Here is a 72,089-nt window from a genome sequence, read left to right as displayed (position 1 = left end):
GAGAGCCTGTTACTTAGATAGAGAGGGTGTGTCCCTGGTGACTAGGGAAGCCGATTGGCTGGCATATCCGCCAATCAGAAGCAGTAGGCGGGCTTCCGAATGTCCTGGAAGAGGATTGGTTGGACTTCCTGTCAATCTGAGCGCGCGGTTCCTGCCTCCGGGGCGAGGCGGTGTTCTGGACGTTGATTGGTTAAAGTGCCTGCCCGTCATGCACCGGAGGCTGAGCTTCCGGTCAGTTCGAAAGCTGGTTGGTTGCATCATCTGTCACTCAGAGTGTGGGTCCCCTGTTGTTGGCAGCAAGGGTCAGATCACAGCGCAGCCACGCCGAGCAAGAGAGGCTACTGGAAGATCAGATCGGGAGGAGGAATTGTCCACCTGTTCACAGGCACAGGTGAGAGAGGCTTCCTCTTCGGTGAGGGTTGAAAAGTAATACAACCCCTAAAGTGCAGAAGGAGGCCAGAATGTCACGTTCCAGTGGGGAGTCCAATAAAATTCATGGGAGCTAAACTCGTATTGTTTGGGGATATTGGTGGGGAGGAAAGGAGGTGGGGGATGATGGAGGTAAGGAGATGGGGTTGTAATGGAGGTGAAAGGCGATCATGGGGGTAGATCGCTGAAGGAGGATGAAGAGGGTGAGGAGATGAGGAAGAGGGGGATAATCAGAGTTAAGCAGGTTTTGAGGAGGAGCAGGGGAGGGTTGTGTCACTTGAGAAGCAGTGGAAGGATTGTTAAGGAGGAGGCTGGAGAGTGGTTTTAGGAGGGGAGAAGGTTGATGGGGTTGAGGATGGGAAGAAGGGGTTCAGAAGGACGGAATAGAGGTTAAGGAGGAGAGATATTCTGTTAAGGAGAAGGGGTGTCGAGTATGAAGGATGGGCAGTGGTAAGAGTGGTGAAGTTGATGGGAGAAAAGAGTGTGGTTTGTGGGATAGGAAGTACACTGAGGTATGTGTTGAAGAGGGGTATGACAGGATGATAACAGCGATCATTGTGAAATTAATTTGATCGATTTTATTCAGGCCTCAGTGAATATCAATCCCAGGGAATAAATTAAAACTGTTGTCAGATTCAACAGCATTCAAGTTACACAAAACAAATGAACACACTCTGACATTCTCTGAGGCAGAATAAAACCGCTTTTGAATGTTTGTACATTTTGAATTTTAGCAGCAAGAGGGCCTCTCTGAAATTAAGCACAATTCTCAGTTAGCTGATGTTGGATAAGGCTGTGTGGATCGTGATATTAATCTCATGTCCAGCTAACAGAACTCTGTATCTGTACATTTTCAGCAGTGAAACTAGCTGTTTTTTAAACTTAGTACTTAATCAATGTGTTAGTGACCTGTGAGAGTTTAAATTCCCTTTTTTACAAGCTCTTTTTGTCTTCACAGGAACAGTTGAATCAATGACAGAACCTCGATCCTGCATTTTCTCAATTGTGGACTATTTGAACAAGATGGTGTGGAACTTGTTGATAAATCTGAATGAGGAGGAGGATGATATTTTATTCAGAACAGAGACAAATCGACAAAGGAAACAAGGAAATTCAAAGGAACCTTTGTGTTTTACATAAAGGAAATGGACTTGGATCTAGAGGGTACAATTTCCATGTTTGTCGATGATGGAATACTGGGCAATGAAGTAAATAGTGAGGAGGATAATTACATATTTCAGGAAGATGGACTGGTGGAATCGACAGACACATACCAGACACAAGTAAATGTGGAGTAATGTATTCCAGGAGGAGCATGATGAAAACACAGCATCATTTAAATGGAATCGTTTTGATGGGCCAGCCTTGTGAGTGGATAACTGTTCAGGCTCCATGGTCAAGTGGATCTAATATTATGATTTATGGAGAGATTCCAAGTATCTTTAATGTCTGCTTCCCACGAAATGTATAACTGCTCAAATAGCAGGTAATGTCACGTTTCAAGAACAAATTTCCAAACAGATAGATAACGCTTGGGATGTTGTTAACCATGTCTGTATGGGTGACGAGCAGTGAACAGAACTTATTGGAGTTCTAGCATCTACACACGTCTGAGTGATTGAGCATGGGGGGATGAGAGTCTGTGCTCACTGGTCATCCTGTCCACTGAAAATAATGCCAATCCAAGTATCTTGGTGAGCAAAGGTTTTCTTTGTTTCTATTCATTGTTCAGTCTGATATTTTATTTATTTGTCTTTTGGTTAAAAGTTATTTTTATGACATATAATTTATCAGTTAAATTATAAAAATCGTTTGAGATTACAGTTTTAGTTTAAAAACTTTTGCTCAATTCTATTACATTCCTCAACTTAAAGGGACCAATATACAAGTTTGTCCACCTACCATTTTTGAAAAAAAGAGCACAGTGACAAGAGGAGGCCATTCAGTCCCTCAAGCCTGAGATTAACTTTTCGTTAATCTCAGATTTACAGTTAGAATTCATCTAACATCAAAGTTGTACCATCCTTTGTTTTTTGACATTTTGCTCATTTCATTTATGAGAGCATAAGAACCAGGAGCACATTTGGCTATAATATCTTCTATCTAGGGATTGTAAATAGTTGGGACCTGAACACCAAACGTGTGACACCCCACTCGTTAAATCTTGCCAACAAGAAGACGGCTCATTTCCCCTGACTCTCACACTCTCTCTCTCTTTCTCCCTCCTCTCCCCTCTCTCTCTGCTTTCTTTCTCTCTCCCTCTCTCTCTGCCTCCCTCCCTCTCCGATTTTCTGCCCCCCGTCTCTCTCTCTCTCTGTGCCTCCCCCCGCCGACTCTGTCCCTCCCTCTCTCTCTCTCTCTGCCTCTGCCTTCCCTTCTCTCTCTCTCTCTCTGCCACCCCCCACCCCTCTCCCCCTCTCCCTCACTTCCCCGTACCTTGTAAATCTGGGTGATCTCCTTCATCGAGGCGCTGCTTGGGCGGGTTCTCCGTGCACCTCTTCTCGCTGGCACGGTTGCAGGGACCTCCCCGGGTACTGCCCTGGGCACTGGCTGACCCACTGCCCCCCCGATGCCTCCCCTGACGGGTGAGGTTCCCCGCTGCCCAGTCAGGCTGCCCAGCTGTTTCCGAGCCTTGGCCACCTTCCTCCTGGCGGTGCGGTTGATCCGGACAGCACGGGGAGCGAATTCCTGGCAGCACAAGGGGCAGGGGAGACGCTTGGGCAGCGGGAAGCCGTCCTCCTCCGGCCGGAGAGCGAGGGTGGAGAGGCAGACTCGGCAGACGATGTGACCGCAGGGCACACTCACTGGCTGCTTGTAGAGCTGCAGGCAGACAGGACAGATAGTTCCATCCAGGATACTCTCCATCTCCTCAGCTGCTGCCTCGGCCCCAGCACCGAGCGGCTGGTCAAAGTTTCGATTTCCCCTCAGACAGCTGTGGGAAAGGTGGGGAAGTCAGTCTCCGTAACACTTCCTGCATTAAACTCTGCTCTGTGGAGCTGGAGGTGGGGCTTACTTAACAAGGAACAGAATCCACATTCTGATCGGCAGACTCAATATCTCCACTGATCCACGCAGCGTGACACTCGCAGGGAGGCTGTAACTGTCAAAAGAAGTAAGAAGTCTCACAACACCAGGTTAAAGTCCAACCAGTTTATTTGATAGTGATCCCACAAGCTTCTGGAAACGCTGTTCCACTCTCAAAATAATCCAGAGAAAGCATCCTTTCTGCTTGGTGTTTCTTCTGCTCTGCCCAAGTTTGCAAGAATTCGATTTCATAGAAACCTTGCAGTGCAGAAGGAGGCCATACGGCCCATCGAGTCCACACCAGCAACAAAGTAAGAAGTTTATTTATTCATCGTAAGTCACTGTGAAAATCCCCCAGTCCCCACACTCTGTTCGGGTACACTGAGGGAAGATTTAGCATGGCCAATGCGCCTAGTAAGAAGTCTCACAACACCAGGTTAAGGTCCAACAGGTTTATTTGGTAGCAAAAGCCACTAGCTCCGAAAGCTCGTGGCCTTTACTACCAAATAAACCTGTTGGACTTAAACCTGGTGTTGTGAGACTTCTTACTGTGTTTACCCAAGTCCAACGTTGGCATCTCCACATCACTGCAGGTCTTTCAGACTATGCAAACCGGAGCATCCAGAGAAACCCACACAGACGTGGGGAGAATGTGCAAAGAATCCCACCTAGACTCTATCCCATAACCCCACACATTTACTCCACTAATCCCTCTAATGCCCTCTCTCTCTGTCTATCTCTGCCTCCCCTTCTATCTGCCTTCCCCTCAATCACGCTCTCTCTCTCTGCTTCCCCCTCTCACTCTCTTTCTCTGCCTCCCTTCCCGCCCCCCTTTCTGCCTTCCCTCTCTCTCTCTCTCCTTCCCCTCTCTCTCACTCTCTTTGCTTCCCTTCTATATCCTGGGTCACTAAAGGGCAATTTAGCATAGCCAAACTACCTAACCAGCACATCTTTCAGACAGTGGGAGGAAACTGGAGCACCCAGGAGGAACCCATGCAGACATGGGGAGAACTTGCAGACTCCACACAGACAGTGGCCCAAGTCAGGAATTGTCCCAGGACCTTGGAGCTATGAGGCAGCAGTGCTAACCACTGTGCTGCCCCATTTTATTTAATTAAATTTATTATTGTTACATGTATTAGTATACAGTGAAAAGTATTGTTTCTTGCGTGCTATACAGACAAAGCATACCGTTCATAGAGAAGGAAAGAAGAGTGCACAGAATGTAGTGTTACAGTCATAGCTAGGGCGTAGAGAAAAATCAACTTAGTGCGAGGTAGGTCCCTTCAAAAGCCTGACTGCAGCAGGGAAGAAGCTGTGCTTGAGTCGGTTGGTACATGGCCTTAGACTTTTGTATCTTTTTCCCAAAGGAAGAAGGTGGAAGAGGGAATGTCTGGGGTGCATGGGGTCCTTAATTATGCTTGCTGCTTTTCCGAGGCAATGGGAAGTGTAGACAGAGTCAAGGGATGGGAGGCTGGTTTGCATGATGGATTGGGCTGCATTCACAACCTTTTGTACTTGCTTGCGTTCTTGGGCAGAGCTGGAGACATACCAAGCTGTGATACAACCAGAAAGAATGCTTTCTATGGTGCATCTATAAAAGTTGGTGAGAGTCGTAGCTGACATGCCAAATTTCCTACCACTATAAATTACAAAATGTCATGAATTTCCTGATGACAGCAAATTAGTTCGGAATTTTGTTCCCCTGAAATTCCATGACCAATCCACCTAACTTACACATCTTTGGATGTTAAGGGGCCACATCTGAACGGCCCCACACAAGCAATTGCTCTTCCATTCTGCTCTCTGATTCCCTCACCTTCTCTGCACTAACACCACCTCACCCCACACCCTAACCCCCACCCCAACCCCCTGGTGCACTCAACCCCATAGCAGGAAGGCGGAAGTAACGTTTGCTAACCTCAAAGGCACAGAAAAATGTCTGTCCCACCAGGTGTATGCACCAATCATTACATACATCATCACCGGGTGGGGGGGGGAGGGGGTCTGCTACACAAGATTTCGGCGTGTTGGATTATTAGTGAGGATTCACCGGATGAAAATGGGATTCCAAACATATACCACCCCCCTGCCCAGGAAACGCCATTAAGGGATTTGAGGAAAATGTTTAGTTTCCTCCTGCAGTCTCAAGATGTGGAAGTTAAGGGGATTGGCCATACTAAATTGTCCCTTGGTATCCAAAGACATTTGGGTTCGGTGGATTAGCCACGCTAATTGCCCCTTAGTGTCAGGAGGATTAGCTAAGGGAAATACATGGGGTTACAGTGAAAGGGCCTGGGTGGGATTGTGGCCGGTGCAGCCCCGATGGGCCAAATGGCCTTCTTCTGCACTGTAGGGATTCGAAGACTTCCGACTTCCACTACTGGACCTCGTTTCCAGAATGGAAAGTCCCTCCCAGAGTTCCAAATCAGGACAATGTGTGTGTCTGTTCTGGGGTGAGGGTTGGGGGGATGGTGGTGGTGGGAAGGAGGGTGTCGGGGGAAGGAGGATGTTGGGGGGAGGGGGGTTGGGTGGTGGCAGTGGAAAGGTTCCCGCTGGGAATGAGATAAATACTAATAATTGCTGCTGATGTAATCTGTTGGTTAGTGTGGTTTAATGCTAACAGCGATAACAAGCTGAGAATAAAAGTTCGTTATATCTGTAAATAAGTGAATGAAACCTGCACAGATCAATGTGCCCTTTGCCCCATAAAATAGCTGTGGTCACTTGGACCTTTGGACCATCGCTCTCTGAAGGTGTGTCCCCAGCCCATGTTGAACAAACCAGATTAACTTTACTCCTATCCCAGCAAAACCCGACACATTTAGCATGGCCAATCTACCTAACCTACACATCTTCAGACACAAAGGGACAATTTAGCGTGGCCAATCCACCTAACCTGCACAATCTTTGGACACGAAGGGACAATTTAGCATGGCCAATCTATCTAACCTGCATATCTTTGTAACCAGAACATCGGGAGGAAACCTATGCAGATATGGGGAGAACGTGCAAACTCCACACAGACAGTGACGCAAGACAGAAATTGAACATCAGTCCCTGGTGCTGTGAGCCAGCAGTGCCAACCACTGTGCCACAGTGCTGCCCCATTGAATGGTGGAGCAGACTTGATGGGCTGAATGGCCTACCTATGCTCCTACATCTTGTGGTCTTATAAGGTTAGATTTCAAATTAAATTTGCATTTAACATCAGGATTCAGGTTAGATTTAGAGTTAAGATTGGATGTAGGGTTTGGTTTAGGATTAGGTTTGTGTTTAGGGCTAGTTTTTGGGTTAGATTTCGGGTTAGGTTGAGGGTCAGACTTAGGGTTTGAGTGAGTAGTGTGGGTTACTTGGAGTTTAGGATCGGGGTCTATTGCAGTCTATATTTGTATACATGAGCTCAATATTAAAACGTTGGTCGGAGATGAGATAGTTCTTCCGTTAGTGTTGGTGTCCAAAATAGTTGGGCCAGGGGTTGTGTTAGACAGGAAGATTTTTTAGGTGTTTAGCCTGATTGAGTTTCCCTATTAGGCCAGAATTCTCTGGCCATTTACGCCAGTGAGATTCTCCAGTCCCGCTGGCAGCACATCCCCATCCGTGGGTTTCCCGCTGGCATGGGGTGACATCAATGGGAATTCCCACTGACGGCGATGGGAACCAGATAATCCCGCTGACAAACAACACACCACCTCCAGCCAAGGGGCTTGGAGGCTGGTGAACTTCAGGTTTTTAGGTGTCCAGATCACCAGCAACCTGTCCTAATCCCCCCCTGCTGATGCTACAGTTAAGAAAGCCCACCAACACCTCTACTTTCTCTGGAAACTAAGGAAATTTGGCATGTCCGCTACGACTCTCTCCAACTTTTACAGATGCACTGTCGAAAACCTCTTTCTGGTTGTACCACAGCTTGGTATGGCTACTGCTCTGTCCAAGACCACAAGAAACAAAAGGGTCATGAATGTAGCCCAGTCCATCATGCAAACCATCCTCCCATCCATTGACTTCATCTACACTTCCCGCTGCCTTAGAAAAGAAGCCAGCATAATCAAGGACCCCACATGCCCCAGACATTTGTCCCTTCCAGCTTCTTCCATCGGGAAAAAGCGACAAAGGTCTGAGGTCACGTTTCAACCAACTCAAGAATGGCTTCTTCCCTACTGCCATCAGACTTTTGAATGGAAATACCTTGTATTAAGTTAAACTTTCTCCACACCCTGGCTATGACTGTAACACTACAGTCTGCACTCTCTCATTTCCTTCTCTATGAGCGGTATGCTTTGTCTGTATAGCACGCAAGACAAAATATTTTTCACTGTATACTCACACATACAACAATAAGAAGTCAAATAAAATCAAAGAATCTCGCCCTTTACGTTTGATTCAGACTATTTGGTAATGGGGTTTGTTGCATGTCTAATCTCTGGGTTGTGTTTTTTTCTCTTTGTTGCCCGTTGCAATGGCACAAAAGTGTCCTATGAGTCTAGTTTTTAAATGTTGATTTGAGACATTGTTTAGTTTGGACTGACAAGATTACATTGTGTTGCTCGCATGCAATGTTTGATTTACTGAGGTGGTTCTCATGTGATCTTGTTTCGTCAGAGGCTGTGGCTTAGAGGTATCGTCATTGGACTAGCAATCCAGAGATTCGGCGTAATGTCCTGGGGTTCTGGCTTCGAATCCCACCACAGCAAATGGTGAAACTTGAGTCTGGAATTAAAAGTCTAATGATAACCATTGTCGATTGTCAGAAAAACCCATCCGATTCACTAACGTTCTTCAGGGAAGGAAATCCACCATCCTTACCTGGTCTAGCTTACATATGACTCCAGAGCCACAGCAATGTGGTTGACTCTGAAATACCCTCTGAAATAGCTTGACAAGCAAACTAGTTCACGGGCAGTGCTAGTCCAATGAATAAAAAGAGAGGAAATGCTAAAAACTCTCCAGAAACAAAAGAGAATCAAGGGATTGTGAATCAGTCTAGTGAACCTTCATTGCACTCCCTCTATGTCAATACTCCAGGTGTGGTCTCACCAAGGGTCTATACTCTATGACGATTAGGAAATGTACCTTACTTTCTAGCGCTTCCTGGCCACTCAAAAATAAGCAAATTTAGCATACATGGGATTGGGGGGTGGTGGGTCTTGGATTGGATTGAGAAATTTGGGACACAAAACAGAGAGCAGGAAAAAATGGGTCTTTTTTCAGGTGGGCCAGCTGTGATGGGTTTGGGACTGGAAGGATCAGTATCTTGGGCTTCAGCTATTCACAATGTTTTAGATGGAGGGACTAAATGTGATATTTCCAATATGACACAAAACTTGGTGTCAGCTGTGAGAAGGATACAAAGAAGCTGCAAAGGGACTTGGAGAGACTGAGCGAGTGGGTGAAAATTTGCCAGACAGTTCGCACTGCTGCCTCAGCGCCAGGGACCCGGGTTCAATTCCAACCTCGGGTCATTGTCTGTGTGGAGTTTGCACATTATCCCCATGTCTGTGTGGGTTTCCTCCGGGTGCTCCGGTTTCCTCCCACAGTCCAAAGCTATGCAGGGTAGGTGGATTGACCATACTAAATTGCCCCTTAGTGTTAGGGGTACTAGCTAGGGTAAATGCGTGGGGTTCTGGGGATCGGGCCTGGGTGGGATCGTGGTCGGTGCAGACTTGATGGGCCAAATGGCCTCCTTCTGCACTGTAGGGATTCTATGTAATTCTGATATGGGCCAAACGTGGGCAGTTGGGATTGCTGGGAGGGCACCATGGATCAGTTAGACCGAAGGGCCTGTTTTCATGCTGTATTGCTCTATGACAGAGCAGGTTCAAAGGGCCGAATGGTCTACTCCTGCTCCAACCTAATATGCTATTATGTAACATTTTTAATGCCCTTGATTAATGGCATGTTCCTCGAGTAAACGTTTCAACTAAAAGACAGCACCTCTGGCTGTGCGGCATGTCCTCAGTACTGCACCAAGTGTTGGCTGGTACATGTTCGGAACTCTGGATTCAAAACCATATTTTTCTTCTTTCAAATGATAAAGTTTAAAGTTTATTTATGGGTGTCACAAGTAAGGCTTACATGAACACTGCAAAGAAGTTACTGTGAAAATCCCCTAGTTGCCACACCCTGGCACCTGTTCGGGTACCCTGATGGAGAATTTAGCATGGCCAATGCACCTAACCATCTGGTCGCAGCAGCTGAGGGACTTCACTGGTGCAACATTTACCAAGAAGTGGGAAGCAGAAGATCTGGTCTGAAGGAGTGTTAAGCCAGAAACATTGCATTAGTGTTTTCCACCTACTCTCCTTCTCCTCTAACCCTGCAAAAAGGAAGGTAAAAGTGAAGCTAAGTTTTATACAATTTTTCAAACAATTGTGTTGGTGCTCAAAATGTCAGTCAGTGGGGTTAAGTGCTGCAGTTCTGAGATGTGGGAGATCTGTGATGCTTCCAGTGTGTCGCCTATTATATCTGCAGGAAGCTCACCCTATTGCAGCTCCTTACAGAACGCATGGATAGGTTGGAGCAGCAGTTGGATGCACTTAGGAGCATGAAGGAGGCAGGAAGCTTCATAGATAGGAGTTGAGAGACATGGTCACACCCAAGGTGCAGTCTGATGGGTGACCGCCAGAAGGGGCAGCCAGTCAGTGCAGGAATCCCCTGCAATCATCCCCCTCTCTAACAAGTATACCATTTTGGATACTGTTGGGCGAGATGGGCTATCAGGGGATCAACACAGAAAGAAGTCTCACCACACCAGGTTAAAGTCCAACAGGTTTATTTGGTAGCAAAATCCACCAGGTTTCGGAGCGCTGCTCCTTCGTAAGGTAAGGGGCAGGGTAAGGGAACAGGTAAGAGACACTTACCTGACGAAGGAGCAGCGCTTCGAAAGCTAGTGGCTCGTGCTACCCAATAAACCTGTCGGATTTTAACCTGGTGTTGTGAGACTTCTTACTGTGTTTACCCCTGTCCAACGCCAACATATCCACATCATGACTATCAGGGGATACCAGCAGCAGCAGCAGCCAAAGCAGTGGCACCACAGCTGGCTCTGTTGTTAAGCAGGGAGGGATAAAGTGGACTAGAGCAATAGTTATAGGGTACTCTATAATTAGAGGTGAAGATGGGCGTTTCTGTGGACGTGAAAGAGACTCCAGGATAGTATGTTGCCTCCCTGATGCCAGGGTCTAGGATATCTCTGAATGGACAGAAAGCATTCTGAAGGGAGAGGGCGAACAATCAGATATCCTGATACATATTGGTACTAATGACATAAGCAGGAAGAGTGATGAAGTCCTGCAGCAGCAGTTTAGGGAGTTAGGTAGAAAGTTAAAAGCAGGACTTCTGGGTTGTAATCTCAGGATTACTCTCTGTACAATGTGCTAGTGAGGTTGGGAATAGTAAGATAGTGCTGCTGAACACGTGGCTAAGCAGCTGGTGTAGGAGGGAGGGTTTCCAATATCTGGACCATTGGGGTCTCTTCCGGGGCAGATGGAACTTGTACAGGAAGGATGGGTTGCATCTAAACTGGAAAGGCATAATAAATATTCTGGCCGGGAGGTTTGCTAGTGTCAATCGGAAGGATTTAAACTAGTTTGGCAGGCAGGGTGGTGTTATTGCGAGTGGGCAAAACGACCACTACCGACTCAGGGTGAAGTTCAATAACGGCACAGCTTTCTTTTCTTTTAACGTCGACGGAGAAACAAAGTCAGGACGTACAATCGGACTGTCCCGAAAGTGTTGGACCAATTGTTTTAAGTGTGTGTTAATTGTTTTTGTCTGGTTGGTTATTAATGGTCTAGGATCTCTGGGGTTTGAACCATGGGTGTGTTATTGATCTCAAGAGTTTTGAGGGGCCAGGGATGCTTTCCTTAACTGTGTTAATTTTAGCTGTCTCTATGGGTTGTTTGACTGGTTTAGAAGTGCTGATTTTGATGGGGTGGGGATGTGTTCTTTAATTTAGTTCCTGTAGGTGCCATCCTGACCAATTTCCCTTATGTGCGAGCCCTCATTTGCATTCTAAAAGCATGCTCTTGCCTACTGATCAGTGTCTGTTACTTTGTGATTTTAGTGGAGGGCTCCGAGGATAGCTTTAGTTTGCTTCCATTTTGTGTGCCCAATTTCATAAAATTTGTTGTCCGATAACAGTGGGAACCAAAGCAAAGGTGAATTAGCTGAAGGGGAACCTGAGAGTAGGGCCAGTAAATACCAGAGAAATAGCAGGCAGAGAGGGCTTGCTAATCAGAGTCTGGTGGACTGAGGTGCATTTGTTTCAATGTGAGAAGTGTTACAGGTAAGACAGATGAACTTAGAGCTGGGATTAGTGCTAGGAACTATGATTTTGTTGCCATTACAGGGACTTGGTTAAGGGAAGGACGTAATTGACAGCTTAACATTCCAGCATACAGATGTTTCAGGCGGGATAGAGAGAGATGTGAAAGGGGTGGGGGAGTTGCATTCCTGGTTAAGGAGAATATCATATTTGTACTCCAGGAGGATACCTCAGAGGGCTCATACAGTGAGGCAATATGGGGAGAGTTCAGGAATAGGAAAGGTGTAATCACAATATTGGGGGTTTACTATAGACTGCCTGACTGCCAGTGGGAAATTGAGGAACAGATATGTGGGCAGATGTTGGCAAAGTGTAAAAATAACTGGGTTGTTGTGGTGGGAGATTTTAATTTTCCCTAAATTGACTGGGACTCACTTAGTGCTAGGGGCGTGGATGGGGCAGAGTTTGTAAGGAGCATCCAGGGGCGCTTCCTGAAACAGTGTGTAGATAGTCCAACTAGGGAAGGGTCCATACTGGACTTGGTATTGGGGAATGAGCCCGGCCAGGTGGTCGATGTTTCAGTAGGGGAGCAGTTCGGGAACAGTGACCACAATTCAGTAAGCTTTAAGGTAGTGATGGATAAAGCTAAGTGTGGTGTCCTCAAGTCTCCTGGCAGACGGACTGCAACCCAGATAAGTGTGTGGTAGTTCATTTTGACAGGTCAAATGGGATGAAGGAATATAATATTAAGGGTAAGACTCTTAACAGTGTGGAAGATCAGAAGAATCCTGGGGTCCGGGTTCATCGGATTCTCAAATCGGCTTCGCAGATAGAGGATGTGGTTAAGAAGGCGTATGGTGTACTGGCCTTCATCAATAGAGGAATTGAGTTTAGGAGTCAGGAGATAATGCTGCAGCTGTATAAGACCCTGGTCAGACCCCACTTGGAGCACTGTGCTCCCGTTCTGGCCGCCTCATCACAGGAAGGATGTGAAAGGGTGCAGAGGAGATTTACAAGGACGTTGCCTGGATTGGGTGGCATGCCTTATGAGGATAGGTTGAGAGAGCTCGGTCTTTTCTCCTTGGAGAGACGAAGGATGAGAGGTGACCTGATAGAGGTTGATAAGATGTTGAGAGGTATTGATCGAGTGAATTCTCAGAAGCTTTTTCCCAGGGCTGAAATGGCTGCCACAAGAAGACACAGGTTTAGGGTGCTGGGGAGTAGGTACAGAGGAGATGTCAGGGGTAAGTTTTTCACTCAGGAGGGTGGTGGGTGCGTGGAATCGGCTACCAACAGTGGTGGTGGAGGTGGAATCAATAGGGTTTTTGAAGAGACTTCTGGATGAGTACATGGAACTTAGTAAGATTGAGGGTTATAGGTAAGCCGAGTAGGTAGAGATATGTTCGTTGCAACTTGTGGGCCGAAGGGCCTTTTTGTGCTGTAGTTTTTCTATGTTTTATGTTCTATGTTCTAAGTTAAGGTGCTAAATTGGGGGAAGGCTAATTATAATAATATTAGGCAGGAACCGAAGAATGTAGATTGGGGGCAGATGTTTGAGGGCAAATCAACATCTGGCATGTGGGAGTCTTTCAAGTGTAAGTTGATAGGTATTCAGGACTGACACATTCTTGTAAGGATGGAGGATAAATATGGTACATTTTGGGAACGTTGGATAACGAGAGATATTGTGAGCCTAGTCAAAGAGAAAAAGGAAGCATTTGTCAAAGCTAGGAAGCTGGGAACACACAAAACAAGTGTGGAATGCAAGGAAAGTAGAAAGAAACTTAAGCAAGGAGTAAGAAGGGCTAAAAGGGGTCATGAAAAAGCATTGGCCAGCAGGATTAAGAAAAATCCCAAGGCTTTTTATACATATATAAAGCGCAAGAGGGTAGCCAGGGAGAGGGTTGCCCACTCAAGGACAAGGAGGATTTCTATGCCTGGAGCCAGAGGAAATGGGCAAGATATTAAATGAATACTTTGCATCAGTATTCACCAAACAGAAGGACTTGGTGGATGTTGAGTCTGGGAAATGATGTGTAGATAATTTGAGTCATGTTGAGATCAAAAAGGAGGAGATATTGGGGTTCTTGAGAAACAGTAAAGGAGACAAGTCCCCAGGGCCTGATGGGACATTTTCCAGAATACTGAGAGAGGCAAGAGAGGAAATTGCTGGGGCCTTGAGAGAAATCTGTGTTTCCTCAGTGGCTACAGGGGAGGTTCCAGTGGATTGGAGATTAGCCAATGTTGTTCCTCTGTTTAAGAAGGGTAGCAAGAATAATCCAGGTAATTACAGGCTGGTGAGCCTTACATCAGTGGTACAGAAATTATTGGAGAGGATTCTTCGAGACAGGATTTATTCCCACTTGGAAATAAGTGGTTATATTAGTGAGACGCAACATGGTTTTGTGAAGGGGAAGTCACGTCTCACGAACCTGATCGAGTTTTTGGAGAAAGTGACAAAGATGATTGATGAGGGTAGGGCAGTGGATATTGTCTACATGGACTTGAGTAAGGCCTTTGACAAGGTCCCTCATGGCAGACTGGTGCAGAAGGTGAAGTCGCATGGGATCAGAGGTGAGCTGGCACGGTGGATACAAAACTGGCTCGGTCAAAGAAGACAGATAGTAGCAGTGGAAGGTGTGTTTCTGAATGGAGGGCTGTGACAAGTGCTGTTCCTTAGGGATTGGTGTTGGTACTTTTGCTGTCTGGAATATATATAAATGATTTGGAGGAAAATGTAACTGGATTGATTAACAAGTTTGTGGATGTAATACAGATAGGAAATATACAGTAAATGGCAGAACCCTTAAGAGTATTGATAGGCAAAGGGATCTGGGTGTACAGATACACAGGTCACTCAAAGTGGCAATGCAGGTGGAGAAGGTAGTCAAGAAGGCGTACAGCATGCTTGCCTTCATCGGCCGGCGCATTGAGTTTAAAAATTGGCAAGTCATTTTGCAGCTTTATAGAACCTGAGTTCGGCTGCACTTGGAATACAGTTTTCAGTGCTGTTTGCCACACTATCAGAAGTATGTGGAGTCTTTGGAGAGGGTGCAGCAAAGATTTACCAGGATGTTGCCTGGTATGGAGAACATTAGCAATGAGGAGAGGTTGGAGGAACTTGGTTTGTTCTCACTGGAGCAACGGAGGTTGAGAGGAGACCTGATTGAAGTCTTCAAGATTATGAGAGGCATGGACAGAATGGATAGTGAGAAGCTTTTTCCCAGGGTGGTAGAGTCAATTACTGGGGTGCATAGGTTGATGTTGCGAGGGGAAAGGTTTGAAGGAGATATACAAGGCAGATTTTTTACAGAGTAGTGGGTGCCTGGAACTTGTTGCTGGGGGGAGGGAGCGGAAGCGAATACGATAGTGACTTTTGAGGGGTGTTTTGACAAGTACATGAATAGAGGGATATGGTCCCCAGAAAGTCAGGAGTTTTAGTTAAGTTGGACAGCCTTGGAGGGCTGAAGGGCCTGTTCCTGTGTTGTAATTTTCTTTGCTCCTTGTCTTTTGGACAATGGGAGAAAACAGGAGCACCCGGAGGAAATCCATGCAGACATGGGGAGAATGTACAGACTCCACACAGACAGTGACCTGAGGCCAGAATCGAACCCGGGTCCCTGGCGCTATGAGACAGCAATGCTCGCCACTGTATCACCGTGCCGCCATGGTTGAGAGCTTCAAGTTTCCAGGTGTCCAGATTATCAACAACTTGTCCTGGTCCCTCCATGTTGCGCTATGATTTAGGAAACCCACCAACACCGCTACTTTCTCAGGAGGTGAAGGAAATTTGGCACATCTGCTGCAATTCTCAGCAATTTTTACAGATGCACCATAGAAAGCACCTTTTCCTGATATATCACAGCTTGGTAGGGCTCCTGCTCTGACCGAGACTGCAAGTAAATACAAAGGGTTGTGAACGTAGCCCAGTCCATCGTGCAAACCACCCTCCTATCCATTGACTCTTCCCCTGCCTCAGAAAAACAGCCAGCATAATTAAGGACCCCAGACATTCTCTCCTCCACCTTTATCTGTCAGGAAACAGATACAAAAGTCTGAGGTCACATACCAACGGACTCAAGAACAGCTTCTTCCCTGCTGCCGTCAGACTTTTGAAAGGACTTACCTTATATTAAGTTGCACTCCACATCCTAGCTATGACTGTAACACTACATTGTGCACTCGCTCCTTTCCTTCTCTATGAGCAGTATGCTTTGTCTGTATAGCGCACAATAAACAATACTTTTCTTTGTACACTAACACATGTGACGATAATAAATCAAATCAATATCAAAATCGCTAAAGCAGCCTGTTGGCAAGGGTTTGAGAAAGGTGTATACCCGAAAGAACTCACCAGAAGGAGAAGGGTGCATGGGAACACTAACACTTGAAAGTTCCCTCCCAAGCCACCCATCATCCAGATTTGGAAATAAGAACACAAGAAATAGGAGCAGGAGTAGGCCATCTAGCCCTTTGAGCCTGCCCCGCCATTCAATAAGATCATGGCTGATCTGTCGTGGCTCAGTTCCACATTCCCACCCTATCCCCATAACCCTTAACCCCTCGCTTATCAAAAACCCATCAACCCGCGTCTTAAAAATATTTAGCGAGGTAGCCTCCACCACTTGAACGGGCAGAGAATTCCAGAGATTCACCACCCTTTGAGTGAAGAAGTTCCTCCTCAACTCTGTTCTAATCCGCCCCCCCACTTTATCTTCAGGCTGTGCCCCCGAGTTCTACTGTCCTTTCTGAGCGGGAATAGTCTCTCCACCTCTATCCTATCCATCCCATTCATCATCTAAGATGTCTCAATGAGATCTCCCCTCATTCTTCTAAACTCTAACGAGTACAAGCCTAGTTTATTCAGCCTCTCCTCATAGCTCAACCCCCTCAACTCCGGTATCAGCCTAGAAAACCTGCTCTGCACTCCCTCCAAGGCCAAAATATCCTTGCGTAAGTGCGGCGACCAAAACTGTACACATTACTTCAGCTGCGGCCTCACCAGTGCCCTATACAGCTGCAGCAAGACCTCCCTACTTTTATATTCAATCCCCCTCGCTATGAAGGCCAGCATCATTAGCCTTCCGGACCACCTGCTGCACCTGCAGGCTGGGTTTTTGCGACTCATGCACAAGGACCCCGAGGTCCCTCTGCACCGTCGCCTGCTGCAGTTTTTCGCCACGTAAGTAATAGTCCTTCCTACCATTATTCCTACCAAAGTGGACCACCTCGCACTTGCCAACATTAAATTCCATTTGCCAGTTCCTGGCCCATTTGCCCAGCCTATCTAAATCCTTCTGCAGACTCTCCACACCCTCCGCGCAATTTGCCGTTCCACCAATCTTGGTGTCATCAGCAAATTTCGACACCATACACTCAGTTCCCTCCTCCAGATCATCTATATAAATGGTAAATAGCTGAGGCCCCAGCACTAGTGGAGTGCCCCTGGGGCACTCCACTAGTCACCAACTGCCAATCCGAATAGCACCCATTAACCCCCACTCTCTGCCTCCTATTTGACAGCCAATCCTCTATCCACGCAAACACCCTACTCCCAACTCCATGCCTCCTTCCCTTATGCAATAACCTCTTGTGAGGTACCTTGTCAAACGCCTTCTGAAAATCAAGAAACACCACATCCACCGGCTCTCCTCTATCCACCGCCCTGGACACATCCTCATAGAACTCCAATAAATTCGTCAGACACGACTTCCCCTGAACAAAACCGTACTGCGTCTGCTCTATCAAGCAATTCCCCTCAAGATGCCTCGCTATTTCCTCCCTGATGACGGATTCTAACATTTTACCTACAACAGACGTTAAACTAACCGGCGTATAATTCCCTGCCTTTTGCCTGCCACCCTTCTTAAACAACGGCGTAACATTAGCCGTTTTCCAATCTTCCGGCACTTCCCTGGAATCCAACGACGTTTGGAAAATAACCACCAAGGCATCCACTTTCACCTCCACCATTTCTTTCAGATCCCTCGGATGCATTCCATCCAGTCCTGGGGACTTGTCCACAAACAGTCCCTCCAGTCTGTCGAGCACCGCCTCTCTAGTAACAATAATGTCATTGAGACCCTCCAGTCCTACCATCTTTCCATCGCTAACAGCCGGCAAATTATTCACGTCCTCCTCCGTGAAGACCGAAACAAAAAAGTTATTCAAGACCTCAGCCATTTCCCCATCCCCTAAAACTAAGTCCCCCCTCTCATCCTCTAAGGGTCCAATGTTCACCCGAGCCAGCATCTTCCTTTTTATATATTTATAAAATCTCTTGCTATCCTTTTTTATACTAAGCGCTAGCCCAGCTTCATAGTTTATCCTACCTTTCTTTATCAACTTCTTTGTCATTCTTTGTTGACATTTAAACCTCTCCCAATCCTCTTCTCGCTCACTACCCTTTGCTACTCTAAACGCCTCCGCTTTTAATTTAACACTTTCCTTCACCTCCTTCGTTATCCACGGCTTATTACCTCTCCTCCTACGGTCCTTTTTAACCATTGGAATACATTTCTGCTGAGCACCAAGAAAGATCTCTTTAAAGATCCTCCACTGCTCCTCAGCAGACCTACCCTCCAACGCGCTCCCCCAGTCAACATTCGCCAATTCTTCTCTCATCCTACCGTACTCCCCTCTGTTCAAACAAAGGACGCATGTCCGGGAACCCACTTTCTCCTCCTCCATCTGCATCAGAAACTCCCCCATACAATGATCACTCTCCCCAAGAGGATCCTTCACCACAAGGTCCCTAATTCTACCCGCCTCATTACATAACACCAGATCCAAGATACCTCGCTCCCTCATCGGCTCCAACACACACTGTTCAAGGAAACCATCCCGGCAGCATTCCAAGAACTCCTCCTCGAGCCCTCCGCGTCCAACATGGGTTGACCAATCAATATGTAGATTGAAATCCCCCATAATTATGGCCATTCCATTCCTGCATGCCGCACTTATTTGCACGTTAACAGCCCGCCCCACCTCCAGATCATTATTCGGGGGCCTATAGACGACACCCACCAGCGTCTTCCTCCCTTTGCTGTTCCTAATCTCCACCCACAACGATTCCACTTTCTCCTCATTGGTTCCTATATCATACCAAGCTACCACCCTGATGCTATCCTTAATCAGCACAACTACGCCCCCCTACCCCCACTTTTTCCTCCCGCCTATCCTTCCTAAACACTTGATACCCCTGGACATTCAGCTCCCAGTCCCTGTCACCTTGCAGCCACGTCTCTGTAATGGCCACCAGATCGTATCCATTTGTGCTGATCTGCGCCACCAGCTCATCCACTTTATTCCGAATGCTTCGTGCATTCAGATAAAGTGCCTTCATCCCAGCCTTCACCTGGACCCTATTTGCCAGAACGCCACCAACCCTACTCACGCCCCCTCCTCCCTTTATTATTGGGACATCCTCGGCCTCTTCCCTTACCTGCACCCTCTCCTTAACTTTAGACCCCGTAATGTCACCTACCCTCGCACCCTCCGCCCCCCTCCCCCCCCTCCTAATTAGTTTAAAGCCCTACCTACATTCCTATTTACACGATCGCCAGGACTCTGGTCTCAGCACGGTTGAGGCCATCCCCATCCCACCTGAACAGGTCCCACCTACCCCAATACTGATGCCAATGCCCCATAAATTCAAACCCATTCCTCCCACACCAATCCCTGAGTCACCCATTCACTTCCTTAATCTTATCAACCTTACGCCCGTCTGCACTCGGTTCAGGCAGTAGCCCAGAGATAACCACCTTGTCGGTTGTATTTTTTAATTCCATTCCCAGCTTTTCATACTCCCTCCCCAGATCCTTAGTTCGCATTTTGCCCACGTCGTTGGCACCCACATATACTACTATGACTGGATTCTCACCCTCCCACTCCAGGTTCCTCTGCAGCCCAGATGTGACATCCCGGACCCGAGCACCAGGCAGACAACACACCCTTCTGTGCACTTTGTCATTGTGATGAAGGACAGTGTCAATACCCTTAACCCCACGATCCCCAATTACTACTACGTTCCTTTTCACCTTCTCCTTGCCTATATCCTGTGTCTGCATCACTGTACTGTGTGCAGTTTGCTCACTAACCTCACCTTCCTCGTTCTTGTCCACACTGGAAGCAAGAACCTCAAACCTGTTATGCAGATTGAGAGGCTGAGGCATCCGGTCCCCACCCTCCTTCCTCCGGTCCCCACCTTCCTTCCTCCGGTCCCCACCCTCCTTCCTCCTCTCAGCAGCCCCCTCTTGTTCCTGACCAGTTAGCCGGGGGTGGATGTCTCTTGCACCCCATTGACAATGGCACCCTCTCTCCCCCTGATGAGCCTCAGTGTCTGCAGCTCAGAGGCCAACTCATCTACCTTGAGCTGGAGCTCCTCCAGCAACCTGCACTTACTGCAGACATGGTCACTGGGAAGGACCCTGGGGTCCACCAGCTCCCACATCATACAGCAACAACACATCCCATGCCTCTCCATTATTCCCTGTAGTAATATTGAAAATTTCCACACGAACTTACCTGGCCCTTTTTCTCCCTAGCCCTTTGATCCTAAGCCCTAATATCTTACTCTGCTTCCCTCTCACTCCGCTGCCTGCTGTCTACACCAGGCCTCCTTTTAAACCTGGCACTGTTTTAAAGCCTGCTCACCCACAAATCCCTGCTATCCACTCCCTTAGAATTCTTAAAGTGGTAAATACAAAAAGCCCGCAAAAATGCTTTTCAATGATTTAAACAGTTCTACAAGGTAAGTTCTTACTACAAAAGTGCTTTAAACTTATTTAAATAGGTTTTTAACAGGTAATTTCTTATCTGGCTCTCTGCTCCTTCACTTGTCTGCTCCAGCAAACAGTGGAAGGCTTCACCGTATATATCAATGTTCCTTCACTGCCCGAGAAGTCAAAATCCTGTAGCTCCCTCCCTAGCAGCACTGTGGATAATCTCTAAACTGTCTGTGCTTTATATGCTCTGTCTGAGGCCAGAACTCTCCATTCACCTGACAAAGAGGGAAACCTCGAAAGCTTGTGAGTCTATTATCAAATAAATCGTTTGGACTAAAACCTGGTGTTGTCAGACTTTTTACTGTGTTTACGCCAGTCCAACGCCGGCATACTCACATCATGATGTACGTACACAGAAAGACGTCTCACAACACCAGCTTAAAGTCCAACAGGTTTATTTGTAGCAAATGCAACAAGCTTTCGGAATAGGCTGTTCCTTCGTCAGGTGGGTGGGAGTTCCACACTGGCGGGTGTACCTGCACTGCAGGGAGAGCAGCGATAGAGGCGGGGCGTAGAGGGAAGGGGCAGAAGGTCAGTGGAATAGGGAGAGGGGGAGGGGGAACGCAATGAAGCGGACGGGGAACAGGGCGAGGGGAGTCCCCGGCACTGAGGGACAAGAGATGCAGCCAATCACCTCCAAAGTTCCGCAATCCCGCCTCCCTTCAGATGAGTGACAGGCGCTCCGGCCAATCATGCTCCCCAATTGGCAACGCCCCTGGAACGCTGCGTGTCAGCGGATAGGGCCAATCCGTTTCCGGCTCCCCTGATACCGACCCTCTCTCAGTCTGAGTGACAGCGGCCCTGACCAATCGCCCTCCACCTTCCGGGGACGGCCTGCTTTTATGTCAATAAGTCATACTGACCAATCGGCTTCCCTAACGGTCGGAAACCCGCCTCTTAATCTGAATGAATGACACAACAACCAATTGACTTACGGACAACTCAAAAACCCGCCTCCCTCACGATGACTGACAGGCGGTTGAACCAATCGCATTTCAGACTCTCCAAAAATCGGTGTTCAGGCGCAGAGCGACAGTGGCGCGAACCAATCGCCTTCTGAGCTTCATGAACCCCGCCTCCTCAGTCTCTGTGACCTGAGTCTTCCCGGTGTCAAGAGCACCCACTTCTTCTCTGATTGACAGTTATTGCGACCAATCGACAGTCCCACCCCTGTCCCCCCTTGTAAATGACATCCACCCTGACGAATCGGCTTCTCTATTCCCCTGAATCCCGCCTCCCTCGCTCTGAGTGACAGGAACTCCGGCCAATCGGCTTCTCCATTCCCCGGAATCCCGCCTCCCTCACTCAGTGACAGACGCAAACAACATGTTGAGTTTCTGCTTCTTGGATTTAATGATGAACTGGGGAATCTTTGAGAAAAACTGTTTCTATTCCAGTGGTTCTCAGATTGTTTTGTTTGAAGAATCATTTTACAAATGTAATCACGGAGCCCCCAATGTAAATTATAATTCTTTATAATAACCACAATATGAACAGGTTCCATCAGTTTACAGCTGGCAGGAGGCAGGGAGACGGTGTGAAATTATGGGATGGATCTGTTAGAGACCTTTAATCCCGCAGATTGTCAGCGGCGCCGAGTTTTTCCCGTCGTGATTCAATCCCGGGCTGAAGATGGGAAAGATTCTCTCAGTGAAAGTGTGGGTGTAAGTGTGGAGATGGGACATGTTGTCCGCATTGTAAAATGACACCTGTCCACCCTCATAGTCCAGGAAAACCCCGATCTTCCGGGGATTCACACTCGGGGTGAGGCGGGTCGGTGAGGGGGAGGTGAAGGCACAATAATCACTTCCGGGACTCAGCTCCACAATCCACAATCCGGACTCAGGGATCGGGGAGATAACCCCTTTCCTCTTCACAGACTCTCGGGCCACTCCCAGATCCCACCATGTCTTCTCCCCAACCTCCACCTCCCAGTAATGTCTCCCTGATGTGAATCCCTCTGATCCCAGGACAAAGGGCCAGAAATCAAACCTCTCCGGGGTGTCAGGGAGCGGCTGCTGTTTGTCTCCGAATCTCACACTGGTCCGGTCCTCAGACAGGATGAGCCGGGGATACGCTGTGTGCGGATCCAGAGTCAGAGAGGCTGGAGCTGGGGGAAAGTGAAAATAACACAGTCAGTGATTTAGAGAGAGGGGGTGGGGAGGAGGGAGAGTGTGAGGAGTGAGGAAGAGAGGAGAGAGGTTTGTGAGGGGGAGGGGAGAATGAGGGGGAGGACAGTGTGGGAGCAGGAATGGGATGGCAACATGGAGCCGGAGGGAGGGGAGAGGAGGGGGAATAGACCAGAAAGGAGAGACAGGGCAGAGCGGAGAGAAGATAGTGAGTGACAGAGAGATAGGTAGGGGGAATGAGAGGATAGGTGGAGGGGTGCAGTTGGGAAGAGAGAAAAGAGGCAGGAATGAGAGGGACTGGAGGGAGCCGGAGTGTAAAGAGGGAGATTGAGAGTGGGATGTGGGAGATTCAGAGTGGGATGTTTTGAGTGTGGAAGCAGGAGAGAGAACGGCAGAGCGGATGACAGGGATTGGGATAGTGGGTGAGAAAGAAAGAGCAGAGTAGAGAGAGCATCTGGAAGGCAGATAGTGTGGGAGGAAGAAATAAACAGACCCTTCCGTGTAAAGAGAGGATGGGAAATAAAGCAGGAGGGGCAGGGAAGAATGTGAGAGAGAGGGAAAGGGGAGAGAGTCTGAAGAGAAGAGAGTGAGGGGGAGAAGGATACCAGAATGATGAGGGAAGGGGATAGGAGGTGAGGTGGAGAGAGAGTATGTGTCGATGGGGGAGAATAGGAAGGTGCTGAGAGAGAGTGGGTGAGGAGCAGGGCCAGGGAGCAGGAGGGACAAATGAGTGGCTGGCAGGAAGATGGGATGATTGTGGGAAATGGGAGAGACATTGCGGGACAGATTGATTTCCAAGTTAATTAGTATCACAAGTAGGCTTACATTAACACTGTAATGAAGTTAGTGTGAAAATTCCCTAGTCACCACACTTCAGTGCCTGTTCGGGTACACTGAGGGAGAATTTAGCATCGCGAACCAGCATGTTTTTCGAACTGTGGAAGGAAATCCACGCAGACGTGAGGGAGAACGTGTAGATTCTGCACAGACATGACCCAAACCAGGAATCGAAAGCGGCTCCCTGGCTCTGTGGGGCAGCAATGTGAACCACTGAGCCACCATGCCACACAAAGTAGGAAGAAGAGAGGAATTAAAGAGGGAGAGACAAAGGAAGAATGGGAGGTGAGTGAGAGAGGGAGAAAGGGGAGGGAGAGAATGTAGGTAGAAAGAAGTTTGTGGGGAGAAGTGGGGAGTATGTGAGCAGAGGAGCGCATAAGTGACAGGGAGTGGAAGGAGAGAGAGATAGCAGGGTTGGGGAAGGAGAATTTGAGAAAGGGAAGACAGGCTGTGAGAAGGAGAGTGGGGGGGTGGGGGTGACGGTCAAGGTTGAGGAGAGAGGGAGAGGGGACAGAGGTAGAGGAGAGAAAGCTGGAGACAGCGGGTGGGAGGTGATATCTCTGTGAAACATTGTGTAAATGTCACTGTACAGATTGTTCACAATCCGAGTCTGTAAGATATCACACAAAACCTCAATTCCAAGAACAAAAGAATTCAGAACAGGAGTAGGCCATTCGGCCCCTCGCGCCTGTTCTGAACAAGATCATGACTGATCTGATTGAATATTGACAGTGATCCGGCCTCTGCTGCTCACTGGGGTAGAGAATTCCAACACAAATGACCCTCTGATAGAAAACAAAATCTCATTTCTGTATTAAATGCGAGATTGCTAATTTTCAAAACGTGCATTATACAAGACGCCATCACAAGGGAAACATCCACTCAGCATCAATCCTGTCGAGTCCCCTCAGTGTCTTCTACGTTTCAATAAGATCACCTCTCATTCTCCTAAACTCCAATGGATATAGGCCAAATCTGCTCAGGCTTTCATGATAATATAACTGCCTTCATCCCAGGAATCAGTCTCTAATTCAATGGTCATTTCTTATATTATGTATATTAATAATTTGCATAAGGGAAGTCAATGTACTACTGCTAAATTTGAGATGACACAAAAATAGGTGGGAAGGCAAGTGCTGAGGATGACAGGGTCTACAGAGGGATAAAAAAAATTAGGTGTGTGGGTGAAAACTTGGCAGATGAAAAATAATGCAGGAAAATGTGAAGTTATGCAGATTGGTGGGAAGAATAAAGGAGCTGGATATTATTTAAATAGGGAAAGACTGCAGAAAGCTGCAGCACAGAGGGATTTGGGATCCTTGTGCATAAATCACAAAAAAGCTGGCATGCAAGCTCAGCAAGTGTTAGGGAAGACAAATGGAATATTGACCTTAATTGAAAAGGGAATGGAGTATGAAAATAGGGAGGTCTTGCTAGAACTGTACAAGTGACTAGTTCGGCCACACCTGGAATACTGTTTTCATCCCCTGAACTCAGAAAAGACGTGCCACCATTAAAAGCAGTCCAGAGAAAGTTAATTTGATTGATTCCAAATATGGCAGGATATTTTTAACAATCAAGGCTAAGTAAGTTGGGCCTGTACTCATTGGAGTTAAGAAGAATGAGAGGTGACCTTATTGATACATACAGGATTCTCAGGGGGCTTGACAGCTTGGATGCTGATAGTTTGTTTCGCCTTGTGGGAGAGTCCACGACCAAAGGGCATATTCTCAGAGCAAAGGCTTATCCATTTCAGACAGAGATGAGGAGGAATTTCTTCTCTCAGAGGTAGTGAATTCTTGGAACTCTTCACCGCAGAGAGGTGTAAAGACTGGAACATGTCTTTGGGGCTGAGAGAGACAGATTTTTAATCAGTAATGGAATCAGGGTTATGGAAATAAGGTGGGAAAATGGAGTTGGAGGATTATCACATCAGACCAGTCCTGATCTCATTGAATGGCAAAACAGACTCAATGAGCCAAATGGCCTACCATTGTCTTATGATCTCATGATCTTACGGAAGGAGATCAAAATATTGCACATTACTCCAAATGCAGCCTCACTAAGTCCCTGTATGCTTACAGGCACAATTTTTTAAATGTGATTGCCCTGACAAGAAACACTAACATTCCATTTATATTCCTAATTACTTGCTGTAAATGCAGACTAAGGTTTTGTGATTTTTACACTAGGACACCCAGGTCCCTCTCTACACTAAAGTTCTGAGTTTCTCAGTGCGATATCAGACCAGACCCCAAATTTGTTACAATATTGGATGAGGCTCCATATTCGGTTGTGTTCAGAATGGGAACAATCAACGTTTTTTTTGGTGCACAGAACAACTTGGAAATCCCAGTTGCTGAAGAAAGGTATAAAGCCATGAGATTCAATAATTTGAAAGAAATACAATAATTTTTGAGACAGCGTCAGGTTGGCAATGCTGCCTCACAGCTCCAGAAACATGGGTTCAATTCCAACCTTGGGTCACTGTCTGTGTTGAGGTTTGCACGTTCTCCCTGTGTTTGCATGGGTTGCCTCCAGGTGCTCCCGTTTCCTCCCCACATCAATGATGTGTGGATTAGGTGGATTGGCAATGTTAAATTGCCCCTTTAATTTTTGTGTGTGAGTGTGTGCCCTGTGATGGATTGGTGTCTTAACACCCTGTGCCTGTCGGCATTGTCTCTGACTCGCCAGGACCCTGAATTAGAGTAAGTGGGGAAGTGAGGAATAATTTTTTCTATGAAAGAGTCAACAAAGCAAACAGTTAATACTATATATCTTATACATGAATAATGAATGAGGTAACCATGAATTAAAAGGAAATCCTAATTACTCACTAAGAGGATAAAGCCATGAGATTCCATAATTTGAAAGAAACACAACGCACAGTGGTGCATTGGTTCGGCTGCTACCTCACAGCTCCAGGCACTGGTCTCACACACACCTCAAACCTCATGTTAGATGACATGACCGAGGCAGAACACACAGACTTTCTCAATAATCTGTCCAAATGTCAATGGTCACCATTCATTAAAAACCTTCCATAAATAATGGAGGATCAGGTGACTGGCATTAATGAGGAACAACAAGATGCTTTTATGCTTATAAGAATAGTAGAAATAGAGAAATGAATGAGATTTGAAGTAGATAAATTTCCCCAGACTTGGTGGTCTCTATCTCAGATGCTGAAAGTCATGACTGTCAAGAAAGTTGATGCATTGGTGGCTATCTTTCAAAATTCTACAGACCCTGCAATTGTTCCTGCAGATTGGAAGGTGCAAATGTAACTCCGATGTTTAAGAAAGAAGGGAGAGAGAATATGGAGAATGAAAAACTTGTTAGCCTGACATTAGTCCGAAGGAAAATGCTAGGATCTGTAACAAATGATGTAATAACTGAACACTGAGAAAATAATGTTGAACTTGGGCACAGTCTGGATTTCTGAAAAAGAATCAGTTTAACAAACTGCATAGGAACAGGCCCTTCGGCCTTCCAATCCTGCACCGACCACGCTGCCCAACTTAACTAAAACCCTCTACCCTTTTGGGGACCATATCCCTCTGTTCCCTCCTATTCATGTACTTGTCAAGACACCCCTTAAAAGTCACTACGGTATCCGCTTCCACTACCTTCCCTGGCAACCCAGTTCCAGGGACCCACTCTCTGAGTAAAAAATTTGTCCAGATCAATTTCTATCTGCCATCTCTCCGCCCAAGTCACCAACTGCTGTGTCCCCTGATGGTCCTCATCGCTATCCACAAATCCACCAACCTTTTCGTCATCCGCAATCTTAGTAATCAATCCAGTTACATTTTCCTCCAAATCGTTCATATATATTACAAACAGCAAAGATCCCAGTACTGATCCCGAAGGATCACCACTTGTCACAGCCCTCCATTCAGAAACACACCCTTTCATTCACCCCTTTGCAGCAGGCGACGGTGCAGAGGGACCTCGGGGTCCTTGTGCATGACTCGCAAAAACCCAGCTTGCAGGTGCAGCAGGTGGTCAGGAAGGCGAATGGGATGCTGGCCTTCATAGCGAGGGGGATTGAATATAAAAGTAGGGAGGTCTTGCTGCAGCTGTATAGGGCATTGGTGAGGCCGCAGCTGGAGTACTGTGTGCAGTTTTGGGCGCCGCACCTGCGCAAGGATATTTTGGCCCTGGAGGGAGTGCAGAGGAGGTTTACTAGGCTGATACCGGAGTTGAGGGGATTGAGCTATGAGGAGAGGCTGAATAAACTAGGCTTGTGCTCATTAGAGTTTAGAAGAATGAGGGGAGATCTCATTGAGACGTATAAGATGATGAATGGGATGGATAGGATAGAGGTGGAGAGACTCTTCCAGCTCAAAAAAGACAGTAGGACTAGGGGGCACAGCCTCAAGATAAAGGGGAGGCAGTTTAGAATGGAGTTGAGGAGGAACTTCTTCACTCAAAGGGTGGTGAATCTCTGGAATTCTCTGCCCCTTGAAGTGGTGGAGGCTGCCTCGCTAAATATTTTTAAGAAGCGGGTTGATGGGTTCTTGATAAGAGAGGGGATTAAGGGTTATGGGGAGAGGGCGGGAAAGTGGAACTGAGCCACGACAGATCAGCCATGATCTTATTGAATGGCGGGGCAGGCTCGAAGGGCTAGATGGCCTACTCCTGCTCCTATTTCTTATGTTCTTATGTTCTTATTCCTACGCTCTGTCTTCTTTGACTTTATCCACTTTGCTAGTTCACCTCTAATCCCATGCAACTTTAGCTTCTGCACCAGTCTGTCATGAGGGACCTTGTCAAAGGCCTTACTGACGTCCATGTAGACATCATCCACTGCCCTACTCTCATCAGTCATCTTTGTCACCTCCTCGAAAAACTCGATCAAGTTCGTGAGACACGACCTCCTCTTCACAAAACCATGTTGGCTCTCACTAATATGTCCACTCATTTCCAAGAGGGAATATATCCTGTCTCGAAGAATCCTCTCCAATAATTTCCCTACTACTGAAGTAAGGCTCATCGGATTGGAATTACCTGGATTATTCTTGCTACCCTTCGTAAACGTAGGAACAACATTAGGTATTCTCCAATCCTCTGGGGCCTTCTCTGTAGCTAGTGAGGATGCAAAGATTTCTCTCAAGGCCCCAGAAATTTCTTCCCTTGCCTCTCTCAGTATTCTGGGCTATATGCCATGAGGCCCTGGGGATATGGAGGGCATTAGATATGACGAGAGGTTGGAGAAGCTTGTTTTGTTCTCACTGGAACGATGGAGGTTGAGGGGCGAATTGATAGATTATGAGGGGCATAGACAGAGTTGATATTCAGAAGCTTTCTCCCAAGGTGGAAGAGTCAATTACTAGTGAGCATAAGTTTAAGTTGCGAGGGACAACGTTTATAGGAGATGTACGAGGTAAGTTTTTTTACACAGAGGGTGATACGTGTCTGGGACTCTCTGCTGAGAGAGGTGGAAGGAGATACGATAGTGGCTTTTAAGGGGAGTCTTGACAAATACATGAATAGGGTGGGAATGGAAGGATATGGTTCCCGTATGGGCAGGGGGTTTTAGTTCAGTTGGACAGCATGGTCGATGCAGGTTTGGAAGGCCTATGGGCGTGTTTCTGTGCTGTAATTTTCTTTGTTCTTTGATATGTTGACCTTCATCGTGAGAGGATTTGAGTATTGGAATGGGGATGTTTTGCTGCAATTATATAGCACATTGGTGAGGCCACACCTGGACTACTGTGTGCAGTTTTGACCACCTTATCTGAGGAAGGATGTCCTTGCTATAGAGGGAATACAGCGAAGGAGTACCAGGCTGATTTCTTGGGTGGCAGGTCTGTCACATGAGGAGAGACTAAGTCGGTTAGGATTATAGTCACTGCAGTTTAGAAGGGTGAAAGGGGATCTCATAGAAACTTTAAAATTCTAACAGAGTTGGACAGGATAGATTCGTAAAGAATGTTCCAAATCGTGGAGGAGCCTGGAATGAGGGGTCATAGTTTGAGGATAAGGGGTAAACCTTTTAGAACTGAGGTGAGGAGAAATTTCTTCACCCAGAGGATGGTGAATCTGTGGAATTCACAATAACTGAATGTAGTTGAGGCCAAAATGTTGTGTGATTTCGAAAAGAAATTAGATATAGTTCTTGGGGCTAATGGATCAAGAGATATGGGGAGAAGGGGGGATCAGGATATTGAATCTGATGATCCACCATGATCAAATTAAAAAGCAGAGCATGTTTGAAGGGCCAAATGGCCAACTCCTGCTTCTAGATTCTATGTTAACTAGAGAACTATCTGGAGTGGCAGTTATCTGTCAACCACCTGAAATCAGTTCATTCATGAGTGTTAATCAGTGCAGCAGGAAGTAAAACTAGCAAGCGACTCAGCAGACGGTCTATAAATAAGACACACCTTTCAAAATGCATGGCCAGTAATAGGTGCATGAGACAGGTGACTGCGCTGGGCTGGGATGGAGACTGAATGAGGGGCGAATCAGGTTCATGCAGGAATGAAATGCACAGGGGAAAGAAATGTGGTTATCATTGGAATTATTCTAAGTTAATTAAGTGAGTAATTTAATTAAATTTAAGTAGATAACATGAGGAACAATGCAAGATAGGTGTTATGTTGCAGTTGAGGAATGTGTGATTTTGGATGTCCAGGTAATCCATGACTAACACACCTACAGAAAGTGTAGGCAGCTGGAGGACTTCCAGATCAGAATGAGTGAGTTAGAGGCTGAACTGCAGACACTGCACAATGAAAGGGAATGGGAGAAATCCCTGGATAATTTGATCTGGAATATGGTCACATCTCTTAGAATAGGGTCATTTGTTTTGGTCAGCAGTGAGTGACAGGAAGATGTGATCGAGAGCGAGACAAGGAAAGGGACTGAGCAGACAGTAATGGAGGAACCTCAGACTTCGCAGTTGTTGAAAAGAGTTGAGGTGCTTATAATATGTGTGGATGAAAACAAAGGCTGAAAAGTGAGTGAGCAGTCTAACCATGGCACTATGATACAGGAAGCCTATCAAGTGGGGGATAACAAACAGGAATGTGGTTGCAGTAGCGGACAATATAGTGTGGGACACAGGTACTGATCTCTGCAGCAAAAGCGAGAGCCCAGACAACTCAGTTGCTTGATCGTACCAGAGTTCTGAGCTGGAGAGGAATTTTCACTGTAAGTGGGAGGATCCAGTTGGCATGGACTATTTAGGTACCAAAGACATAGACAGGACAAGCAAAGAAGATTGTCCTGGTCCACTCCTCTAATGGTCAATCAGGGTGATATTGTGGGCTGGGACACTGAGGTTGGAGGGAAGTGGTCACACAAGCAGGGGTATTTGGGATGTCTGTAAAGGGCTTAGTCACCATGAGAGGCTCAGTACAAATTAAGGAGCAGAACCTCAAAGGTAATAATGTCTGGATCATTACCTGAGGTAGATGTAAACTGGCAGAGGGAAAATGAGATGGCAAAGATGAATGTTCAAAGGCTGGTGTCTGTCATGGGCATTGGCACCAGTATTGGGGATAGTGGGTTGTTTTGATTTGATTTATTATTGTCACATTTATACTGTGAAAAATATTGCTTCTTGCAGGCTATACAGATGAAAAGTACTATTCATAGAGTACATATGAGAGAAGGAAAGTATAGGATGCCGAATATAGTGTTACAGTTACAGATGGGGTGAAGAGAAAGCCAACTTAATATATGATAACACCAATCAAAAGTCTGATGGCAGCAAGGAAGAAGCTGTTTTTGAGTTGGTTTGTATGTATTCTCAGACTTTTGTATCTTTTTCCCGACAGATACAAGAAGTTGGAAGAGAATATGTCCAGGGTGCACGGGGTACTTGATTATGCTGGCTGCTTTCCCTGAGGCAACGGGAAGTGTAGACGGAGTCAATGGATGGGGGACTGGTTTGCATGATGGATTAGGCTACAACTTGGTAGTTTGTTGCAGTTTTGGTCAAAGCAGGAGCCATATCAATGCTTTCTATGGTGCATCTGTAAAAGTTGGTGAGAGTCATGGTGGTCATGCTAAATTTCCGAAGCCTCCTGAGAAAGTAGAGGCACTGTTGATCTTTCTTAACTATCGTATTGGCATGGAGGGACCAGGACAGGCTATTAGTGATCTGAACACCTTGAAATCTGAAGCTCTCGACCATTTCCACTTCCTCCCTGTTCTTGTAGCCAGGAGCATGTCCTCCAATACATTTCCTGAAGTTGATGACTCTCGTTCACTTTACGACATTGAGGGAGATTGTCGTCACACCATTTTGCCAGATTCTCTATCTCTTTCCTGTAGCCCATCTCATCATTGTTTGAGATTTGACCCACTACGGTTGTATCATCAGCAAATTTGAATATTGGGCTGGAGGGGAATTTGGCCACATGGTCATAGGTGTTTGAGGAGTATCGTCAGGGACTGAGGAAATAGCCTTGTGGAGCACTGGAGTTGAGGATGATCACAGAGGAGATGGTGTCACCTGTCCTTACTGAATTGCAGTCTGTAGAAAAGAAATCTCGGATCCAGTTGCAAAAGGAGGAGCCAAGCCATAGGCCAGGGAATTTCAAGATGAGTTTTGTAGGAATAATGGTGTTGAAGGCTGAGCTGTCGTCAATAAATAGGAGTCTGACATAGGTGTTCTTGTTAACTAGGTGATCCAGGTTTGAGTGTCGGGTCGGGGAAATGGCGTCTGCTGTGGACCTTTTGCGGTGATAGGCCAACTGTCGTGGATCCAGTCAATCTGGGAGGCTGGAATTGATTCGTGCCATGACTCACCTTTCAAAGCATTTCATAATGGTGGATGTTAGAACCACCAGACGGTAGTCAAGTTAAAGTTTATTTATTAGTCACAAGTAAGGCTTACATTAACACTGCAATGTAGTTACTGTGAAATTCCCCTAGTCGCCACAGTCTGGCCCCTGTTCCAGTCAATGCACCTAACCAGCATGTCTTTCAGAATGTGGGAGGAAACCGGAGCACCCAGAGGAAACCCAAGCTAACACATGGAGAACGTGCAAACTACACAGACAGTGACCCAAGCTGGGAATCGAACCCAAGTCCCTGCTAACCACTGTGCTACCTTGCCACCTCCCCCCCTCCCCCATGCTGGGACGGTCTACACCTGAACTGCTGGGATGAGTGTTCCAGGAAATTGCATAACACGGGAAGTAAAAAGGGCTTCAAACTAAACTCAGAGGGTAAGCTACTTTGAATACATTTGGCAAATCCAGGGGGAGATTCAAGGCAAGAAACCATGAAAATAATATGGGAAATGGGGATCAGAGAATAATGGGAATGGACAAACAGATAAAACCTACGAATACACCAAGTGTCAAGACTAATTAGTACAAAGATAATAAAAATATGAAACTAAAGGCTCTGTATCTGAATGCACACAACATTCATAATAAAGTTAACAAATTGATAACACATATTGAAGTAAATGAATATGATCTGATTACAGAGACATTGCTGCAGGAGGAAAGGATAACATTTACTCATATTCAAGAAGAATAGAAAGCTAGGTAAAAGTGGAGTGGGAGCACTGTTTATCAAGGGCCTCATTGGTGCAATAGCTGGAGATGATCCTGGTTCAGGAAATCCGGATATAAAATCGGTTCGGAGATGAGGAATAGTAGGGGAAAGAAGTCAATAGTGGGAGTCGTCGACAATCCTTGCAACAGTAGCCACAATGTGGGTCACAGATGAAGAGACAGTAATAATCATGGGTGATTTTCATCTAAATATAAACCAGAAAAAACAGGCTGTAGTTGCCTGGATGGGGAGTTCACAGAATTCTATTGAGGAAATTTCTCATAGCGGAACGTTCTAGAATTAACCAGAGAGTAGGTTATATTAGACTTGTCTTTATGTAAAGTGACAGGAATAATTAGTGAATTCTGAGTGAAGGCAGCACTTGGTCGCCGCAACTACAATATGATTGAATTTGAAATCCTGTTTGAAAGGGAAAAGAGAGGGTCTAAGTTCGGTATTTTAAACTTAAATAGGGGCAACTATCTGATCATGAAAGCTAAGCTAGTTGTAGTGAACTGCGTCCCCAGGCTTGGGGATATATCGACACAGAAGCAAAGGCAGATATTTAAGATGATATTTCAGAATATTCAGAATAAATATATTCCTACTGTAAAGAAAATCCCCAATGGGAGGACCCACCATCTGTGGCTCACTGAAGAAGTTAAGGAAAGGCTCAAATTCATGGAAAAACATATAACTGAGCAAAGATGAATGGCAGGACAGATGACTGATGAGAATGTCAAGAATGGCAGAGATCAAACCCCCACAATAATGTAGCAGCAGCAAAATAGGTATCCAGTGTTCCCACACTTAACATAAGGAGAAGTCACATTGTCTGTACAAACTGGAGACATTTGATATAACTGGAGACTCAATACAACCTTGATCTTCCATTGGATGGTGATGCCCCACCCAGAGGAACAACCTATACAATTAGTCCCTGGTCTTAAAGGGGCCACCGGAAACCCTAATAGAAATGATATAAGGAGTTATTTGCTCTGTTTCCTTTCAAATATTTATACCGGAAATGACAACATCAAAACAGAACACTTCATCATCATCACAATGCTGTTCCTGTGATCTTGCTTGGAAATTGGTTTTCTCATTTTCTACATTCAAATACTGACTGTTCCTTAGAATAATTCCTCTGGTTCTAAAGTGTTTAGGCTCACACTGCAGGAATGAAGGGAGCTTTTGATGATTTCTCTGTGACCAGGAGGTGAGTTATTTTTCTTACTCCTGCTTGCTGCTCCTTTCTCTCTCACTCCTGCTGTGTATTCATGAGGATTTCTTGTCCCCTGTTCCCTCCTCAGGAACGACAGAACATTTTCCCACACTGCAAACCCGCAGGAAACTGGACAGAGATTTTGTTCTGAAGATCAGCCCTCAGAATGGATTGGGCCTCTGATCAAATTCATAGAGTGAGCAGTTTGTTCATTGGTTCACTACCTCAATGGAGTCGCTCAAAAACTCAACCTCACTCAATCCAAACTGCCCTGTCATCCTCCCTATTTTAGATGTAAAGCTTTGATCTCGACTCTGTGACTGTGTGAAACCTGTGGACGTTTATAACCACACTTATATTCCAGATCTTGAACATTTCAATAAGATCACCACATTCCCTCCCTTATCCACTGCAGACTCGCACTTTCTGCATCCATCCTCTTGATTAAGGTGTCGAATTCCACCAAACAGATTATCTGCCGTTTAACACCTACTGTCTGATGCCTGTGTGTCTTCTTGATAAATGATGATAAAAAAAATGTTTCCCACAATGACAGAGGAGACCAGTCCAGTCTCCTGGAGCAATTCCATTTCACATCCTGAGATTGGTGCTCTATTCCTCTGGTTATACAGATCCCTTCACTGCTTTGACACACAGTGCTGATGGCTTCAAACACTAACCCAGAGGAACCTCAGAAAGAGAAATATGAGAATGGGGAGACTGCAGGTATTAACAACTGGAAATGTGAGTATTTAAGCTGGATCTTTGGAGCCCATTCAATATATTTACAACTGGATTGATAAGCAGGACAATTAATATGAGACTTACCGGGGTTAATGAAGTTTATCATTTCTCTCCATGCTCTGTACTGTAAAAGGTCTTTGTACTTTCTGATAGGCAGGGCGGCAGCAGATACTGAGAGTTTGTTAGACTCCTCACTAATCCTGTAAATGGTAAAAATGATGCTATGAATTTGTCTTTGTTAGAAGATTTAGAACTTATTTAAATGGTCAAATTTACAGCATGTTTGATGACAGAGAAAATGTACAAAGTGAAATGCTAATCTTGTTTCTCTAAATGAGAAATAAATAACTTTTAAATTCAAGGGCAGAGAATGGAAACAGCCATCTCTTGAAAAGGTTCAAAACCTGATAACAGACATCACAGACTGCAGGAAATGATAAATATTTAGCCTGTCCACTTGCAGTATGATAAACAAAGTTTGTAGGACAAAGACAAAGACTGAAAACACCCCAAAGCTGAATATCCAATTCTGCAATCCCTGGCCCCACAACTCTCCCAGAATCCTGCACTTCTCTACTTCCGACACCTTGAACATCTCTGATTTCAGTCACTCCCACATTGGGAGCTGGACCTTCAGCTGTCGAGGTCCTGAGCTCTGGAATTCTCTCCCTGATCCTCGCTATCTTTCTTTCTTTTTTCTTCCTTGAAGACGCTCTCTGAAATCTACCTCTATGATCCAAATTAATCTTTCCTTATTTGGCTCTGTGTCAATTTACTTTATAATGCTCCTGTGAAACTCCTTACGGTATTAATTTCCACTAAAGTTCGATACGAATACAAGTGCTGTGTTGTTAAGGACGCAGAGCCAATTTTTATTTCGTATAAACTTAGAATCCATTCTCCCTTTAACCTGAGGCTTTCTCGGGTTGGTCAGGCTCCATGCAGGGACATGGGTGACCCACTCCTTAGAAACATGGACCGCGCGGTTCTCTCAGGTTCAGTGGGAAGGTCACAGACACTAACAGCCAGCATCGGGCAAGTGATCACTTCCGGCCTGGTTGTATTATTTACACTTCCCTGTTATTTATTACAATATCGTTGAACAGTTATGTAAAATCACTGTAATGAGGTGAGTTATCATAAAGTTCTCGTCAGTGTGTATACGCGGAGCTTATCATTTCCTGCAGTGTGTGATGTCTTGGTAACTAATGACCGAACATTTAAAGTTGTGACAACAACCAATAAATAAATACAAAATAACACTTCACTGAGTTTATTTTACCAAACTGCAGAGTTTCAGTAAAGAACATGTCCTACCTTCTCTCCCGACAAGCTTCCTCCTGAAAGAAATGAATCAGGAACAGTGAGGGTGACAGTAACAGATTTCAGGAGCAGTTCGACAGGCTGGTGAAATGAGCAGACTCAGAGCAGATGAGATATCACACGGAAATGTAAAGTGATGCATTTTGGAAGAAAGATTGTGTAGAGTCAAATAAACTGGAATTGAACATCAGTCCTGCTCACAGACACAGTGACTCACACACCGTCCCAGACACACCCACACACTCACAACATGGAACTGGAACCGGATTACAATGGGAGTTCCAGGGGTACATTGAACTCGGGAAACATGGAAACAACCACAAAGCAAGTGTGAAAATCAAGAAAACTCATTCTCAGGAGGTTACAGGAATTCTCGGGAATCTGCAGATAGTGTGGGAGCCATTAGATCCGAGACAACAGGAAAACGGTTCAGGAAGGGACACACAATTCTGTTCAATTCAGTTCGTATTTTTCAGTCAATGCTATATTAATTTCACCATTACCATCAGTTATTTAGTGACTGTGTGACGTTTCCCTGAACTGAGCTGCAATATATTCCCTCACCATCAGAAATATCAGCTGGTCTTTTTGCTCCATCTGTTTCTGCAACTTTGAGAGTTTCTCCTCAGTAGAATTTAAATTCTCCTGAATCTCCCGAAGGTTTCTCTCCATTGGTTTTAGAATCCTCTCCTCTTCTTCCCTGAGGTCTCTGAGTAATCGCTGCTCTTTCTCAGTGAGAATCTGGCGCATTTTGGTGAACTCGGATGTGATATGGGTCTGAAGACTGCTCGACTGTTCCTACCCAATGAAATGTGAAATATAATTAATGTCCCGCGATAGAGCGAACAAACCGAATCGAGATCCCAGAAAATCAGCACAGGGAGACCTTACCCTAACTTCAGAAATCTTCCCTTTCTGTTTCTCTTCCATTTCTAGAACCGCCGATTTCTTCTCTGTGAGAGAATCGAGGGAAGATTTGAGCTGATCCTGTGATTGGGAGAAAAAATCATAGAATGAAAATGCTGGATGTTGAAAATGTGATAAAACTATCAGGTAAATAATATTCCCCTTTTACCTTGTAGATTTCAACAGCTTCTTTAATGGGCATGAAATTATGAGATTTGTGTTCCCGCGAATCTCTACAAATCAGACAGAGCAATTTCTTGTCAGTTTCACAAAACAGCTTCAGTTCTTCCTGGTGTTCCTCACAGTGAAGTTTACTTTCCTTCTCTTTCGGATTCAGCTTTAATTGTCGAGCTTTCTCGGCCAGATTCGCTAAGGCCCGATTTACCCTGAGGTTTCTTTCCGGAAACTCCTCTCTACATTCCGGGCAGGAGTTTATCTCCTTCTTTTCCCAACACTGGGTGATACAGGAGCGGCAGAAGTTGTGTCCACAATCCAGTATTACCGGATCAGTGAAGAAATCGAGACAAATGGGACAAATTGTCTCCTCGGTCCAACTCTGGAGCTGTTGTCTGGAAGCCATGTCCAAACTCAGCACTTCCTGATTCAAACCGCTTTCAGTTTCGGTGTTCCTGCCGCACATCCTCAGTTCAGCTATTTCCCGATGAAGTTCACTGCAGCACTCAGGGAATTATTATTACAGAGTGGGCCATGTCCTCGCCACTTTCACACTGGAGATAACAACTGGCGCGGTCTCAAGGATAACGGAGGGAAATCATTGAACTCAGTCGGGGGCAGGTTGGGCTCCCGGGGATGTTGACAGTGGAAAGAGAGAGAGAGAGATGCAGAGACAGAATGGGGAGAAGGGGTGGAGTTGGGAGGGATCGAGATTCCATTACATTTCTCTTCAGTCTGAACCCTGTGCCGATTAAAACCACTCTGGTGAAACTCGGTGTGAGATCTGGATCCAGAAATTGAATTGTGTTCATGACTGCAGCCGCTCACATTAAAACATCAAGTACTATAAATGTCAAGGAGACATTTTACACAGCAGGTATCGGGAAAATATTTAAAGGTTTCCACCTGTGAAGTTTGGTTTGTTTTCTAGAAAGAGAAACTTGCGGTTTTATAAATGTTTATGAATCCCCCCCAGGGACTCCGACCCAGAGAAACATCAACTGATGACGGAGCGAAAACAGAAAATGCTGGAAAATCTCAGCAGGTCTGACAGCATCTGTGGAGAGAGAACAGAGCTAACGTTTCGTGTCTGGATGTCTCTTCGTCAGATTCCAACATCCGCAGCAATTTGCTTTTAGGTGATAAGGGAACATTTGAAGTGGAATCTCCCCTCCAATATTGGGCGGAGTTTCTTCACACAGAGTGGGGAGAATGTGGAACTCGCTGTCACATGGAGTGGTTGAGGGAGAGAGAGTTGATACATTGACAGTTCTGCTCTCCCAGTCCCTGATAAAGTGGAAGCACATCACAGGGTGTGGGGGCAGGACTGTGGGACATGGGAAATGGGAGAGGGTAAAACGACATCCTATTGGGATTGAATCTGAAGAGTTTCCCCCAACACTCGCACTATTCCAGCAAGAAAAAACACAGGCTGTGAAGTTTTCCGATGGATCAGATTCATTAACAGGCATTTTTGTGAAGTTGGGAAAATGGCAGGTAGAGGTAGAGAGATCAGTGTGGGTTGGAAATCAATGTCTTGTTTTATTGCAGAGATATTGTCTGTGATTATGGTGTAACATGTTTCATATATCTGACAGTGTTGAGCATTGGGTATTATTGTTACTGCCTGGGCGTTAATCAGCTCCTGTGTGGAGAACAGGAAAGACAATCTGTCCTGGGGACATGGACTCCCCTTACACAGCCCAGAGGAATTTACTGACATTCATTTCAACACATGGAAAATCTGGGAAGCTTGTGTCATTGGCGACAATCCTCCCGCTGGATGGAATTCTCCTCGATTTTGGGAAATTCTCTCACCCATCATCAGCACTGCGGGTAGTTCTGTTTTCATCGTTAAAATCTGACCGGAGACAATCAGGAGTCAAATCATGCAGCAATTTTATACGTTAAAGTGTCGGAAAATGTGAATTCTCTCTGGGGATAGATATTCGGACCATTGTAACTTTCCAGGGTGACAAGGTGCGGAGCCCAGTGGCATTTTCTGACTGTCATTTCCGGCCAAAAAAATCTGGGAAGTTTCTGTCAGTTGTGTCAATCTCTCTACTTGACGGCTGCTCCTGTTCTTGTGAGCAATTCATTGCGGGTGCAGCCAGTTTCTGGGATGGGTTGAGACTCTGTGTGAACTCAAGTCTTTCATTGTTACAAAGCGCACCGCTGCCACCTGCTGACGGAATCACAGTGCTGCAGGGAAGCATTCCCCATTAAAAACGGCCCAAGAAATGGGGACTGTCTCTGAAGGTTCACAGATTCAAAGGACAGGTTAACCTCTTTCTGTGTTGTATCAGACTGGCATTGTTATTTATTCAGAACCTTGGATCTGATCAAATCCAAATTAACAAATCCCATTCAGTAAATCCCATTGTTTGATGAGATGTTCCCTGACTATTAGTGACAAAGATTATCAGGAGAATGTCACATTAATATTCACAATTCTGTGAGAAGGATTTACGCAGTAAAATTCTGCAATAACTGAATACATGCTGCTATATTTAGTTGGTTTAGAAACCCGCAATGAACATATTTAAGTATAAATTGTTGTGCTGATAGCGGGAGTAAACAACAGTAATCGTGGAGCACAAGTCTTTGGAGAACTCAGGAACTGAACAGGATCGCTGCAGGCCTGGTATCAAGACCCTGCCTTGTGTAAGTCAACTCCAATCTGCTGCACTCCCGGTTTGTCTGTTCATCTGATGAATATCGCAATGGGATTCATTCTGCCGGACGAAATGTTGGACACTGAGCTCTCCAAGGATTTCATTCAGACACCCCAGAGGATCACAGAGTCGCTCAACGCAATAAAATCAACTATGACCTCGATATGTTCCATCTAAGGTTCGTTCTGATATAATTATTATTCCTCATTCACTGAGATCACTGTTAACTGATTAACTATTTCTAAAAGGACATCGACAAGTCTCTCTTTCCAACAGCCGCTTATACACAGTTCTGGTAATGCAGTGTTCGTTGTTCCTGACAGGAATTAGGAATATTCCCATTCTGTCCTTTCCAGCCTTTCAGCCTCAGCATTGAATTCAGGAACTTCAGATTCTAACCACCGTTACCATTCTGCTGTAACCATTAACACTGCTCTGGAACCACCTTATGCTTCTTCACCAGTCCCATTCCCCATTCTCTTATACTTTGCACCGTTACACTTTCAGACATTTAACCTCTCCTGTCTTCCGCCATTTCATAGAGCTTTCCCCGTTGTTACTCTCCGTCCTTTTCCCTGACACTGTTCTTGCTGAGAAATTGTTTACTCTGTAAAATAGGAATGTTAGTAAGGTGTTGTTCATTTCCAGCCATTTCCCTCTGGCGCTCAGCACAAAGCCTAAGTACTCAGGCTCAGAACCTCCCGGCAATTCCTTCACCTCCGATCCCAGGTGGCTGTATTTGTGCCGTTTTAAGTCCCGCACAACTCAGTGCCTTGTATTCGTCTTCGTACCGCACTGTGACACCCACCACTGTAACTCTCTGATCGACCGTGCGTGTTGTGTCAGGTTTCCATAAGGAGCCGTCCTTGGCCACTAGTCTTGGCTCCTTGTAAGATGTTGAGCAGTACTTCCTGACATCTCGGTGTAGTTGTTGGAATCCCTTGCTGTGGTGTTTAATTTTTGCGTTCTTTACAAACGGGCAACAACCGAAATGTGGGCGATGGTTTTGTTTGCTGCCTCGCATCACTGATATGATTTGATACCGTTTGATATCTCCCCCTTGTTAGGGATGAACTTGTGGGATACAGCTTACTTCAAAAAAGTAAGTTGTTCATGAGACGAGATGGTTTCATTTGGAATGCTGTATTTATTTATCTGTCTGAGGTTTATTTGGGTGTTTCAGTTTGAAGGATGCTTGCGATTTCCTTATTGGTGTACCGGCATCCTGCAAATGTCGGCTCGAGTTCCCTCAGGAGTGTAACTTGCTCCGGGGTTCACTTACAGGCACAGATCCCCGGCTTAGAATTGACCTGAAGAGCTTCCAGGCGCTTCTGGTTGCGCAAAGCGACATGTATCTGCCTGTCGTGCTGGCTCAGCCCAGACCTGGTGGTGAAGCTGAGCTCGCACTCGCTGCTTTGGTATTCCCCGACTGTTACAGGTTACCTTTCTCCGCTACACTGAGGGCAGTGCCAGGCAATGGATTGATAGTCTCCTGTTTTACCGCAGAGCCAACACCTGGTTCTGATGTTTATAACCTGGGGCACTTTGGTCATGTGGATGTCGGAGAAGCCGATCGTGCGGAGGAGGGTGTTACAGGAGCCGCAGAACAACCCCATCAATGGGGGTAATGGGTGATCACCTCTCTGACTGTTGCTGGGTCATAATTCGGCTCGACAGTGACCCCTTCCATGAAGGTGGTCGTCTCGGATGTTTCTCCATTTGTGTCAATTGCCGCTCCATTGGCCGGAGTTCCCCTTCCCTTCTTGGAAACGCGATATTTCTTCTAAAAGGAGATTTGTGTTGTTACAAAGTTCGCATTTTCCGGTGGATGGGCCGTCCACTCTTCGATAACAGTGTCGACCGCCACTGGGTTGGCTGCCTCTCCTGCTCTGGGACCCGAACTCAGCTGCCAACAGGGCTGGTAGCAATGGGGGGGGTCTCAAGAGCTCCTCTTGGGTTGGAGTTACGGAAGATCTTGTTACTCGCTCCGGAGAGCTGGAACATGTGTGGCGGTGACATTGACATTTTGCACATTGCGCTGCTACAGACGCCACTGCGGGGAAGGTTGTTTATCCGGGACGGATCCCAGCCGCTCTGAACCATCAACAACGGGATTCCCATTCCTTGATACCATCTTGAGACTCAGCCTCTGATCCACGCAGATCGCGGCCGTCTCGTACTTTTCCCTAGTCGTTGAGTCCCTCAGTAGCGGATTACTGAGTTTACCAGCGGAAGCCAACGGGGAGGAGCGACTGTCGCTGTGGTCGCTAAAAACAGGAGAAAACTCCACAGAGACAGCTCGCCAGAATTCATTCTCCAGGGAAACCCGCCCAAGAGAGCCAGAGTTACTCCCGCCTGGGTTCGCGGGTTGTCTGGAACTCCAGCCAATATCGCAATGGGATTCCCTCTGCCGGGCAAAATGATGTGAGGGTCAACTCACTCTGCAAACTTCCTTGGACTCAACAGAGCGCCTCAGAGACAGCACTAAAAAAATCAATCACAAGCCTCGTGTTTCCCACCTAAAATATTTCTTTATATTTTAAATCGTTGACTCGGGTCACTGTTAACTCCTGACTTTCGGTCTATTACAAAGGAATTGGAATTTCAGAGCAAAGAATTCTCACTGTAAATAGACAGAAGCGCGGTGGCACAGTGGTTAGCATTGCTGCCTCACAGCGCCAGGGATCCGGGTTCAATTCCAGCCTCGGGTAACTGCCTGTGTGGAGTTTGCACGTTCTCGTGTCTGCGTAGGAATGCTCCAGTTTCCTCCCAAAGTCCAGCCGTAAGCGGGTTAGGTTGATTGGCCATGCTAAATGGCCCCTTAGTGTGTGATTAACAGGGTAAATACTTGGATAGGGCCTGCGTGGAATTGTTGCTGGCGAATGCTCGATGGGCCGAATAGCCTCTTTCTGCAGTGCAGGGATTCTGTGATTCTATTCAATGATCCTATAAAGGGTCTTGGTGAGTCGGCAGCTGTTATTAAGATGTGGAGATGCCGGCGTTGGACTGGGGTGGACACAGTAAGAAATCTCAGAACACCGGGTTAAACTCAAACTTATTTGGAATCACGAGCTTTCGGAGCGCTGCTCCTTCACCTGTTGGACTGTAACCTGGTGTTGTGGGACTTCTTACTGAGAAATAAGAGTTCCGGCATCCGTCTAATACTTGTGAACAGAACGGAACAAGTTAGTCGGTTTCCTGACTTTCCTCTATTCCGGTGGCGGTTCTGTTATGTTACGAGATGTGGGGATTATTCTAACTGGCGTCCTTTCCCAATCCTTACCCCATTCCCTTATTCCTTCCGGCCTTGTCTGTGACTCTGTTGTTGGATAATTTTCTGTCGGTCAATAACACAGTTTTCACCTTGAATGACAGTGAAATTAATGGATCATCTCCCTGTCTGTTTCAGTGTTTTCTGAATGTTGTCTGTATTTGTGATGGGGACACGGGTTTGGGTGTGCGTGAGGTGTGAAGTGTGTCTGATTATGTATCCAGTTCCCGCAACAAATCTTTGCGTTCAAATCACCTCCCTTGGCCTCGCTGCTCCCTATCTTTGTAAACTCCTCCAGCCCGATAACTTATTAAGATCTCTGACCTGCTCCAATTCTGCCTCTTGTAAACCTTGATTCCCTTTGCTCCAACATTGGTGGCTGTGTCTTCAGCTGCCCCGGCCCTAAGGCCGCGGTTCCACTAAAACCTCCCGACCTCTCTCCCCTCTTTTAAGATACTCTTTGAATATTGAGATTGACGCCGTTTTTCGATAACTGGTAAATAGGTTTGTCTCTGTGGCTCAAATCAACTTTTGACAATTACTTTAATAATTATTTTGTGGGCAGCATCAGGACTGTATTTAATTGAACCCTGGTTAATCCACTGTAACCATGCCTTACACGTCAGACTGGGGATAATCTGATGATTTTTCCTGTGTTTTGAGCAGGAATGATATGAACAGAGGAATAACCAGATAAAGAGCGCAATGTAACGTTGCATTGTGTTTGTCAATCAGTGTGTGTGACGTGTGAATGGAGCTGGTGAATCAGTGACACTCAGGATCACAGAATGTGGTTGGAAAGCTGAATCAGCTGAATTTGGGACGTTGTCTCTTTCTAAACCCGGGGCTCCGCGTTCTTTCCCTGGCTCCCCTCCCCAACACGCGCTTCCCATCACGTGATGCCGTGCTGAGTCAAGCCCCTCCCCCTGCCCCCGCTGACGCTGTCTGATCTTCCAATCAGAGCCGCGCCTCTTCCCGCGCTCTGACCTTGGGTGGGAGGTCAGAGCGCGGCTGCTCCTCGCGCTCTGGGCGGAGCTTTTCCTCCCGCGCGCCCGCTTTCCCCCCTCAGCCGCCCAGAGCCGCATCATGGGCGCTCATTCAACTCCTCCTTTCATATGAGGCCAAAACTTTCTCAAGGGATGTCTAGTTTCACTCAATTCCGTGGCCTCCTGAGAGTTTGCAAAGAGGCTGCCGTGAGATGCGGAGCCCAGTGCGCCTGAGGAAGCCGAACTGAACATCTCCCCCAGCCAGAGCAAAGAGCTGAATTCCAGAGGTGGAGTGAGAGTGACTGCCCTGAACATCATGGCAGCATTTCACCCAGTGTGGCATCAAGGAGCCCCAGCGAATACTTTTTACTGGATGCTAATACATGTGACAATAATGAACCAAATTAAGGGTTATGGGGAGAAGGCGGGAAAGTGGAACTAAGCCACGTCAGATCAGCCATGATCTTATTGAATGGCGGGGCAGGCTCGAGGGGCTAGATGGCCTACTCCTGCTCCTATTTCTTATGTTCTTATGATATGCCGAGTTCCGCCCCCGAATACCATCTGATTGACAGGACATCTAACCAATCCGCTTCGGGGATCTGTAGAAACCCGCCCGAAACCCTCTGACTGACAGCGGTCTTCACTAATTACAGTTCAGAAAACCAGGAGACAGCTATTTCCCGCACAGAGGGACGAGAGATGCAGCCAATCACCTCCAATTTCCGCAAACCCCTCTTCCTTCAGATGAGTGACAGGCGCTCCGGTCACTCCACCTCCCCAATTGGCAGAGGTCCCGACCCCGTGAGTCTCAATGACAGCGGGTAGGGCGATTCGGCTTCCGGGATAACAGGAATCCCGCCTTTCTCAGTCTGAGTGACGGCAGCGCTGAGCAGTCGGCCTCCACATGCCGCAGATCGGCTCCCTGAAGTCACTCTGACCAATCGGCTTCCCCACTGCTCGGAAACCCGCCCGGTAATCGGAAGACACAACAACCACTCGTCTTACGGAACACTTGAAATCCCGCCTCTCTCACGATGACTGACAGTCAGGTTGACCAATCGCCCCTCAGATTCCCCAAAAATAGGTCTTCTGGTTCAGAATGATAGGATCGAGAACCAATCGCCTTCTAAGCTTCATGAACCCCGCTTCCCTCAGTCTCAGTGACCAGGCCAATTCCGATGCCAAGATCACCCGCTTCTTCTCTGATTGACAGTTATAGCGACCAATCGACAGTCCCTCCCTGAACCGCCCCCTCAATGTAAATGACAGCCACACTGACCCATCGGCTTGTCTAGTCCCCGGAACCCCGCCTCCCTCACTCAGAGTGACAGGAGCACCGACCAGTCGGCTTCTGTATTCCCCGGAATCCCGCCTCCTTCACTCAGAGTGACAGGAGCTCCGGCCAGTCGGCTTCTCCATTCCCCGGAATCCCGCCTCCTTCACTCAGAGTGACAGGAGCTCCGGCCAGTCGGCTTCTCCATTCCCCGGAATCCCGCCTCCTTCACTCAGTGACAGACACAAACAACATGTTGAGTTTCTGCTTCTTGGATTGGATGATGAACTGTGGAATCTTTGAGAAAAACTGTTTCTATTCCAGCGGTTCTCAGATTGCTTTGTTTGAAGAATCATTTTACAAATGTAATCATGGAGCCCCCAGTGTAAATTATAATTCTATATAATAACCACAATACGAACCGGTTCCATCAGTTTACAGATGGCAGGAGGCAGGGAGACGGTGTGAAATTATGGGATGGATCTGTTATCGACCTTTAATCCCGCAGATTGTCAGCGGCTCCGAGTTTTTCCCGTCGAAATTCCATCTCGGACTGAAGATGGGAAAGATTCTCTCACTGAAAGTGTGGGTGGAAGTGTGGAGATGGGACATGTTGTCCGCACTGTAAAAGGACACCTGTCCACCCTGATAGTCCAGAAAAACTCCGATCTTCCAGGAATTCACATTCGAGGTGGTGGTGGTGGTGGTGGTCGGGGGGCGGGGGGTGGAGGAGGGCGGTGGTGGTGGTGGTCGCGGGGGGGTGGCGCTTGTGAGGGGGAGGTGAGGACAAAATAGCGTCTTCCATACTCCAGTCCCACAGCCCAGAATCCGGACTCAGGGCTCAGGTCTATTCCTCCTTTCCTGTTCATAGACTCCCGGACCACTCCTACAATCCACCTCCTTCACCCCCACCTCCGCCTCCCAGTAATGTCTCCCTAATGTGAATCTCTCTGATCCCAGGACATATTCCGAGGGTTCAAATCTTTCCAGGTTGTCTCCGAGTCTCACAATGGTCCAGTCCTCAGTCAGGATGAGCCAGGGCTTCGCTGTGTTCGGATCCAGAGTGAGAAAGGCTGGAGCTGGAGGAATTTTAAAATAACAGACTTAGTGATTTAGAGAAAGGGTGTGGGGAGAGGAGGGAGTGTGAGAAATGAGGAAGAGAGGTTTTGAGGGGGAGAAGAGAGGAAATGAGAGGGAGGGGAGCATGAGACCAGGAATGGTGAGCGGTGGAAGGGAGAGAAATGTGGAGCGAACAGAAGGGAGAGGCAAGGAAGTGTCGAGAGGGGGTTGACAGGGTTATAGGGAGGGGGAAAGAGAAGGAGGTAGAATGGTACAGTTGAGATAAGAGAAAACAGCTCAGCAGTGAAAGGGAGTGGAGGGAGCTAGAGTGTAAAGAGGGAAATGGAGAGCAGGATGAGGGGGAGGTCAGATGCGATTGGGAATGCTTGTTTGTGGAAGCAAGAGAAACAATGAGATGAGATTGGGGTAGTGGGTGAGAACCACAGGGCAGTATATAGAGAGCAACTGAGTGGCAGATAGTGTCGGATGTTGTGACATAATAAGATGGGAGGTACAGGGTTTGGCATGGCAGGGAGAGTGGAAGAGTGTGCGTAAGAGAGAGAGTAGAAGGGTGAACACAAAAGCGGAAGACTGTAAGAAAGAAGGGCAAGTGGTGCGAACAGGACCTTGGGAGGAACAACATGATGGTGTATGAGAGAGAGAGTGCGAGAGAGGAGAAAATGTGTAAAAGAGGACCGGAAAGAAATAGGACAGGGAAAAATGTGGTGGAGAGGGAAACAATAGAGAGAGAGATGGGATGGTGAAGGGAAGAGGTATAGCAGTATGATGAGGAAAGGGAAAAGGATAGTATGCAAAGGTAGAGAGAGAGCAGGGAGGAACTAAGAGTGAGTGTGTGGAGACTCGGGATAGAGAATGGGAAGAACAGATTCTTGCAAGTTAGGGTGAGGGAGTGATTGTGGAGAATGGGAGAGAGAGATTGAGGTAAGAAAGAGAGAGGAAGCTAAATCGGGCAAGAGAAGGGCATAGTGGGAGGTGAGTGCCGGGGGGAAAAATAAGACAGCATCGGTGTAGGGAAAGATGGGTGGAGAAGGAGAGAGTTGAGTAGAAGGAAGTGAGAGAAAGCGAGTGGATAGAGGGGTGGTGGGGAGGTAGAATTTAAGAGAGGGAAGACAGATAGTGAGAAAGAGAGTGGGGGGAAAGGTCAAGGTTGAGGAGTGAGGGAAGAAAGAGGGAGGAGAGAAAGCTGCAGGGAGATCGGGTGGGAAGCGATATTTCCATGAAGCAGTACGTAGATGTCACCGCACAGGTTGTACACAATGTGAGCCTGTAAGATGCCAAATAATATTTAAATTACAGGAACACAAACATTAGGAACAGGAGTAGGCCATTCAGTCCCTCCAGGCTGCTTCTGTTGGGGACAGAAGTGGGCAAATGGGGTCATGCAAACAGGGATATTTCAGATATCTGTGAGGACATAATCAGCATGAGAGGCTAAGTACCTAACTAAGAAGGAGGACCTCAAAGGTAATAATCTCTGGATTATTACCTGAGCTGCAAATTGGCAGAGGGAATTGCAGATTGCAGAGATGAATGTTCCAAGACTGGTGTGGGAGGAGTGCCTCTCGATCATGGGCATTGTACCAGTTTTGGGGATGGTAAGGTTTTATTGTTTGAATGATCTACACCTAAACTATGCTGAGATGAGTGTTCTTGCAATTCACTTAACGAGGGAAGTAAAGAGGGCTTCAAACTAAACATCGAGAGAGAGGGATCAACCTTGAGTAGTTGTGGCAAATCCAGAGGTAGATTCAAGGCAAGAAAATCCCGAAAGGATGATCCACCATCTGTGGTTAACTAAAGAAGTTAAAGCGAACATTAAATTTAAGGAAAAATCATATAATTGTGGGAAGATGAGTCGCAACTCAGATGACTGAACAGAATGTGTAGAAAGGCAGAGATCCAGCCCTTGCAATTGTGTAGCAGCTTCAAAGTAGATAGCCAGTGTACTCATATAGGCAAAAATCTCACACCTGAAGACTCAATACAAATTTGATCTTCCATTGGATTGCGATGCTCCGCTCAGAGGAACAGAATATTCTAATCACTGATCTTAATCGACCACTGGAAATTCCCATCAGAAATCAGGTAAGCAGTTTGTTCCCTCAGTTTCTTGCCCAATATTTACACTGAAACAACATCATCAAACTTCATCATTATGCTGTTTCTGGGAGCTTGCTCTTTGGAAATTGTTTTTTACATTTCCTGCATTACAGCAGTGATTGTTCCGCAAACATATTCACTGGTTCTGAAGGAATTTGCGTCACACTGTGGGAGTGAAGGCAGTTTTTAATGATTTCTCTGTGACCAGCAGGTGATTTGTCTTTCTCACTGCTGCTCGACCCTCCTTGCTCTCTCTCATCCCCACTGAATGATCATGCATCCTACGGCCCCGAGTCAACAGAGTTGGGAGGAGGATTTCTTGTCTCCTGTTCCCTCCTCAGGAGCCACAGAACATTATCCCACACTGCAAACCAGTGGGAAACTGGACTATGATATTGTTCTTAAAATCAGCTCTGAGAATGGATTGGGTTTCTGATCAAATTCACAGACTGAGCGGTGCGTTCACTGGTTCATTACCTCACTGGAGTCACTCAAAAACTCAACCTCACTCATTCCAAACTGCCTTGTCACCCTCCCTATTCTAGATTTAAAGCTACACCTACTTCAATCTCGATTCTGGATGTTTGCAATCTCCCTTTCATTCTGAAGCATGAATATTTCAGTAAGATCACCACACTCCCTCCTTTATCCAGCACAGACTCGCAGTTTCTACAGCCCCCTCCTCTTGATTAATGAGTCGAATTCCACCAAACCGAATATCTGCCGTTTAACATTTGCTCTCTAATATCTTTACCTCTTCCTGATAAAAGATGATAAAAACTACTTCCTAGAATGACAGACGAGACGAGACAGATCCCTTCACTGCTTTGACACACAGTGCTAATGGCTTGAGACACTTCCCCAGAGGAACCACAGAAAGAGAAATATGAAAGAGAAACCTCGCACAACCCTCCTATATCGCCCACCATGAACCTTATGGTTATGCCCCTTAATAACAGCTACATCCACCTGAGGAAATAGTCTCTGAACGTCCACTCTATCTATTCCCCTCATCATCTTATAAACCTTTCGTAAGTCGCCTCTCATCTTCCTCCACTCTTAAGAGAAAAGTCCCAGCTCCCTCAACCTTTCCTCGTAAGTTTTACCCTCCAAACCAGGCAGCATCCCGGTATATCTCCTCTGCACTCTCTCCAATGCTTCCACATCCTTCTTATAGTGAGGTGACCAGAACTGCACACAATGATCCAAATGTGGTCTCACCAAGGTCCTGTACAGTTGCAGCATAACCCCCACTACTCTTAAACTCAACACCCCCCCCCCACCACCACCATTAATAAACACGAACACACTGTAGATCTTCTTTATGACTCTATCCACTTGAGTGGCAACCTTCAGAGATCTGTGGACATGAGCCCCAAGATCTCTTTGTTCATTCACATTCCTCAGAACCATGTCGTTGGCCTTATAAACCACATTCAAATTTGATCGACCAAAACGAATCACCTTGCACTTATCAGGGTTAAATGTCATCTGCCGTTTTTTTCGGCCCAGCTTTGCATCCTATCAATGTCTCTTTGCAGCCTACAACAGCCTTCCACCTCATACACTACTCCACCAATCTTGGTGTCATCAGCAAATCTATTGACCCAACCTTTAGCCCCCTCCTCCAAGTCATTGATAAAAATCACAAAAAGCAGAGGATTCAGCACTGATCCATGTGATATACCGCTGGTAACTGCCTTCCAGTCTGAAACTTTTCCATCCAACACCACCCTCTGTCTTCTATGACATAGCCAGTTACTTCTCCAAACGGCCAAATTTCCCTCTATCCCAGATCTCCTTACTTTCTTCATGAGCTGACCATGGAGAGCCTTATCAAACACCTTGCTAAAATCCATGTATAAGACATCAACTGCTCTATCTTCGTCCACACATTAATTACCTCTTCAAAGAATTCAATCAAATTTGTGAGGCAAGACTTACCCATAACGAATCCGTGGTGACTATACTGGATTAAGCTGCATCTTTCCAAATGGCCATAAATCCTATCCCTCGGGACCTTTTCCATTGACTTCCCAACCACCAAAGTAAGACTAACCGGCCTATAATTATCAGGGTCATTCTTATTCCCTTTCTTGAACAGAGGAACAATATTCGCCACTCTCCAGTCCTCTGGCACTATCCCCATAGATATTGAGGACCCAGAGATCAAAGCCAAAGGCTCGGCAATCTCATCCCTTGCCTCTCAAAGAATCCTAGGATATGTCCCATCTGGCCCAGGGGATTTATTGACCCTCAGGTTTTTCAGAATTGCCAATACATCTTCCCTCAGAACATCTACCTCCTCCAGCCTATCAGCCTGTATCATCCTCTCATCCTCAAAAACATGGTCCCTCTCCTTGGTGAACGCTGAAGAAAAGTATTAGTTCATCGCCTCTGCTATCTCTTCTGACTCCATGGCCAGCCCTAACCTCATCCTGGTCATTCTTTTATTTCTCACATAAGAGTGAAAAGCCTTGGGGTTTTCCTTGATCCGCTCCACCAAGGATTTCTCATGCCTCCTCCTGGCTCTCCTAAGCCCTTTTTTAACCTCATTTTTTGCTACCTTGTAACCCTCAAGTGACCCAACTGAACTTTGTTTTCTCATCCTTACATACGATTCCTTTTCCCTCTTGAGAGGACATTCAACCTCTTTTGTGAACCATGGTCCCCTCATTTGGCCATTTCCTCCCTGCCTGACAGAGACATAACTATCAAGGACATGCAGTATTTGTTCCTTGAACAAGCTCCACTTTTCATTTATGCCTTTCCCTGACAGTTTCTGTTCCCAGTTTCTTATGCTCCCTAATTCTTGCCTAATCGCATCATAATTACCCTTCCTTCAATTACAAACGTTGTTCTGTCGTATGGCACTATCCCTGTCCATTGCAATAATGAAAGACACCGAATTGTGGTCACTATCTCCAAAGTCCTCTCCCACAAACAAATCTAACACTTGGTCCGGTTCGTTACCCAGTACCAAGTCCAATGTGGCCCCACCACTTGTCGGCCTATCCACATATTGTGACAGGAAACTCTCCTGCACACACTGTACAGAAACTGCCCAATCCGAACTATTCGACCTATAAAGGCTCCAATCAATGTTTGGAAAGTTAAAGTCACCCACGACAACTACACTGTGACCTCCACACCTATCCATAATCTGTTTTGCAATTTCTTCCTCCACTTCTCTATTGATATTTGGGGGCCTACAGAAAACTCCTAAAAACGTGACCGCTCATTTCCGATTTCCAACTTCAGTCCATATTACCTGAGGAGGCAGATTCCCCTCGAACTGCCTTTCAGCAGCCGCTAAACTATACTTGATTAACAATGCTACTCCTCCTCCTCTTTTACCACCTTCCCTACTCTTACTGAAACATCTATACCCGGAAGTTCCAACAACCATTCCTGTCCCTGTTCTAACCGTGTCTCCGTAATAGCCACAACATCGTAGCCCCAAGTCCCAATCCACGCTCCAAGTTCACCTATCTTATTCTGTGTGCTCCTTGCATTGAAGTAGACAAACTTCAGCCCACCTTCCTGTCTGCCTGTACACTCGTGCGACCTTGATACCCTCCTCAGTACCTCACTACACTCAACACTGGCTTCTGGACCACAGCTCGTTTTCCTATCCCCCTGACAAATTAGTTTAAATCCCCTCCAAAGAGCCGTGGCAAATTCCCTCCCAGGATATTGGTGCCCCACTGGTTCAGGTGCAAACCGTCCTGTTTGTACAGGTCTCACCTTCCCCAGAATGTGCTCCAATTATCCATGAAACCCTCCCTCCTACACCATCCCTGTAGCCACGTGTTGATCTGCACTCTCTCCCTGTTCCTCAACTTGGTAGCACGTGGCACTGGCAACAAACCAGAGATGACAACATGGTTTGTCCTGACTCTCAGCTTCCACCCTAGCTCCCTAAATTCCTGTTTTAAATCCCCGTCCCTTCTCTTACCAAGTTGTTGGTACTGATATGTACCATGAGTTGTGAACTGTTCCCTCTCCCCCTTAAGGATCCTGAAAACACGGCCTGAGAAGTCACGGACTCTGGCGCCCAGGAGGCAACATACCATCCATGAGTCTCTTTCGTTGCCACAGAACCTCCTATCTGTCCCTCTAACTTTCGAGTTCCCAATAACTATTGCTCTCCTGCTCCCCTCCCCCGCCCCCCACCCCCTTCCCTTCTGAGCCACAGGGACGGACTCAGTGCTGAAGATCCGGTCGCCGCGGCTTACCACTGGTAGATCGTCCCCCTCAACAGTATCCAAAGCAGTAGACTTGTTGCCGAGGGGAAAGACCACAGGGTATCCCTGTACTGACTGCTTCCTCCCAGCCCTTCTCACTGTCACCCATCTATCTTCATTCTTCGCAGTAACTACATCTCTCCTTTCCTCGCGCTAATCCAGCACGGAAAACCACAGGCTGTGAAGTTTGGCGATGGATCAGATTCATTTACAGGCAGGTAGAGGCAGAGAGATCAATGTGGATTGGAAATCAATGTCTTGTTTTATTGCAGAGATATTGTCTGTGATTCTGGTGTAAAATGTTTCATATATCTGACAGTGTTGAACATTGGGTTTTATTGTTACTGCCTGGGTGTTAAACAGCTCCCTGTGTGGAGAACAGGAAAGATAATCTGTCCTGGGGGACATGGGCACCCCTTACACAGCCCAGCGGAATTTATTAACATTCATTTCAACACATGGAACATCTGGGAAGTTATTGAATTTGGAATTTCTGTCATTCTGAGCGGATTAAATTCTCCTCAATTTTGGAAAATGCCTTCACCCTCGGCAGCACCACGGAGAATTCTGCCATCATCGTTAAAATGTGAGCGAGGACTTTCGGCAGTCAAATCATGAAGTAATTTTTCACATCAAAGTGTCGGAGAAGTGTGGAATTCTCCCTCATCTCGGGATAGATATTGGGAATATTGTGATCTTCCAGAGTATCAAGTTGAGGTGCTCAGTGGAATATACTGACTTTAATTTCAACTCAAGGAAAAGCTGGAAGTTTCTGTCATTTGTGGCAACTCGGGGCTCCTGTCCTTGTCAGTAATTAATTCATTGCGGGTGCAGTAAGTTTCTGGGATGAGTTGAGATTTTGTGTGAATTTAATTTTTCACTGTTACAAAAGTGCACCGCTGCCGCCTGCTGACAAAACTCATTCCACCAGGTAAACTCAAAACAACAGCCAGGATTTATCACTCCCTCCTTTGGCTCCGGGTACTGGGCATGTTCATATCATCAGCAATGTTTCCAAAGGATGGAAGGTGCCCATTGGGAACTTTCGTTCGGCAGGGGCCGGATTAACTTGGAGACAGAGGAGACAGTTTCAAGTGATGCTGGAAATCCTCTGACAACATCGGTCACCAAATGCAATTATGTATTAAAGATAGTCCACCAGTCAGGAATGTGATGGAATACGCTCCACTTTCTTGGTTGAATGCAGCTCCAAAAAGACCCCATATACCATCCAGGACAAAACAGACACTTGACTGGCACTTCATCCACAAACAGTCACTCCATCCACCATTCGTGCACAGTCGCAGCAGTGTGTACCGTCGACAAGATGCGCTGCAGAAATTCACCAAGGTTCCTTCAGCAACACCTTCCAATCCCATGACGACTACCACCTTGAAGGACAAGTGCAGCAGACACATGGGAAAGCTACCTGCTGGAGGTTCCTCTCCAAATCACTCAACATCCTGACTTGGAAATGCATCGCAGTTCCTTCACTTTCACTTGATGGAAATCATATCCTGGAACCCCCCTCCCGAACAGCACAGGGGTGTACCTCGCCTTCAGGGACTGCAGCCGTTCAAGAAGGCAGCTCACCACTTTCTCAAGGGGTATGAGGGATTAGAAATAAATACTGGTCTAAACAGAGGCATCCACATCCTATTAATCAATTAAAAATATAGTTAGGACTCAGGAAATGGAAATATGTTCCTAATTTGATTCATAGACAGAATTGAGATCATATTGTGCTCCTGAGTCAGCACAACTACCGTCCAACCTCTTTCCCCCTATACTTTTCTAAGTACGTTACACTCTGAACTTTTTAATGCCTGCCATGTTTTTCTGTAGCCATGACTCTAGTCTCCATTCTATCCAATTCCCATATGATTGTCTCCAGTTCTCGTCTTAATACAGATTCTGATCCAGTAACTGAATTCAAAGATGGATTCCACATACCCCATAAATCCTCCAAATTGTCCTGTCACCGAGATACCAAAGACCAGATGTTGTGCTTCAAAGAAAGATAATTTATGCCTACAAAATATCAAACTATTTCCCAGTACACAGACTTTTTGAGCAAACAAATCCTATCCACCCGAATAAACATGGTCCAGTCCTGGATGGAATTAACAGCAGCGATAATCGCACAATCCAAAACACAATCACTTGTAAATTCGGCGATACCTCTGCAGGTTGGATGAATAAGTGAATTTCATCTCAAATAGAGACAGGTGAACGGCTTCTCTCCGGTGTGAACTCTCTGATGTATCAACAGGTCGGAAAAACGAGTGAATCTCTTCCCACACACGGAGCAGTTGAATGGTCCCTCCCCAGTGTGAGTGCATTGGTGTCTGAAGTTGGCCACAAGGAACCACTAAGGTAACAATCTCCAGAATAGCCCCCGTGTATTTCTGAGTACGGAAAGGGCGTAGGGTAGATGGATGGTCGGCTGTAAAGACAGTGTAGCAAGTAGGCTTTGGAATCCTGAGAAATTTGAAACTTGTTCAGACCGGAAGGTTACAGACGACTAAGGTAAATATTGTGGGGCGATTTGGAAGTAAAATTGAAGAGGGGCAAAATAAGGAATGTAAAGAGTTACGAGAGACTATGGTGTTAACATAGAAATAATGGCAATTAAAAGGGTTAAGTAAGCGAAAATGCAATAGCTTCTAAAATTGGGTTTTTTGTAAATGTCTGTGAACATGTGGAATGTGAGATATCCTCCCCACTGATTGTACCCGATCCCAAAATCATCCCTTTTACTATTCAACCAGCATGCTAACCAGATTTTGTTAATACATGTCCAAAACGTAAATGAGGAATATCTGCGATCATCAAAGCATAACTTTATATTGGCTATGTCTTTCCAGTTTTAAACAATTTCATTACTTGAATTTTAGTACTTGTTGCAAGGCAAAAATTGTATCAAACATTTGGATTTTCAATCATCTTCCAACCCTGACACCCTTTCCATGGCCTCATCACATTCACTGCGCATGCGCGGGTAGACTTTCAATTAGGGCGGGAGTCACACTGAACAATTCAATGAGCCATCATGGTTTCAATTCAGACCCTTTATTCTGGAACTCAACAACTCATTGGAGATTGGAATAATGAAAGGGAATCTCGTTGAAATATATCGGATTCCAATGGGGCTTAACAGGGTAAATGCTGAGACGGTGTTCTCTCTCGAGGGAGAGTCCAGGACCAGAGGGAATTGTCTCAGAATAAAGCGGTGCTAATTTAAGACTAAGGTGAGGAGGATTTTTTTCCTCTGGGTGTTGTGAGTCTTTGATACTCCTTGCCGCAGAAAGCTGTGGGGCCAGAGTCGTTGCTTATATTTAAGGCTAAGAAAGATTCTTGATCATTAAAGTAATCATGGGTGATGGGGAAAGGGCGGGAAAGTGGACACTGAGGAATGTCGGGCCAACTATGATCCTATTGAGAGGCGGAGCAAGCTCAACGAACTGAAGAGCCCACTCCTGTTTCTGTCTGTTATGGTCGAATTAGTTCCTGCAGCACCGAGGTTCCGTCAGCAGGTGGCAGCGGTGCGCTTTGTAACAATGAAAGACTTGAGTTCACACAGTGTCTCAACCCATCCCAGAAACTTATGCACCCGCATTACATCGCGATACCCCTCTGTTTGTGAGCAGTGTTGGAAGACAAAGCAGGTACTTCACACAGAGCAAGTTCTCGCAGATAAAAACAAATAAAATGAATTGCTAGTTAACCTCTTTGTATCGGCGCTGTTTGAGAGAGGAATCTTGTTCAGGACACAGCTTTAACTCTCCTGCTTCTCTTTACCGTGGCATTTAAACATAATTCAAAGCAGACAAGACCTTGGTCAACATCTCACCGAAAGAGCAGCACATGTGTTGATTAGCACACGGAATTAACAGTCGGGGAATAGAGATGGATATCCAGCCTCTCGAGCCCTTGCGACTATTTAAATCAAGTTTGCATTGTCTGTACAGAATCGTGATGTTGTCGGTGGTGGAAAAGTTGGCGACATTGGAGAGACTAAACACAAATTGGGTGATATCTTTGCAGAACACCTTCGTCCTGTCCGTAAGCTTGACCCTGAGCTTCCAGTGCCTGTTATCATGAGCTATGAGGAGAGGCTGAGTAAACTAGGCTTGTACTCGTTAGAGTTTAGAAGAATGAGGGGAGATCTCATTGAGACGTATAAAATGATGAATGGGATGGATAGCATAGAGGTGGAGAGACTCTTCCCGCTCAGAAAGGACAGTAGGACCAGAGGACACAGCCTCAAGATAAAGGGGGGGCGGTTTAGAACGGAGTTGAGGAAGAACTTCTTCACTCAAAGGGTGGTGAATCTCTGGAATTCTCTGCCCGTTGAAGTGGTGGAGGCTGCCTTGCTAAATATTTTTAAGACGCGGGTTGATAGGTTTTTGATAAGAGAGGGGATTAAGGGTTATGGGGAGAGGGCGGGAATGTGGAACTGAGATACGACAGATCAGCCGTGATCTTATTGAATGGCGGGGCAGGCTCGAAGGGCTAGATGGCTTACTCCTGCTCCTATTTCTTATGTTCTTAATTGTCCGCCCCATTTCCTCTCTCACCTTACTGCCCTCGGCATCCTGCTCTGTTCCAATAAAGCCCAACTTAAGCTGGAGAAATAGCTTCTGATATTTCCATTGGACATTTTACACCTTCTGAATTCAGCTTTGAGTTAATCAATTTCAGATTAAAATCTCAGTTTCCGTTTTGTTTTGCATTTTTATTGGCTTTGTTTTCAGACGGCAGCTGTTGGTGATGATTCAGATCTGCTCATTTATACCTCCGCAAGAAGCCTCACAACACCAGGTTAAAGTCCAACATGTTTTTTTGGGAGCAAACGCCACTGGCTTTTGGAGCGCTGCTCCTTGGTCAGGTGAGTGGGAGTTCTGTTCACAAACAGGGCATATAAAGACACAAAGTTAGTTTACAGAATAATGATTGGAATGCGAGTCTTTACAGGTAATCAAGTCTTAAAGGTCCAGACAATGTGAGTGGAGAGAACATTAGCACAGGTTAAAGAGATGTGTATTGTGTCCAGCCAGGACAGTTAGTGAGATTTTGCAAATCCAGGCAAGTCGTGGGGGTTGAACATGAACCCAAGATCCCGGTTGAGGCCATCCTCATGTGTGCTGAACTTAGCTATCAGCCTCTGCTCAGAGGCTCTGCGTTGTCATGTGTCGTGAAGGCCGCCTTGGAGAACACTTACCCGAAGATCAGAGGCCGAATGCCCGTGACGGCTGAAGTTTCCCCAACAGGAAGGGAACTGTCTTGCCTGGTGATTGCTGAGCGGTGTTCATTCATCCGTTGTCGTAACATCTGCCATGTCTCGTAATTTGGTACCATGTAATTCTGTAAATTGACTTTGTGTCTTTATATGATCTCCCACTCACCTGACGAAGGAGCAGCACTCTGAAAGCTGGTGGCGTTTGCTACCAAATAAACCTGTTGGACTTTAACCTGGTGTTTTGAGACTTCTTACTGTATTTACCCGAGTCCAACGCCAGAATCTCTACATCATTTATACTTCCTCCAGACACTAATTGCACTTGCCCCATTTCCAACCCCTTTTATTTCTCACCGTCATCCCTTTTGTCATTTAATCACTACCGTTTTCCACCCTATCACAGACCTTCCTTTTTGTTCTATTCTCCATTTCCCTTCCTCTGTACTTGGTTTAAACCTGTTACATCATGGGGCCAGATATCAAACCTCGTCAGGGAGCGGCTGCAGTTTGTCTCTGATTCTCACACTGGTCCTGTCCTCAGACAGGATGAGCCGGGGATGCGCTGAGTTCGGATCCGGAGTTGGAGGGGCCGAAGTTCAAGAACAAAACCAAGAATCCAGAATCAGATTCCAACACATGGACGCTGACAGCAGCCCGCTTTACCTCACCAGGAACTCCCTGACTTCTCCAGTGGCTCTGAATTGTCACAACATATGTCAAACATCTGGTGCTAGTTCAGCAGAAATTTCTACAATTGAAAAATGAGGCGGCCAAATCCGATTTTAATCTCCACCAAAAACTCCAATCGTCTGTCCAACAATTTCTTATACTGATCCAAACTCTTCTGCAACCGAGGTGAACTTCTGACCTCACATTCATTCCCTTACCCAAGGAAATTCCAGTTCTAACATCGCTTGTGTCTGTGTGGCCTCAGCTCACCACCTGTTGCAAATGTCTACAGTCTTCAACATTAATAGCCCACTCTGAAACCATATGGCCCATCTTCCGTCAATTTCGATGACAATCTCAAGATGAGTTTCCAAACTCCACTCCCATATAAACACGTTTTAAAATCTTCTTTCAAACAATGCTTTCCATCAGCTGTTTTCATCAAGGATCCATTTCTGGTTTTCTATCTATCCTTTCAAACAAAGCTTCCGCTCCACTTTTGAACAACGGTTTCCCACTTCTCCTTTCAGATTTCCCTTGACTTAAATTGACACAAAATCAGCCCCCAGCAGAGTACTGTTGCTTCACACACTGGAAGCAAGGATACCAAATCTTACAATTACTTCAGACATGTTGCTTGTTCGTAGTAAACCTTATTAACTCTTCTTTGCCCAGGCCTGACGTTTACTTCCACTGCGTTCAAGGCAGTGCTGTTAAGTACGGACGTCTTAGAAACTTCAATCCATTTCTCTAGTTCCCTTAACCAATGTTCTTTATGTTTCCTGTATTTGTGTTCTTTACCATTTGCCCATGGTATGGATTTTCTTCGAGCAATGGTGAGAGAGATGTCCCGCTCTCTATCCTTCTATAGCCACCTGCCAATGAACTCAGTTAAAACCACACGCAATAAACGCTCCTATCTAAAGATGGACCAGTTACTAAGTAATGAGTTCTACTTCTCCAGTCTTAGAGTCTTGGACCTGTATCCCAAATTAAATTAGGAAGACAGACAAAACCCCAACACTTTTTCTATTGTTGCATCAATGTGAGGATAGGATCATTCACACCAGGTATAATTCCAGTGACAAATTAGGGATCATTAATAGTAAAACAATCTTTATTTAATAACACAGTTTAATTATAACTCTACCAAATGCAGCAGCTTAACTGTAACTCATTGAACAATATTTAAAGATGGAAAGAAACAACTCTAACTTCTATCTTATCACTGCTTCAGTTCCAAATAAGCAACTTTCTTTTACAGACTCCAAAACCACTTTAAGTACAGTTAGCAACTGTAAATATACTTTCTATAGTGAGTGTAAACAGCCTTGAAGCTTTTAGAAATGTTGTGGAGAGAACATCTTACAGATCTCTGTCTTGAAACAAAATCCCAGCCAGAGTTGAAAGCTGTTTTTTTATTTCTCTCTGTGACATACCAAGCTCCTTCAATAAAGCACATTATCACATGACTCTGTGTACCGAAACCCACCTGCCATTCCATTCATCAAAAATCCCAGTCAATTAGCTCTCTCTGAAGTAAACACCACATGGCTATAATGAGTAATTATGCTGCTGCTCTCCCAGCATCTGAGCTGCATTCCCACCAGACATACCAACTGTCCATAGAAAAATACTGACATTAAAAACATTCCCCTTAAACATTATATGTCTATAACGACTTTCATCACATCAGCTTGCTTACGTTTCATTTGGTAACCTCTGTAAGCACAACAGAAGCAAATTTGAGCAAAAACCAAGCCTCCACACATACAAACACCATTGTCGATCATTGGTCCAACAATAATTGTATCCTGCCTCACATGGCGACACTAAATTAACCCACTTATAACTATACCTGATTCCTAATATTAAACAATACAAATATTGATCTCTTGGAATTACCTCGATTTTCTGGACACATTCTAATGTGAGTGGACTTGTTCAAAATTCTTCTTCATGTATCCTAACTCGCAGCAAGACTTGTTCACACATCACTCCAGAATGCACTCCACGGCTAGATTATAATATTGTCGGCTTTGTTTATCAATCTCTCCATGACCTCATTCCTCCATATCTCTGTAAATATCTGCAGCTTTACAAATCTCACCATATCTGTGCCATTCGAATTCTGATCTCTTGTGTAAACTCTGATTTTTGTCGCTTCATCACTGGCGGCTCTATGTTCACGTGGCCAGATTTTAAACTCTGGGATTATCTCTCCCCTCCTCACCCCATTTCTCCCCACCCCCAACCATTCTGTGTTTCCTTTAATAACATTCTCTAAATCCTTCCTCTTTGACCAAGAGTTTGCTCACCCGAACCATTTCACGATATTAACTTTGGCCCATAATCCACATGCGAAGAATCTTTTGAAGTTTACAACGTGAAAGGTGCTATGTAAGTGCAAGTTACAGTTATTATTGCTGAGTTTTCCGGTATTTCGGGGATTTGCAACCGGTGCCGGGACAAGTATCTGTGGAAGCAGGAACAGCATTGCTCACCCCCCTCATTCCAGCCAGTCCAAACTGTTGTTTTATGATGATCCTGGTGAGCAGACTCCCCTGGTTAGGAAGCTTAAAGCGCGCCTGACACTGAAACTGGAGGAGAAGATGAAGATCTTCCTGATATTATGGGGAGAAGTGAAATGGACAGAAGAACAAACAGCAATATAAAGATATAATTCACCAACTCACCAGGTCCCCTTCCACAGCACATTCCAAATCCATCACCTCTCCCACCTACAGCAGATAGACGAGCACATCACCACCTATAAGATCCTCTCCAATCTATATGCTCTACATTCAATATGAATGACTCCCAGAGCCAGTCGCTCTGCAATGTTACCGTAGCGGCATCGGGCAGGGTGGGCCTGGGTGGGAATCACTGTCGGAGAGTTGGTGCAGACTCAATGGGCTGAATGGCCTCCTTCTGCACTGTGGGGATTCTATGATAGCGTCACCACTTCGGCTCATTCTGACTTACAACAACAACAAAGAACAGCCCAGCACGGGAAACAGGCCCTTCGGCCCAACGAGCCCGCGCCGCCGCATCACCCTACACCTATTCTACCCTGCGTGTCTACGAATGGAACCCCTAACTTAGCCAGATTCAGGGGAGAATAGTGTCAATTTGGTGAAACCAATCAGCCTAAGAGCGCATCTTTTGGGTGTGGGAGGAAACCGGAGCGCCCGGAGGAAACCCACGCATCCACAGGGAGAATGCACACAGACTGAACTCCCACAGACACAGGCCCAAATCCATGTATCTGCACAGCTAGCAGTGATAGTCACCGAGCTGCTGCGGCGCCCGTCTACCGGTCCAGGATCAAGCACACACACCGACACGAAGTACTAGGCCACTCCCGGAACCTCCAAGAGCAGCCCACGCACGACCCACCGTGTGCATGCCCCTCGTTTGACACGAGGTGGACCTCCACCTGCGGAATAAAAAGTTAATCTTACAAGTCTGCTTTTCCGGTGTCTCCCGAGGTTCTAACCTTATTTAATAGCCCCTACCATAACCCTCCATCCTCGTTTCACTCATGTGTCTATCTAACTGAACCTTAAACGAGTCCAACGTTCCTGCCTCCACCACCCTACTCGGTAGCGCGTTCCATACCCCCACAACTCTCTGCGTAAAGAACCTTCCTCTCACATCCAAATTATACCTCTCCCCCTTCACCCTTAAATCATGACCTCTCGTATTTGTACCCAGTCTAGGGAGCAGTCTCTCACTATTGACTCTATCTATTCCCTTCAGTATCTTATATACCTCTATCATGTCCCCCCTCAATCTCCGTCTTTCCAAGGAGAATAGTCCCAGTTTCTCAACCTGTTGACGGAATCACAGTGTTGCAGGGAAGAATTCCCCATTCAAAACGGCCCAAGAAGTGGGGACTCTCTTTGAAGATTCACAGTTACGATCGGCCGAAGGGACTCTGCTGGGTCATATTATGACTCTTATGTGTTCCTCCTGTTCTTAGATTGTATCACATCTGCATTCTGACAATTGATTTCACTCAATGCCATTGTCTGATGATGCATTCCGCAGCCATCATTGAGAAAACTTAGGGCGAGAATGCTCGTCATATCCTCAGTTGGGTGGGAAATATACACACGTAAGGATTTTCCAGTAGTGTTTAAGTCTGATTTATGTTGCGGTATTTATATGACTCTTAATCGATCTATAAAACGGAAGAGGATTATAAACAGGTGATCGTTGGACGGTAATGGTGCAGAGTAAATGATTGGTGAACTCACGAAGTGAACAGGATCGCTGTCAGCCTTGGTATCAAAACCCAGACTTGGACAAATCCGCTCCAATCTGCTGCATTCACACTGCGGAAAAAACCTCTCACCGCACCTCTTTAGACTGGGGCACGGAGGCTGAAAACAATCCCCTGTGAAAGCCATGAATCCAACTTCAGTGTATCCTTCAGTGTATATTTCACTCTCCTCTTTACTGAGTTTTGTGTGAACTCCTGTCTTGTTTCTATTCCTAACGGATTGCAGTGGAAGAGTAAAAACAAATGTGGTTGCTGTTTTCTTAGGACGTTGTGAGTTCACCCAGCCCCTCCATGCCAGGCAACATCCTGGTAAACCTCTTCTGCACCCTTTCCAGAGACTCCACATCCTTCCGGTAGTAAGGTGACCAGAACTGAACGCAGTACTCCAAATGCGGTCTAACCAACGTTCTATACAACTGAAGCATTAGACGGCAGCTTTTATATTCTATACCCCTTCCTATAAAGGCTAACATTCCATAAGCCTTCCTAACAACCTTCTCCACTTGTGACGCAACCTTCATGGGCTTGTGAACCTGCACTCCCAGGTCCCTCTGTATTTCTATACTCCTAATCTGTCTGCCTTTTATCACATAGCTCCTCTCTGCATTATTCCTTCCAAAATGCATCACCTCGCATTTGTCAGGATTAAATTCCATCTGCCACCTATCTGCCCAATGCACCAACCTATCTATATCCTGTTGTATCACCTGACAATCCACTTCAGTACCCGCCAACCCTGCCATCTTAGTGTCATCAGCAAACTTGCTGATCACACCACCTACGCTCTCTTCCAAGTCATTTATGTATACTACAAAGAGGAGTAGTGGTGCGGCACACCACTGGTCACTGGCCTCCAGCCCGACAAGGTCCCCTCCACAACTACCCTCTGTCTCCTATTACCCAGCCAGTTCTCAGTCCACCTAGCTACCTGACCTTGTATCCCATGCGCCTTAACCTTTTCTACCAGCCTACCATGAGGGACTTTGTCAAACGCCTTACTGAAATCCATATAGATGACATCAACGGCTCTCCCATCGTCAACCGTTTTTGTCACCTCCTCAAAGAATTCCACAAGATTCGTAAGGCAAGACCTCCTTCTAACAAAGCCATGTTGCGTATCCCTAATCAGATCGCAACGCTCCAAATGCTCATACATCCTACCCCTAAGTATTTTTTCCATTAATTTCCCTACCACCGATGTCAAACTCACAGGTCTATAATTTCCAGGGTTATCCCGACTACCTTTTTTGAACAGCGGTACCACATTTGCTACCCTCCAGTCCTCTGGGACCTCACCTGTGTCCAAAGAAGAGACAAAGATTTGCACCAGAGGCCCAGCAATTTCATCTTTCACCCCCCTAAGCAGCCTGGGATAAATACCATCAGGCCCCGGAGCTTTATCTGTCCTTACGCTACCTAAAAGCCCTAGCACTTCCTCCCTCGTAATAGATATTTCCTGCAACTGATCCTCAGCTCCCTCCAAGAGACCGCACGATTACGAACCCCTCTCCTTCGTGTCAGTGACATCCTATCAATCTTCGTAAGAATTGTATATGTTTCAATAAGATTGCCTCTCGTTCTTCTCGACTCTACAGAATATTTACCCAGTCTATTCACTCATTCCTCACACCACAGCCGGCCCAGAAATCAATCTAGGCAATCCTGTCTGTTCTCCGTCTGAGGTCAGTAAATCACTCCTTCGATAAAGAAACAAGAAGTGTGCACATTCCACCAGTTGTGAACTCACAACGTCCTAAGAAAACAGCAACCACATTTGTTTTTACTCTTCCACTGCAATCCGTTAGGAATAGAAACAAGACAGGAGTTCACACTAAACTCAGTAAAGAGGAGAGTGAAATATACACTGAAGGATACACTGAAGTTGGATTCATGGCTTTCACAGGGGATTGTTTTCAGCCTCCGTGCCCCAGTCTAAAGAGGTGCGGTGAGAGGTTTTTTCCGCAGTGTGAATGCAGCAGATTGGAGCGGATTTGTCCAAGTCTGGGTTTTGATACCAAGGCTGACAGCGATCCTGTTCACTTCGTGAGTTCACCAATCATTTACTCTGCACCATTACCGTCCAACGATCACCTGTTTATAATCCTCTTCAGTTTTATAGATCGATTAAGAGTCATATAAATACCGCAACATAAATCAAACTTAAACACTACTGGAAAATCCTTATGTGTGTATATTTCCCACCCAATTGAGGATATGACGAGCATTCTCGCCCTAAGTTTTCTCAATGATGGCTGCGGAATGCATCATCAGACAATGGCATTGAGTGAAATCAATTGTCAGAATGCAGATGTGATAAAATCTAAGAACAGGAGGAACACATAAGAGTCATAATATGACCCAGCAGAGTCCATTCGGCCGATCGTGACTGTGAATCTTCAAAGACAGTCCCCACTTCTTGGGCCGTTTTGAATGGGGAATTCTTCCCTGCAACACTGTGATTCCGTCAGCAGGTGGCAGCGATGCGCTTTGTAACAATGAAAGACTTGAGTTCGCACAGAGTCTCAACCCATCCCAGAAACTGACTGCACCCGCAATGAATTACTCACAAGAACAGGAGCAGCCGTTATGTAGGGAAATACAGCAGCCATATGATATATAGTATGACACATGAGCAGAATAAATGAGATGAATTAGCAGTTAGCCTCTTTTTGCTGTTGCTGTTTCAGTGAGGAAAATTGTCCAGGACACTGGGGGAATTCCCCTGATCCTCTTTACTGAGGGATCTGAAAAATCCACTTGAGACAGATGCGATCTCGGTTCAATATCTCCACCGGACTGACTGAGCTGGAAGTGAAAAGAGAGTAACAGGAGTAAACCATTCAGATCCTGGAATCCCTTCCGCATTTCAATGAGATCATGACCGATCTGTTTCTCAATTCCATTTACAGCCTTTGATAGAAATCGGTTGACACTCTGGAAAGTCCAGATTTTTCCGATATTCACAGAATATCGTGGGACAACATTGGGAAAATCAGATTTTGAAGTGAAAATGTGACTGATGTTTTCACTGGTGAAACACCTCACTCCAATGTTAAAGCTGATGACAGAAGTTCTCAATGCTGATAATGGGTGAGAGCAGTTTCCAAAATACAGGAGGGTCTCTGCCGGCGGGAAGATTGCTGCCGATGATAGAAACTTCCCAGACTGTCTTTCCATGAAGGGGAATGTGAGTGAATTCCGCTGGGATGAATAAGGAGTGCACGGATCACGCGCCAGGCTTTCGTTCCAGCTTCCCACACAGTCTCTGCTTGACGCCCGGGGAGTAAAAATGAAAATATATCTGAGTGTTAGAGATTGTGGCAGAGATGGAGCATTTTACAGAATAGAATGACGGAGAATATCTCTGCAATTAAAAATGCAATTATTTTTAATCAACGTTGCAACTCGCTCCCCTCCTCCTTCACTCTCTACATTAGTCTAATTAAAATATCTGCTTATCACTCAATCCGATGCGGGAAATATGCCAAAATGTCACAGCCTGTGAGTTGTCCCTGTTTGTGTTTCCTACCCTGCTGGACAGGCACAAGTGTTCTTCCAGTAGCGGGAGGCGCTTTAAGATCACTTCCATTAGACAATGCTGGAAATGCTCAGCAGTTCTGACAGCCTGTGTGGAGAGAGAAATGGAGTTCATGTTTCGAGTCCGTGTCACTTCTTTTTAACTCTATTTCCTCTCTCCACTCAGCCTACCAGGCCGGCTGAGATTTTCCAGCATTTTCTGTTTTTGTTTCAGGTTCCAGCATCTGCAGTATTTTGCTTTTAGACTCCCAATTGGATGAGATTTCACCCTCTCCCACTTTACATTGGTTAGTCCCACAGTGTTACCCCCATCCCTATGATATTTTTCCTCTTTCTCAATGAATGAGAGGGTCGGCACAGTTTGAGATATGAATCCATATTAAAAAAGCCCCTGGACCAGTGTTTAAATGTGTCTGTATTTTATTTATATTTCAGAAAATAAGCCTTGTTTGCCCAAACAGACAGAAAACAAGGTCCATAAACATGCTGTGATGATCTTGTAATTCAAGCCTCCCTGTCAATGTATCAACTCTCTCTATTTCAACCATTCCATGTGACAGTGAGTTCCACATTCTCACCCCACTCTGCGCATAGAAATCCCTCCGAATACTGGGGGAAAGATGAGATTCCAAGTCCTTCCAAACAACATCAGTTGATGTTATTTTCAGGGCCATTGTCTCTGGGAGATATCCACTGAACACAGAGACTTGTGTTGTAGAGATGGCTGGGAGGAACCGGCCAGTGCATCAACTCTCCAATGCCTCTCCACCTCTATCCCTCACCAGGAGGGGTTGAGGTCTCGCACTGCTTCCTTGAGCAGGGACGTGAACAATTCCCATTCACCACTCTCCTCCACCAGACTCAACTTGTCACAACAATTTCTCCTTTAATTTATTTCGTTTCCTGCAACTAAAAGGTGCGGCTATGAGGACCAGTAAGGGCCCCAGTTGTGTTTATCTTTTTGTGGGGTGTGTGGAAGACTCCTGGTTCCATTCTACTCTGGAACACTCTGCAACTCCTTTTTCTATTGCATCAATGACAGTATCAGTGCCACTTTGTACTTTCATCTGGAACAGGGAAAAAAGTCGGCTTTGCTTCCAATTTTCACCTCTCTCTCGCTTTCACAGGATCCATCTCCAACACTTCATTTCCCTTCCTTGACTTCTGTCTCCATTTCTGGTGATAGGCTGACCACCATGTTCATTATAAACCCACTGATTACCACAATTACTTTGACGACAGCTCCTCACACCCGGCTCCCTGTAAGAACCCAATCCTATTCTCCCAGCTTCTCCATCTATGTAATATCTCTTTTGATGATGCCACCTTCGACAATGGTGCTTCTAACATATCTGTTTTTTTACTTCACCGAGTCTCTCCCCCTGCACGATCTGCACCCCCTCGCTGCAATTGATATGAAACTCAATCCTGACTAACCCATCTCCTTTACCTCTACCACACTCCTTTTCCTCTCTCTCAGTACCATCCACTGGTTTACTCTTAGACTTGTATTCTTTGTCCCTTCCTGTCATGCTCTGTTTACCATTTCCAATATTAGTACCTTTTTCCCTTGCCTTGTCTCTTCACTTTGGTAAATCACATCATTCCAAATTTGATGCCTCGCCCAAACATCTAACTTGAAACTCTCTACTTTCCTAGTTAAGTGCCTGCTGGAAGATTATCCCCAGCACAGTTCAGGTGCAGGCTGTCCCAATGGTACAGATTCCCCAGTACTGATGTCAGTGCTCATGAACCGGAATGCACTTCTCCCACTCCAGTCTTTGAGCCATGAATTCATTTCTCCAATTTTTATTGCTCCATGGATATCTGCACATGACTCGGGCAATAATTCAGAAATGGTTACCATTGAGGTTTGTGCATTAATTTGGTGCCTAGCCCCGTCTATGCAGAAACTCCTTCCTTCTTCTGCCTACATCATTGGCACCTACATGGACCTCGGCCACTGGACGCTCGCCCGCCCAGTCCATGTTCCTCTCCAGCCCGGAGCACATATCTCAAACCCTTGCACAGCGCAGGTAACACAGACATCTCTCACTCCTTGCTACGGAGGACCCTTGACTGTACTGGCCTCTTAGCCCCTACCATTCTCTATTCTGCCAGCACATACTCTCTCCACTTCCTCTCCTTCTCCCTTTCCTCATTATTCTGCTTTATCTCTCCCCAAGCACTCTCCTTCTGCCCCTCTCTCCTTTCTCTTTCCAGCAATTTCTCTCCTGCTCTGCTTTCTTTCCCCACATCAGCTTGAACATTCACCCCCCTCTCCCAATCCCGTCTTGCACATTCTCCCCCATCTCTCACTCCAGTCTTGCACATTCCCTCCCCTCTCCCACTCTCTCTCATGCACTCATTCTTTTTCCCATCCCCCTGTTTTTGCTAACATCCCTCAATCTTTTTTACACTCTTCTACTTCTACATTCACCCTCATGCTCACTCTCTCACTCACACTGTGCCTTTCTCCCTGAATCCTGCATTCTCTACTCCCCTAATCTCATTGTTAGAGAGCTTCCAAGACACTTCCTGCCACCTTCCCGCTCTCTCTGTCCTCCCCTCTCTTTTTTATCCACCCTCCTGATTTCCTTGTCACACTGCTCTCTCGCACTCTCTTCTGCTTCCACACCCTCCAGACACCCGATCTCTCTCCAATCCCACTCTCCATCTCTTGACTCCAGCTCTCTCCACTTCTCTATTCCTCACTCTCTGCTCCGTTTCCTCTCTTCTCAACCTCATTCTCAGCTTTCATCTCTCTCCTCTCCCCCCTCTCTCACCTCCTGGATTTGCTTCCTATCTCATTTCTTTCCTTGAGACTCATATCTCCCCTACACCTTATTGTCCTCTCCCTTCACTTCTTTACCTCACTGTGCTCACTTCTCCTCACTCCATCTGTTTCTCCCTGTGGGATTCTACCCCTCTTCTCACACTCTCCTCTCTTCATCTGACTAAATCACTGACTGTGTTATTTTAACTTGCCCCCAGCTCCAGTCTCTCTGACTCTGGATCCAAACACAGCCCAAACCTGCCTCATCCTGCCTGAGGACCAGACCAGTGTGAGATTTGGAGAGAAATGGTAGCCGCTCCCTGACACTCCGGAGAGGTTTGATTCTTGGCCCTTCGCTCTGGGATCAGAGGGATTCACATCAGGGAGACATTACTGGGAGGTGGAAGTGGGGCACAAGACTTGGTGGCTTTTTTGACCTGAGCTTTGAGTTTGGGTACTGGGCTGTGGGGCTGAATCCCAGAAGCAGTTGTTTTGCCCTTACTTCCCCATCATGCACCTCCTTCACCCCAAGAGTGAAATCCCAGAAGATCGGAATTTACCTGGACTATGATTGTGGACACGTGTCATTTTACAATTCAGATAACATGTCCCATTTCCACACTTTCACCCACACTTTCACAGAGCGAATCTTTCCCTTTTACAGTCCGGGATGAAATGACAATGGGGAAAACCCTGCACCACTGACAATCAACTGGATTAAAGATCATTAACAAATCCATCCCATAACTTCACACCGCCTCTCTGTACCCTGCCAGCTGTCAGACCATAAGATATAGGAGCAGAATTAGGCCACTTGAAACCTGTTCCACCATTCGATCATGGCTGATGTTTTTCTCATCCCCATTCTCCTGCCTTTTCCCCATAACCCCGATCCCCTTATCAATCAAGAACCTATCTATCTCTGACTTAAAGACACAAAATGACCTGCCCTCTACAGCTTTCTGCGGCAAAGAGTTCCTCAGGTTCACCACTTCCTGGCTGAAAGAATTCCTCCTCATCTCTGTTCTAAAGGATCTTCCCTTCAGCCTGAGGTTGTTCCCTCTGTTTCTAGTTTTTCCTACTAGTGGAAACATCCTCTCCATGTACACTCTATCCAGGCCTTGCAGTATCCTGTAAGTTTCAATGAGATGCCCTCTCACCCGCCTAAGCTCCAACGAGTACAGACCCAGCGTCCTCAACAGTTCCTCATATGGCAACCTCTTCATTCCAGGCATCATTCTTGTGAACCTCCTCTGGACCCTTTGCAAGGTCAGAACATCCTTCCTTAGATATGGGGTCCAAAACTGCTCACAAAACTCCAAATGGAGTCTGACCAGAGCCTTATACGGCCTGAGGAGTACATCCCTGCACTTGTATTCTCGCCCTCTCGACATGAATGCTAACATTGCATTTGCCTTCCTAACTGCCTACTGAATCTGCAAATTAACCTGAAGAGAATCGTCAACAATGACTTCCAAATTCCTTTGTATATCTGATTTCCTAAGCATTTTCCCATTTAGAAAATAGTCTGTGCCTCAATTCTTCCTTCCAAAGTCCATAACCTCACACTTTTCCACATTGTATTCCATCTGCCACTTCTTTGCCCACTCTCCAAACCTGATCAAGTCCTTCTGCAGCGCCCCCTCCCCCCTGCTTCCTCAATATTACCTATCCCTCTGCATATCTTTGTATCATCTTGAAACTTAGCAACAGTGCCTTCAGTTCCTTCCTACAAATCGTTAATGTATATTGTGAAAAGTTGTGGTTCCAGCATTGACACCTGAGGCACACCATAGTTACTGGCTGCCATCCCGAGAAAGACCCCTTTATCCACACTCTCTGCCTTCTGCCAGTCAATAAGAAATCTCAAACACCAGGTTAAAGTCCAACAGATTTATTTGGTAGCACAAGCTTTCAGAGTGTTGCTCCTTCCTTCAGTGAGTGAAGAGTTGTGTTCACAAACAGGGCATACATAGATACAGACTCAGTTTACAAGATCATGGTTGGAATGCGAGTCTTTACAGGTCATCAAGTCTTCAAGGTACAGACAATGTGAGTGGAGAGAGGGTTAAGCACAAGTTAAAGAGATGTGTAAATTGCCTCCAGCCAGGACAGTTAGTGAGGTTTTGCAAGCCTAGGCAAGTCGTGGGGGTTACAGATAGTGTGACATGAACACAAAATCCCTGTAGAAGTCATCCTCATCTGTGTGGAACTTAGCTATCAGTTTTTGCTCGGCGATTCTGCATTGTCGAGTGTCACGAAGGCCATTTTGGAGAATGCTTTCCCGAAGATCAGAGGCTGAATGCCCATGACTGCTGCCCCTGACAGGAAGAGAACGCTCCTGCCTGGTGATTGTCGAGTGGTGTTCATTCATCCGTTGTCATAGCGTCTGCATGGTCTCCCCAATGAACCATGCCTTGGGACACCCTTTCCTGCAGTATATCAGGTCAGCAAAGTTGGCAGCCGGTAATTAGTGGTGTGCCTCAGGGGTCAATGCTGGAACCACAACTTTTCACCATATACATTAACGATTTGTAGGAAGGAACTGAAGGCAGTGCTGCTAAGTTTGCAGAT

At 46.1% G+C, this 72,089-nt stretch overlaps 1 protein-coding gene and 1 long non-coding RNA gene across 2 annotated transcripts; one reads left to right on the top strand and one right to left on the bottom strand.

Moving 5' to 3' along the window:
- Positions 1-302: 302 nt before the first annotated feature.
- LOC145348207 (uncharacterized) lies at positions 303-8,736 on the top strand. The gene is made up of 3 exons (XR_013887922.1): positions 303-391; positions 1,388-2,123; positions 8,056-8,736. It is a non-coding gene; the product is annotated as an uncharacterized LOC145348207 (long non-coding RNA).
- A 13,328-nt stretch (positions 8,737-22,064) lies between these two features.
- On the bottom strand, positions 22,065-37,834 carry LOC145348203 (nuclear factor 7, brain-like). Its single transcript, XM_080196414.1, has 7 exons — positions 37,364-37,834; positions 37,180-37,275; positions 36,853-37,086; positions 36,580-36,669; positions 36,283-36,305; positions 35,050-35,165; positions 22,065-22,615 (listed from the first exon to the last, which is right to left on the bottom strand). Exons 1-7 carry the CDS (start codon positions 37,832-37,834, stop codon positions 22,065-22,067), a joined length of 1,581 nt encoding a protein of 526 aa, XP_080052540.1.
- Positions 37,835-72,089: the final 34,255 nt, after the last annotated feature.

This window comes from Carcharhinus amblyrhynchos, chromosome 9, assembly GCF_965287045.1.
Source record: "Carcharhinus amblyrhynchos chromosome 9, sCarAmb.v2.hapA, whole genome shotgun sequence".
In the NCBI taxonomy this organism is placed as follows: Eukaryota; Metazoa; Chordata; class Chondrichthyes; order Carcharhiniformes; family Carcharhinidae; genus Carcharhinus; species Carcharhinus amblyrhynchos.
Note: the sequence above shows the minus strand (reverse complement) of the source record. Positions and strands in the feature narration are given on the sequence as shown.

What these genes read in the sequence shown, in the direction of transcription:
- LOC145348203 (XM_080196414.1), bottom strand. Translation starts at nt 37,834, where the DNA reads ATGTGCGGCAGGAACACCGAAACTGAAAGCGGTTTGAATCAGGAAGTG. An exon ending in CCATGTTTCCCGAGTTCAAT is followed by an intron (nt 36,306 to 36,579) that starts GTACCCCTGGAA and finishes CATTTCTTTCAG; the next exon opens with GAGGAAGCTTGTCGGGAGAG. An exon ending in GATAAACTTCATTAACCCCG is followed by an intron (nt 22,616 to 35,049) that starts GTAAGTCTCATA and finishes ACTTTCCCCCAG; the next exon opens with CTCCAGCCTCTCTGACTCTG.